Below are 66,272 nucleotides of genomic sequence, written 5' to 3'. Positions count from 1 at the left end.
TTAACTTGAAAAGAACAGTGAGTTTTTTTTCAGATGTCAATCATGAAAGCGAATGCTGTCATCTGCACAACTTCTTTCCCAAAACACAATGTTTGTTTGAATCATTTATAAATTTAAAAATATTACAAAGCTATTTTTTTTTTTTTCTGGGCGAAAAGAACAATGATTTGGTTCAATAAGAGTAAATTTTATAATCTATTTAAAAACGTAAAACCCCAAACTACAGACATTCATATTTTCCATGCAAAAACCGTTCCGTTTTTACTAAAATTTGAATAAAGGTTTTATGAAGAAAATTGTTCCTTCTACGAGAAATAGAGATACTCAAAATATTGATTTTCAAAATGTTATTATTTTGTCTCATAACTAGGAAACAATAAAAATAGGGTTTCTTTTGACGTAAACATTTTGACTGACTCAAACTTTACTATATAGCCCCCTCCAAAAATGTTTGTACACAAATATAACAAATGTTTTCTAAAGTTACTGTCCAAATGTATGCAAATATTTTATTTACATATTTATGAGTTGATTGTTAGGGGGTTGTAATTAGTTATGAACTATGGGTTTAATAAAAATCTACAAATATGAGGAGCTAAAAAATTGCAGCGAAATCTGAAATTGTGAATTGATAAAAAAAACGCAGGCAATGATTGACTTTTTAACTGTAACAACTGCTTTTTTAATCATTTTGAAACAGACCATTCAATGTATAAAAAAAAAAAAACGAAATAATAGACATAAACATCTGGGAAATAGATTTCCATTTGAGACACCAATGTGGAGGTGACTGCCAATTGTCATTTCCCAAACAAATTAGTATTGCTAACATAAATGAATTTACAACTCTTATAATTCTCACACTGTTGCTATTCGTCATATAAACATACAATAATTGATTACCCACAAGACAGTAACGTAAACAATCTCAACAAAAAATTACTATAGGTGGATGGCTATTAGGATTTAAACTTGAAAAGAACAGTGAGTGTTTTTCAGGTGTCAAATCAAGCAAGCGAATGCCTGTCATCTGCACAACTACTTCTTTACCACACTATAATGTAATTGAAATCATTTATAAATTTAAAAAGATATTACAAAGCTATTATTAAGTTTCCTGGCGTACGAACAATGATTTGGTTCAATAAGAGTGAATTATAATCTATTTATAACGTAAAACACAAACTACATACATTTCTCAATTATGTGGGCACCGTTTAAATTTGGAAGTGTCAAGTTTAGCTCCATTTCACCTTCCGTGATATCCGTTACTATCGCAGACTTTTGTAGCCTAAGTGTTTTTGTTGGTATAAACGAATGCAAGACACTAAATCATTTAAGTACTTGTTGAGTGTGAGCTGATAGTAATTTTTTTAATACTGAAATTATGGCAAGTATTAAGTGACGTAGTATTTGTCAAGGTACTTTAATATTTTGGTCTTGCTGGACAGAAGTGGACTCCAGATTCCACTCCCAGACGCTGCTGTGAGAGCAGAAGGTGAAAAGGAGCTAATCCCAATATACAGCATGAAATCAAACCCTTCCACCATAGATTTTAAAAAATTTATTAGAGTCTAACCGGATCTTTAACGGCGTAAAAAAATAACAAATCACATGAAAGGTTCTTGTACTATTGGTTGTGTGGTGTTTATCCGAAATATTCTAATGTATAATGTTTTATTGTAACTGGAGGGTAATATAACCTCAAATTTCAACAATAATTACTTTTTTCAGAGTGTAAAGTTTTCAAGAAAAAGTGAACGCATCATTGCTTTCTTCTCAACTTTGAGGATTTTTTGTGTGAAGAGGCCATGTGGGGCCAAATATCAGAAAGTAATCAAACCACGTGGCTCCAATAAGGTTGTCCAATAATACTGGAGTTTTTGTAGTTTTTTAAGTTACTCATATTTTATAACCTTCTAACCAATATTGTTATAGTTAATTTTTTTGCACTTTTAACACTATGTTTAGAATGTAATATAAAAGTAAGGAGAAAACGTCACAACTTATTTTTTTTTTGTATATAGTTGTCTTCATATCCTGTTTTGACGTAGTATGAAGCTAACAGTATTCAGGTGAGATTCGTACCTGCCTTTATGGGTACCCGTCATAGGTTTAATGTAATGGTAACAATGCTTTTAATTAATAAATCTATTGTAAAGATCAAACTTAACAATGAATCTACAGCAACGAAGTGTTGAGGTGGACATCTGAAGGCCTAACAGTCAAGTGTGTGTGTTCATGTTTGTGTGTATCCGTATGTAAGCGTGTGTGATTCAATTACGCTAATATAATTAGTTAAATGGGTAAGATTTCTTTATTGTATGTGATACATTTTATTTGTTTTAGTAATCCAACTGATTCTGGTGCTGTTTGGTAAAGAATTTTCACAATATTTGTGGTATGTGGCTATGTGGTAATATAGCAGATATATTTTTAAAAAGGTAATAGTTGGTTTTTTATTATTTTTTAAAATATAAGGTAGGTTAAAAAGAAAGAACTATGTAAAGTAAGTATATAATAATAATTTTTTATTAAGAATGTCTATTTTTTTGATCGTATTTTCAACTTTTTTACTTATTTGTTTTGTTCAGTGAAATTATCATATAACTCATTTATTTACCATTGTTTATTTTCTTTTGCTTTTAACTGTATATATTTTTATTTATTGATAGTTAATAAATTGTTGTGGCCCTGTCCAAGTCTTCGTATTTTATGCCATGTTTTCCTGTAAGCAAGAATCATAACACAGTATTGTAGTGTATCCAAACTTGTGTGAACTTTTATACCTATGAAAGAAGATTCATACAAGAATAATATTGAAACACCACGGACAGATCATACCTACATTGAGTAAGTAATCCAGGGTTCAGGTGTAAAAAAAATTAAAGTGAGCTTGCAAGGATAATGACTTTTTGTATCTTTAGTTTTGTGGGTGTGGCTAGAACCACTGGCACATACCTAAAGAGGAGTTGTGGGAGAGGAAGGGCAAGAGCAACCCCAGCCATTGATACGTCTCCATAACCCAAGGTGCTGGCTTTATTGTTCAATATTCAATTCAACAAGACATACTCATCTCAGGTTATAGGGTATATTATAAAAAAATAGTTGGAAGGTCTAGCAAGAAGGGTTTTCTATGGAAACATAGGCTGAAACCTACAATAAAAAAAGATTGATAAAGTTGTTTTAATGCACAATATAATGTATTTCCATTGTACATTGAAAAAATTTTTTGTAAGCACATGCACCAAGCGATTCATGGTGTTGTGTAAGCACATGCACCAAGCTACTGGACTGTTGTGCAAAACACAAGCATCAAGTCTAACCAGAGTTGGTATTATCACAAGCATCAAGCTACCAGTTGTTGTGTAAGCACATGCACCAAGCTACGCAGAGTTGTGGTAAGCACATGCACACAAGCTTCCAGTGCAATAACTTTAATGTTTATCAAACATAATTAATTCTGATACGAAATAATAAATCTGCTCCACTTCAACCACCTCGTAGGTCTGAATATTGTCCTCATTAATGAATCCATTTTCAATGAGTTTTTGACCTATTCAGTAAGTAATGGTGCGCCGCTTTCCCACTCTTGTGTGCGGCTTTTTGATGTATTAATGTTACATTCCTGAGACACTCAATACAAAGAGTAACATTTTTAAAGTAGTTTGTTCCGTTTTTAAAGCGGTCAAATCGAATATTAAGTTTTTCAGAATTTAACAAGCATTCAATTTGTTAAGTACTGGATCAATAAGTACACAAAATAAAATCAATATATTTCAATTATGTATTTAATCAGATATTTGTCATTATCCGGCTGGGAGAAAATAAACATACACAAAATTTTAACAAAGCAAACTCAATAACTCAATAGCAATTTAACAAATATTGGAAATATAAATCACTCTTGAAGCCAAAAGGGTGCACTTAACATAGGCAAAAGCTGCCGGGAAACAGCTAGTGTCGTATAAAAATAATAAGTCTTATAAATAAAATAAAAGACAATATTGAAGTAATGTTATTTATGAATTTAAGCTGTGACCATATTTTCAAAACTTATTGTTTCCTAGAAAAATTCAGAATGTTTTTATTCACTGTACAGATAACTACTTACAATTAATAAAAACATACTGGAACAACTTGTAAAATATTCCAAATAACCTTCATCTTGACATTCAATGTTCTTATTCCTCTCAAAAAACAAGTTTTTGAGCATGGGAAATAATTACGTATTCTACACTTCCTTCATTTTCACTGATATCAGAATTGCACTTGTAATCACTGTCAAGTAACAAAGCAATCAACAGAATTTTTCCCCCTTTTTATAAGAACGTACAGGTAACGAGAAACAAATTATTTTTACTCCAAAAAGAAGATAAATATATCAAAGAATGTTGAAGGTCCACCAGCGTTAAAGAAAACGGTTGTTCCTCAAAGGGTTAGTAAAAAATTGTAATTCTTTAGTTGCAACATTAGCGATTATATGATATCAAAGAAGATATGAGGCCTTTGTATTCTTCTTTCACAATACACCATCTTCCAATTGATTGTAGTAAAATCAAGTCCTCTCTATATTAGTTGAAGAATAAAAAAGTAATTTTTTTTATAAACTATAATAAAATATATGTCTTAGATACGATGGGATACTTTCTTTTCCCATGTATGTGTATTTTTTTAAGTCAATATAATTTTGGAATTGTAGGATTGTTGGAAAATTATTTATTTTCATAATTGGATATTCCAAAATACCTTCATACCATATTCCAAACAACTTTGCAAAGTTCAACACTTGGTCAGAATTGAACACTAGGATTATTATGGAATTTGTTTTAAGAAACAGAGTTCTATTATATACAACTTTAATTATCAAAACGATCAATAGGCATGATACACATAAACATTTTAACTGTACAAAATATGCTGCTATGGTAGTAACTATAAGCCTTTGGTATGACAGATATAACAACCCTTAGATCCAGTTTTTACTATACTGTTTTGTTCTTCTCTTTCCTAGGATCTTCATCAATTGTTTTGACATAAAGTAGGGTTTTTACTCTGCTGAACCATCATTCCTTTCACAGTCCGCCTACTTGAAAATATGTATACAACAAGATTATATTAATAGGATATATATATATATATATAGATAGATATAATAAAATATATTTTTTTTAACTATCAAACCTACTGGGTGTTCATAATACACATGTGTATTATACGAGGGCTTATCCAAAAAATTGAGAAATTTTGAACATAAACAAGTAACCACATACATCTTCCCGAGCCAACTAATGTTTACACGCATTTCCTTTGGTTTTTTGTGGGAAGTAAAAAGTGTGCCCCCACTGCCAGAGACTAATTTTGGTTTGCTATTAACATGGTTTTATAAAAAAAAATAATAATAATTTAAAAAAAAAGAAAAATAAAAAAATATAATTAAAAAATGTAAAATAAAAAATAATAAAATAAAAAAAAATAAAAAATATTTTAAAATATTAAACATAAAATAAAAAAAATAAATATTAATAAAAATTTTTTAAATAAATTAATTTAAAAAAATTAATTAAATATAATAATAATTATAATATTATAAAAAATAAATGATTATAAAAAAAATAAAAATTAAATAAATAATCTAAAATAAAAAAAAACAAAAATAATTAAAATACCTAATTATAAAAAATAAATTAAAAAACCCAAGTCTCAACTCCTGTAATACATTTAAATTGAGTCAGCGAGTCACCATCTTTATTGTAAATAACCAAAAATATCAATGAACCAGCCATAACACTAATTTTAATGGTTTTTCTTCTTAATGATTTTTTGTACACATCGGTGCACAAAATTTATAGTAACCTAACTGTATGCGTAGCAAGTTTTCGTGTAGAAATACTCCTTGAAATTTATACTAAGTGAGATTTCTGTTTATTGTAAAGTGTTGGTCCTCTTTAATCTTTTCATGGACTTTAAGAGACAAATATTTGGTCATCCGTTCCCCCAATGCTGTGACCACCCACTTTGTTCAATGATCATACACATTAGTTTTGACCAGTTTTCAAACCTATAACACCACTCAACACACTCCCAGCTTTCAGGTACCATATCATTCCCATAAATCTTCCACTGAATTGAGATAAATCACAATTATTTTATTGTTCTTATCCAACAAAAAACCTTATTACCAGACACACACTTCACAACCTCGCAGGAATTTTGAATTGTGTCCCTCATTTTAAACTGCTATTTATAAAATCAACAAGATGACAGTGAACCTCTCAACTAGCAAACGGGCTTAATAAGTCCACTTGATCCGAGAAACCCCCTGACATCAAAATATAGCCGCACACCCTTTGCTGCTTACAAAGAGCAAAATGTAAGCTACTTTTTGGATTAGCCCTCATAAATTACCCACACTAACGTCTTGTATTTAACATTCTTTTTTTAATACATAATAGAGTTGTTTAGTTTACGCGTCAAGTTTAAAACTGTATTATTGACTAATTTAACAATTTTAATTGTTGTTGTTGGACAGAGAAAAATTAATTTTTTTAAACTTAGTGACATTTGCAACATTATTAGTTGATTGTGAAAGATTCATTGGCAATGTGTTTTTACTCTGAAATAAAAGTAAGATGGACTTAGTAACCTATCGTTTCCAACTTAATATTTGTGGTTATCAGTATGTTTTGCTATATAGCGAATTGAATTGATTTTCTATATGAATTTTAATATTAAGTTTTATTGGTTTTATTTTTAATTAATTTGACAAACAAAATATTAAATTATTCATATTCTACAAAATGTTAAAACAGTGAACAATTACATTAAACACTAATTATATTAATGAAACCACATGATCTATGTCAGAGTAAAAACTTACAAAAGGCAAGAAACAATGTATCTACTGCAAACAGAATAGACTGAGAAGAAAATAGGAAACTAATGATGTTAGTCATCGAGCCCAACAATGGCCATGGGCAGCCCAAGGTAATCAAGAACCAACCCTCTGCCGGAGTCGTCCTAGTAGGACGCAAGGACTGACCAGTAGAACACGTGATTACGACATGACAACCACCACTGCTGTTACTAGAACTTTTCCCATGAAAAACAGGAAAGCTGTCACCTCTATAAAAGAGTTATTTTCCTTAATGAATTATACAGCGCTTCGAGATTGGAGAAAATTTAAACTACGTACTTGCGTTACACTTACCCCTATCTACTTGCTACTTGTAGAGTTTTGCCCCTTTTATGTTTTCTTACCTAATTAATGTTAGATTTGTTTTAATTACATATTATAATGTATGTATGTTTTTTGTGAGTAAAATGGTAAACATATTTTCTAACTATCTGTTCAACAATTCCTAAAGAAAAGAAACGAGTGATTATATACTGTATTCTAATTTTCCAGATTTTTAAAACACAAATGTATGATTGATTCACACGTAGAACTCCTACTAAGTAAGCCGGCGTGTGATTAATTAAAACAAAAGACAATGATAATGTCGTTACAATGATATAGCAAACTCAACAAAACAAATTCAAAGTGTAGATTTTGAAAAAAATCAAGTATTTAATTATTTAAAAAAATGTTTGTTGAATTTTTTTTTTGTTTTTTTCAAGGAAAAACAATTTTTATTCACATTAAATTTCCTTTATTTTACATTTTGTACCTAAAGTACTGAGTAAACATCATCCACTATGAAATGACCATTTTACACAAAGGAAAGGAGAATGTATGATTTTAAAAGATTAATATGTAATTTTGGTGTCCAATTAATTATATTATAAGTTAGTAGGCACAAACTGTTTAGTAATACCAAAACAATATCAAAATTTGATTCACAATTAATATAAATTATGAGTATCGTAATAGTGACACACTCGTAAGTATCCTTTAAAACCTACTAAATTAATTCTAGTTGTTTTAATTCCTCTTCTAAACTGAGATAAACATGCAATGGCCCAGAATTCCTTACCTCGTATTTGGGAAATACTAATAAAATAGAGCAGTACTAATAGTAGGGCATAATTTTTTTGTTTATACATTGATTTAACATTGATGGGAATAGAAGTGATTTGAAACTGGAAGATTTCACTCATTAGTAAATCAAAAGATACAATATAGCAATGACAATAAATTCATCAAAAATTTGGGGCCAGCTCAGAACATTTTTGTTTCATGCAAAGTCAAAGAACGCCATCAAGAAAGTTTGTACTGAGTCTTCCTCGATTTTATGTGAATCTTTTTGTGTACCTGAAGTGTGATATAAAAATATATATTTTATATTCATATTCGTTTTTAAATTATTCAAGTAGTTTTTGTTACAAATTAATAATTTTGCTTGTCTCATATGATATCTTATAACAGAAGTTTTAAAGATGATGGAGTTTCTAAATATTTGAAAGTGTTAGTACTATATCAAGATACTAAGCTTGAGAGGTAATCTCGTCTATCAATGTTAAGTAAATTAAATTTCGGCAACTAATAATTAATAATTCTTCTTCAATTTGTCATTTTTGAGATGATTATTACCACATGTGAAATTTACTTTTCTTCCGACTGAACTGGAAGGGCTATTTTTTTCATTGAAATAGAAAAAAATGGCTGAGAATTCTTTAAAATTGTTGAATATTACAATAAAAAATTGAGACTTTACTATCTAAAGATTTAATTTAAAAAGTATTCTTGACCCTTGACTGGTCGCAGACGAAAGCAGACTGTACAGTCTGCTCCAACTGACTAATTGTGCACTTGAGAAAATTTTAAAAAAGGTTCAAGAAACGTAGAATACACTTAGTTTACATTGAAAACTTGCATAAGAATCTTGAAGAAAATGTGTCCTGTTTTTTCTTAAAATAATTAAATCCTTACTTCCAAAACAATTAAAAATTAATGGGAGGGTTTTGACGATCAAGAAGTATATTAAACCTGTTCTTTAATGAATTAGTGACTATTTGGGGTAGTTAGAGCTAAGTATTTTACAAAAAGCTGTTCTGTAATTTAGAATATACCATTTATTAACAGTGTAAAAATATAGGTATTCGTAAGTATCAAGCTTAGAATGTCGTATCTCATGAAATACAGATTCAAAAACAAATTATGGCTGGGGAGATTTTTCCAACTTGTACTATCTTAAGTAACATTCAACTCTTTTAATTGGTAGAGAGAAGGTATTTGCAAGCCTTTCAGATGTAGGACAAAGAACTATAATATTTAATATTACCTATAGGAAATGAAGGATTTTTTTTAATATGATCGGGATCAGTAACTAACCTCATGTTTGATGCAGCCACTGTATGTAAATCGGTGTTGATTCGTAATGTACAGGGTGATTACCGAGAGAACGTGTGTTTTCAAATAATGAGTACTCAGGCGATTCAAAGCAAAAAATGTATTTATGAGATGGAAAAACAGTGTACACAATATGCAATTTCAGAATAAAATTATTTTACAACTTAGCGTTTAAAAATTACATCTCTATGAGGTGACCCCCACCTCTGCTTGGATACAGTGTTGAAGGCGTTTCTTAAAAACTTGCACGGATTTTGCTAACATATCTCAGGAATGGTCATTGATTTTCTTGGCGAATAGCTTCTTTAAGTTCCTCTATTGTTCGTGCTTGTTTATGTAAACTCTAGATTTCAAAAATCTCCACAGAGAGAAATCTGGAATTGTAAGATCCGGTGAAGCGAGAAGGCCAAGTGACATCAACCAAAACGTGAGATCACTCTTGTAGAGGAATGTTCACACGAAGGAATCCATACTAATGCGAGCCGTATGGGCTATTGCCCTGATCTTGTTTGTAACCTAAACATTCTGGCAAGAGATATTCTTCCACCATTCATCCATGTACCCGTTGTGCATTCACTGTCAACTGCTCTGCCATCATTGTCCCTTCAAAAAAATAAGGACCAATGATCCCCTTTTCACTAACCACCGCACAAACCACACAGTCACACATAAGCTATGAAGAGGTCTCTCAGCTACGTTTTGAGGATTTTCTGCATCACCAAAATCGTAAATTCTGTTCATTGACTGCTCCGTCCAATGGAAATGCGCTTCATCACTCATAAGGATAACTGCTTCGGTCATTTTCTTGCCAAAATTTTCCACTCATTGTGTTACCAAAATTTACACGTCAAAATCTTCTTGACTCAATTGATGACATACTGCCAGCTTGAAAGGATTAAATTTAAGATGTGTGAACCAAAATCTTCCTCACTGTGGATGGGCGAAGTCCGAGAGCAGATGCCCGCTTCCGTAATTGAGCGCTAGGACTCAGTTGCAAGGCCCACTCTTTCAACTGTCTCAGGGGTACTAACTGTCGTTGCCGTCCAGGTGGGATTTTCTTCAACCTCCCCTTAAGCAAAGATTCCAGATTGTGTTAACATTATGTATCCAACACAATAAGCGTGTTACCGATCAGGGATAGCACCATGCCATGCAATGTTAAAATGTGCACGAAAGTCCTCGCTGAGCTCCTGAGTGACTGAGTTCACCATTTGCGTAAAACTGTCACCTGACAAACGTACGATGCTCAAGGTTCCTCTTCTCGGCTACAACTGAAACTGCACAACTACTACAACTGCACACTCACCGCCCTCCACAGTGCAACAACTTCCAGCAGTCGCCCGACCGATATTCTTTGTATACTATGCAAGTCAACAAACTATGCGTTTCCCTGTAATTACCCTGTATGTTAGTAGCCATACGTTGGTTGCAACAATAAACAGGATCGGTGTGTACCACTAACCCAGACACGTGATGTTTCGTAGTTTGAAATTGTTAATCAGTTATATGTCATGGCCTCAAATAGGTGTAGCCACTTGGTGAACGATTTTGTGGGATACTGTTATTGCTTCACATTGCCTCCTGCTGCCATCTGTGTATGATTAGTTTAATATTCGGGGTTTGTGCAAATTTAATTATATTTAAATTATTTACTTTCCTTTTGATAACTTTATAATACTATGTCACAATGTACTTGATTGTATTAAATAATAAATCTGGGGTAACTGGATTACCGGGTGGAAGGAGTAGGCCCAGAAGAATGATAAGGACTGACTGTACAAAAGAGGCTGCTATCAGCGAGGCCGCGCATCGCAGATTGGCAGTGTTTGATAATGAAATAGAGAGGTGGGGTGAGGTAGACGTGCCGTACCTCCCCGTCTCAGTTAATCGGAAAGTGATTGTAACGAGTAGAGTTTGAAAGTGCTTAGAGAAAAACTTTTTTGCTAATTGTGATCGAACCTGCGGGAAGTGAGACTTTTTAACTGGAGTCCAGTCAATATACATTCTTAGTTATTTTGGAATAATTTTGGAAAGAAATATTGTAAAAATTAAATTTAATGGAAATTAGGAACTTGTCCTTTTGATCTGTGCAATATAAAACTTGTTGGTGCAGTGAGCACATGGTATATAAAATTTTATGTAAAAATACTAAAAGAGTTTTGTGGTTGTTACAGATGCTTTCAGCAATATTTTTAAAATCTCTTATAACACTGGGGAATAATTTTTTAAATCTCTAAGCACTGAAGTGAATTTTTTAAATCTCTCACACTGAAGAACTTTTTTAATAGTCTCTAACAACTGAAGAATAATTTTTAAATTAAAGTAAAGAAAATTAGTAACAAAATAAAAAATTGAAAATTTTGAAGATAATATTTAAAAGTGAAGAATTGCCATATCAGATTAGAGTGTGAAAGTTTTTGAATTTTGAAAATTGAATAAAAAGCTGTAAGAACTTTGTACATTTTTGGAGTGACGAATATATTACAAGTTTTGAATTTAAAAGTCATCAAGAAGTTATATTTTAATTTTAATTCCAGTAATTCATTTTTATGAAGAAGTTTTATTTTAGTTTGAACTTTAATTTCAGAAGATTTTATTTTATATTTTAACCTTCACAAAAGTTTTAAATTTAAAAGCTAACCCCTCATGTGCCCAGTAAAACGGTACACACAAAGTTTGAGCTTTTTAATTTTGTATTCGCTTGTGATATACAAATGTTATTTTAAAGTCTGAAAAGTGGATAAGATTTAAAATTATACACTTATACTCACTCACCACTGATGTCTACATTTTCATCAGAATAATTAAGACTCATCTACTTATATAAAATTCCACCAATAAATTTATTTCTTCTACTGAATTTACACGTGTTTGTAGAACCTACCCAGTTTGTTTTATAATTACTCTGAGTACTAGTGTTCACAAAAAAATATGTTTCACTATGCACTTCAATAAATGTGCTTCATTCACTTAAAAATCACTATAAAAATAAATTTTGAAAGGAATTGAACTATTCCTGTATATTCATATTATCATATTAGATGCTTCCACCTCAAATGTGGAAGAAGGAAAGAGAGCGATACTTGGGCTCGGAAATATTCCCTTGCACTTTTAATCTCGGACTCACACTAATGACTCCTTAAATTGCAATATCTTGTTGTTTCATAAAATATGAATTTCTTTTTGCAACTGTTACAATTTAATGATTTAAAATTTATTGTCAATATAAGTTAATTTTTGATCTATTCTCTATTAATATATTTGAACTTTCACATGTGATTTGGGGTCACAGTCTGTATCATTAGAGTTGATTTGGACTGTGCCTGCTTGCTAATTTACCAACTCATTTGAAATTTGAACTGCACAATACCAATCTATTACAGCTTTAAAAGCGAAAAAAATAATTTAGAAAAATTTGTATTTCCAGAGAGGTCTAAAGTCCCAACTATAACAAAATGAAGTGTATCATCTCTCAATAATGAACTCAACATAGTTGAACTAATATGGATGTATGGTGAAAATGAGGTGGCAAAACTTAATAAGACCAGAAACATACAGAATGAAATGCATCAGTTTGATGTCAAGTGGACAATGTGAGCTGAAATTGGTTTTGTGAAACATGGTTATGATAGAATAGACAAATCATTTAGGCCATAAATTGTACGCATAATGTTGTCAGCATTTTCATTTTAATTAAAGGCTTCAAATTTGAATCATTGAATGATTTGGTTTAAGTATACCGACATGAGCAGTCTCAGACAACAGTGTCCTTGGTTGAAGCAGAGTGTTCCTGAGTTATTAGGAACAGCCTGGTAATGCAGCCAACAGTACTTCTTAAACACTTTTAAAATAAGTTGATGAATAGATGAATAATTAGAAATGGAGTCAAAAGAAACAATCCAGATGTCGACATTTTCTTCAATTTAAAGAAACATTATACATAAAAAAATTAATAATAAACATTAGAATATATATTGAAACAAAGACACCTTTTAAATTAATATTTAAGTAGCAAAACATTTGTCTCTCAATATGCTTATGAGAGAAGGACAGTCACCAATAAAAAACAACCTTAAAACTAGTAAACATTATGACAATTGCATTTAACGACCCCCAACGATTAAAAGAGCCAGAGCTCAGACACTGCTATTTTAAATCCAAGTCAAAATGAAATAAGGTTACTGAATCGCTGAGTAAGTCTTAGAACACACCGACCACTACGCATGTAACCTGTGCTCTAAGGATTAGAGGAACAATATAGTCACTTCGTTTAAGAACTGTTTACTGTGACAATAATTTCAGGGACCACCATTCATTCATAATAATGATGGCCGTCTCCAGCTGATTTCTGAACATGTGGTTGACAGTGTGAAGATTCGCTCAAAATTCATTTGTTTGATAGCTTATTAAAATAGTTATTTATAAATCTATTTTCTTACCTTATCAACAAAGAATAACACGGATAAAATTCCGCATGAGAAGTTGAAATGCATCCTTAGCTGAGGTACAAAAGTTTTGGCCCATTAATTCACACATAATGTATGCATTTCAGTTTATAAAAACATAGGAACTTTTCCAAGCACGCAAAAAAAAAGCATTTACAGCAGCGTATTATTGCTTTGGGTTATAGCGTTATCAAATTTTTTTTACTTTCTTTTCTGCATATTCGATCATAACTCGAATAAAACTGCAAATGGCTAATATAAGAGAAGCCGAATGCTACAGTTCCCATATGGTACCTGAAAAATAGTTATCTAAAATTACTTTTTCATATAGTGGATTATAGTACTGAAAAGTTAATTAGGAGTACGCTCATTGTTCCCATAACAAAGCATGAGTGAACACATTACAAACAATAAAGCATTAAATAAAATATTGTGTTCATTGTCCATAAGTTTGATTACTCAATTACTTTTATTATTCATATTGGTAAAACATTATGACCAATTATTATTGTTAACCAAGATTTTGTAATTTAACTGGAATAAATGGTTGGTTTATAGTAACTCACAAACTGCATTCTATTATTTTGTTTCATTGTAATATTATAGTAGAGGTATTTTTATTTTAAGGCTAATATTATCAAGATTTAAATATTCAAAATTCCTATCAAATCATTAAAACTTAGTTAATTTAAAGTAAATATATTTCATTCCTAGCAAATTTATAAAAAATACCAAATATTTTCTTATGTAGTGTTGTACTTTTCATGTCACAGACGCTGTTGAAATGTCTTCTAGCATTACTGAGGTAATTTAACAGTTATTTTAGTAATTCTCATTTCTGCATTATACAATGTTTCAAAACTCCAGAAACAGGATACGTTTTTTTCTTCAAACACTATTATTGAGTTAAAAGTTACTAAAGCAGGCCGCACAAAAATAGTCCGATGGTAGCTGGTGCATCTGAATCAACTCCTCTACACTGTTGTGCACATCACTTTTGCCTGTTTAAACACATACAGAAAGTTGCTGAACCATTTAAATATTTGTTGCAATAAACAAACATCACAGCTATTACAGCAAACAAATATACATACATTTTATTTCATTCATCTTTTTTAGGCCGGAGGAAGAGAAAACTTTTGGTGGGAAACGACTTGTCGTCACAATCAAGCTCTACCACCGTAGAAACAAGTCCTTAGTTTAGGTAAAAGTTGTGTTAATTTAAGTGTTGTCGACTCAAGCTGTAATCCTGGAAAGTCTGGTGGAGAGATGTGGGTGAAGGTTTTACATCTTAACATACAATCAATGAGAAACAAATTGCATGAATTAGCTGTCCTTTTAGATGAGGCTGATTGTGATGTCCTTTTGGTCAATGAACATTGGTTGCTTCACGATGAGGTAACTTTGTACGTTCCAAGAGGTTATAGGTTAGCTGCAGCGTATTGTAGAGATGAGCCGTATGGAGGTTTCTCTAATCGTATTTAAGGAGCATTTCTCATTTGAAATTATTGATATTCCTCACATCTCACATCTACCAGGTTTTCTAGAAGCTGTTTTTGTATATATGTAATGTAATCTTAATGTAATATTTTGTTTCTTCTGTATAGAACACCAGATACCAATAGCAATATTTTTCTTTAACTATCTAGAATCCCTTTTGCACTTTGTCTGTGATAAGAAGCCTAAAAGTTATATTGTTCTTGGAGCTGATTTCAATATTGACTTCTTAAATGGATAAAGAATTAGAAACGGTAACACTTGTTTAACTTATTAAAATCATTCAACTTATATCATGCAAATAGTATTCCTACAAGACAAAAACGATTAATCAATAACATTCGTAACAAAATATAGATAAAAATTGTTTTAAAAGCAGTCTATGGAATTATCAGATATCTGACCATGGCAAAATTTTATTTTAAGTTCTGTGTAGCGTCAATGCCTTCTCAGGTAAAACATATTTTCCTTTTAGGAAATCCAAAGAAAACTGACTTTAATTTGTTTGTCCAAACACTTGTCTAAGTGTGATTGGCATGATCTTTATATTCTTTATAAAATTTATGACTCAAATGTTTGCTTTTGAATTTTTTGTAAATAATCTTAAGACTTTATATGATTTTTTTTGTCCAAGAGTTCAGAAAACTATTAAGGTTTCAAAGCCACAAGAAAGCTGTTTTTAACTCCAAATGGTTTGATGAGACCTGTCATAAAACGAGAAATATTGTTAATAATACACTGAGAGGGATATGTTAAAAAATACCGTACCTATAGGAACAATGCTGCCTTAAAAAACTGTTACAAACGTACAAAGGAGAATGTACAGGGAAAAAATCAAAAGATGCTAAGATAAATTGTAATGATGAATTTATTAATAATGCTAGTAATAAGTGTTTAGCGGCATGGAATGCTATAAAAGTCGCAATCAGGTAACCATTTTCAGAAGGATAATCTGCTGCCATTGATAACGCCAGAACAATTTAAATGATCATTACATTAATATTGGTGAAGGTATACTGCTTAAGCTACAAACAATGAGTAATAGTAGTATTAGTTTATGATGAGTTTTCTTAAAAAAGCTAAAAATTCACCTTAAATTTTCTCTGGAAAAATGGTTAATGAGCAGCAAGTTTTTGCAGTTGTTAAAGCTTTGAAATCATCTAACTGTGAGGATATTTTTGGATTCTCAAACAAAATAATAAAATTAATTGTTCCTTTCATAATTAAGAAGCCTTTATTTTAACATATGTAATTAACCTTAGTTTGTCTTTCTCACATTTTCCTGATTGTCTGAAAATATCAAAAAGTATTACCACTGTTTAAAAAGGGTGACAGAACATGCATAGATAATTATAGAACAATAACAATTGTATCAGTGTTTTCTAAAATTTTGGAGACTTGCGCTAAGGAACAGATTTTAGAATTTCTGGATGTAAATAAAATTTTATCAAGTAGCCAATTTGGTTATTTAGGCCAGGCTACTCTACTGTGAAGGCACTGTATGAGGTTGTCTCTCAGATTCTGTCAGGCTTTGAGGCCCTAAGTAAATTTTTGCATGACTGTTGGACCTCAGCAGAGCCTTTGACCAATATTTCACATGACATCTTGTTAAATAAATTTAGAATATTATGGGATCCGCAACGATCAGTTAAGTTTCTTCAGGACCTATTTGTGTGGTAGACTACATATGGTTTGTGTTTGGAGATCAATATTCATCTCGAAAAGAGGTTCTTGCTGGGGTCCCACAGGGTTCTGTCCTTGGCCCCCTTCTGTTTATATTATACATGAACGAATTTGCCAATCAGTCTAAGCTGTAAGACAATATGCAGATGACACATCTTTAATTTGTAAAAGACAACTATTTAGCTAGCGTTTTAAGTGACACGAACAGAGTAGTTAATAAGGCTAGTCTATGGTTTGAGTCAAATCTTTTAAGAATTAATGAAAGTAAGACTGAACTCATACTATTTTCATTGAGAAATTTTGAAATAGAGGATGACATTTCCAAAACCAGTAAAGCTTCTTGGTGTCTCGTTAGATCACAAACTTGTTTGGATGAACATACTAATAATTTAATATCAAAACTGTCAAGAGTGTGTTTCTTACTAAAAAAATTAAAGTCCTGTGTTAGTAAGGAGTTTAATGAAGACTGCATATTTTAGTTTTTTCACTCACATTTATTGTATGCCAATATGTTATGGGGAAATAGTGTGTGGGTGCTGACAGAATTTTTATATGGCAGAAAAAGAGCTTTAAGAATCATGTTTGGATTAGGCTACAGGGAAAGTTGCAGAAATTACTTTACCAGCTACAATATAATGACTGTTCCTTGCATTTTTATATTTCAAAATTTAATTTATGTCAGAGAAAATGTTACAAATTTTATTAAATTTACAGATGTACATAATTATCACACTAGACATGCCAAGGATTTAGTTTTACCTGTTTGTAAGGTTGGAAAAATATGCTCATAAATATCTACAGATAAAATTTTTTAATAAGTTACCAGAAGCATGGAGACTGTCAAACATTAAAGAGTTTAAAACAAAAGTGGCTAAATGGATGATAAGCCAAGCTTTTTATTCAGTAGAAGAATTCTTAAACTCATAGAAATTTTATTTAAATAGGATATAATTTATATATTTATTTGTCAGTTGGGCTAAGTTTTACAGGTTTGTTTTAACTTAATTAATTTTGTAAAGTGGTATTCGCTGAGAACTGTATTTATGTCTATATATACTGACTTTGTCCAATCTGTAAAGATAAATGACAATAAAAATGATTCTGATTCTGATTTTTCCAGACGAGATGTAAACCAAGCTGACAGTATATAAGCCTTAGCAGAAACAGCTGGTGGTCAGTTGCCGATATGACAACACCACATCAAATGCCATCGGAACTATTTTAGTGCAGGCTGGTTTAGAATAAAACCTAATTCAAACTAACCATTCCTATTTTCACATTTTTAAAAATTATAAGAATTGTTCTCAAAGAGTTAAGGAACTATGTTATAATTTGAAATGTCCTTTAGCATTGTTAGGGTAAGAGACACAATATAGCAACATCTACACATTAGATTATTCCACTATAGGGTTAAGATAAACCTACCAAAGTGTCCGGAAGATGGCCCGTGAGAGAGTGAAGAATGGAACGTTTCGTTTGTGGAATGTCCAATACCATGTGGCGAAGGTGCCTGCCAGAATCATTTGGGCAAGGCCAGTCACAAACCAAGACTCCCCAGAAGAAACCCAAATAGATTAAACATCTGAAGGTACAGGACCAGATTGGTTGAGTTAAGGCTAACGGATGGCACAGCCTGCTGTGTAACAGTGGGAGTTTACATCTCCTGCTTGGTGACAAAACTTATTGAATTCCTCTACTGTACAAGTTGTATTATCTATGATCCCCTGTAACAGCAACACTTTTATAAAATACATTATTATTATTATTATTATTATTACTTGGGTCAAAAACTTACAGTATTCAAAATTCAACAGAATACAAAATGCATGTTTACTGGTGCTGGCATATACTTCAAAAATAGAAGCAATATTAACAAAACAATATCCACACTTCCTCTCTCCCCTTCACCACTCCACCTCCCACTCAATCTCCTCCTCCCCCCCTTCTCTACCACAGCTATCTGCTTTTATTTTACCTCCTAATGGTCCTAATAATGTCTTGTAGATTATGTAAGCATCATTACAATGTCTACTGAATGTTTTTAACAAAGACTTTCTTTTGTTTTCTAAAAAAAAGTCAGCAAATATTCTATTAGATCGCCAGTTGATTGTAGAAGTTAAAGAAGCAGCTGAAATTATGAGGGCTATCCAGAAAGTAGATTACGTTTTGATATTAAAAAAAAAACCACAAAATACAAGAAAATATGGTTGGATTATATACATTTTGAAAGTGACACTAAGATATTATTTTTCTACATATTCACCATACAAATTTAGACACATCATTGCGGTGAACTGGTTAAGAAATTCCAGCATTATTAAATTCTGCCACCTGAGACTTCAAAGAGATAGTCATGCTCTCCCGCAGTTGTACGTGACCATCAAAGAGCAGCATCATAAGCTATGTATAACACAATAGTATATGCAAGTATACTTTAGTATAATTGTTTGGTCTTTCTCTCTGATCCAAGTCATAATAAAAATAAGAAATAATAAAAATGTGTATACAAACTATTTTTTTCTATCAAAGAAATCATTCACTATAAAAACTTGCCTATAAATACTTCACTATAAACAATTTATTTGAAGTAATTGCACTTTGAAGTTATAAAATTTTAAATTTTTTACCTGATAAGGACCAGTACAAATGCAGTTTTTCCATCCATTCCTTCAATTCTTCTGTCGTCAGTTCCAGTTGAGTATAGAAACAGGAATACACTGATAGACCACAACAGAAACAACCAGTTGCACTGCCCAAGGGATTATGGGAAAAAACAGGGTTGACACTGCACTACTGACAGCCCTGCACAAACAAAATGCAATTTTTTAATACAACATTATTACAATCCTCAGTACATACCAGCAAATTGGGGAGGAATAGCGAAAAATTGTCTTCTCCCCAAACCCTTAAAGCTTTGTGTAATATCAAGTTAGACAAAGAATCAAACTAATAATAATAACTTTTGGGAAGATTAGTGATAAAGAAAGATATTTAAAACTTTGAAGATTATATCAACAAATACATATCCACTGGCAGTCTAGTGCTTTTGTGATAGCATCTCTGACACAATTGTAAATAAGTATATCATTCCAGGCCTAATGTAAACAAGTATTCAATTAATACTCTAATTTTATATATTTTTTGAAAAAAGTTCCCTGCTTCTAAAAGTAATACAATATTTTCAATTCTTCATTTTGATTATCTTTATTTTGCAAGAGCAATTATACTAATGTACTATTCTTCAATAGTTGGATGATAACAGTTTAATCACTTACTTGCTGCTTTCTTTGATAAGCGCTGTAGCCAAATAGATACGGCTTCTCAAAAACCACTAACAATGACAACGATGAATATGAGGAAGAAGGCACAAACAACCAGAAGTAGCATCCAAAAACTCCCATTTGTTGAACAGCTGGGTTAACTTTACCCTCTAGACTGTTACTGTCAGGAACTATCCGACCATACTGGTTGTCTTTTAATAATTTATAGTTTTTTATAACTGAAAAAGAACTCCTGTAAAAATACGAAAAACAATTATAACTTTTTAAAATCCTGTTTACAATCATTATGTTTGTAGTCATTAGTTTAACATTAGTAAATAATTCTATAAAACTGCAGAATTACTTCAGAAAACATTAATTTTAGTCACCGGGATTACTTATAATTGTAAATATTTTATAAAAATAATTATTATTATTGTAAAATTTAACTAATACCAATACTAATCCGGTTTTATTTCTAGACACACCTTGTACGAAATGTTAGAATGGATCATAAAATATTTAATATCTTCAACCTACAGCTTTAAACATTAAAACAATTTTAATACACTCTTTATTGATATTCCCATTTCTCCATGTGCTAGCAACTAGAATACAGTTTACATTACGATCTGGCGTACAGGATTAAGAACTAAAATTTAGTGGATATAACGCAACACTAAAGAATTCTGATAAGCTCCTAGTTACTAAACTCAATGAGACATCTAGATTTGTGTTTGTCTTTGGCTAAAACGTTAAATGTACCACTTTAACAGTTTACACTAAATGGAAAACATCCAAAATTACTACTTTTAAACGCCTCCAAAAGTTTGTTAAATATTTTAGCATTGCATTAGTGCTAGACATTGATTGTAAATTAATACATTTTTATTGTAAATCACATCTTTAATTTTAAGTCTTGATCCAGACTGTACTTACTCAGGATCTGTAGGCTATTATTTTGAGTTTATATTCAAACATTAGTATAACAAGCATATTATGTATTTATTATATTATACAACGTATATTTATGTAAAGGGAATGCATATCAAGAAATATTATAAAAAAAAATGTAAAACTATTATCACTTGATAAATTAAAACAAACCCATTTAGGTGTTAGTGCACTAATGTCAATTTGCTATTTTATTTTCTTCTCACAAATGTGCCATGTAAACAATATTTTAAATTAAGAAAAATCTTGTACGTGTTACAAGTGTTGAACTACCAACAAGACTGAAGGGGTGACTGTTTCAATATATAAATTTAAACAATAAAAATTAAAATAAATTAATGTTGTAGTCATTTTAGTTAGGTTCCTAGTTCAAAATCTTTATTTTCTGTGCAATGTGTTCCATCTTGCTTTTGTAAAGGCTGCAATTTGAACATGTTCTACATTCTTCTCTTAACATTACGTTCTAATTATTTAAATGTACTTACAAATTAAGTCTTACCTGAGGAAAATAATGCAATAAGGGCAAGAATTGAGATCCAGACAACTATTCCAGCAAGGAAACGAAGAAGAATAATATAAACAAAACTGACAACCAAAGCAGCAAAACAGAATATTATTAAATAGCGCCATGTAGCATCCAGATCATGCACCACATCTTGAGCAACCTACAATATAAACAACAAACAAACAAATTTTATTTTTAATAATACCTTTAAGTCATTATATGATCTAGTAGCAAACAATAACATAGCCAAAATATGTATGTATGTAACTCTAGAAGTGGCATGTGTAAGTGCCAATAGTGGCAAATTTTAGGTCCACTGGCAGCACAATTTGCTGCCATGAACTTCAACATGAACTTAAATCATTATTTTCGTGGAACTTATTCTTCTTTATGTAGAAATAAAGTTGCATGCAAAATTTAAAGTTTGCAGATAATTTTTATCGGGATATCTTGCTACATGATATGTTCAAATTTTGTTTATTGAGTTAGCTTTCATAGCAGTGTTGAAATAATAAAAGTTTAGTGCGGTACTGAGGGTGCTACAACGTAACAGCGTGCTGAAATCAAATCTAGTCACTGACTTTTAACTTTCTCTTTCCACTTAATTCTTTTTTTTACTGTATGAATGGGATACATGTGTTACTGTATCACATGTTTAAAATCAGATATGATTGTACTCAGTTTGTTTACAAATTTATTTATTCTACTATTTTCATGTTGCTATTTTGGTTATCTATAAAACCAATTTAAAAATATTCGCCAACACTCAGCGAAATGCAATTGATTGATATGCACCATCATCGAACTCACTGTTGCCTAAATAAAAATGAAACTTTATACATACTTTCACATGTACATCAGTTCATTTTTGGGATTGCATGGATAGATAATCAGAAATTGAGTTTTTCCAGCTCAAGGAATTATAGGCTTCACTAAAGCTCAGCCAACAAATTGATAAAGATATCTTAGATTTATTTTTTCCTTCCCACATTTATTATATTAAACAATATAATATAAGTTAAACAAATATCCACTCTTACTTCACTTATAATCTCCAAAATGTAAAAAAGAGTAAAGAAAAACTGGCATTAGAAACTGTTGATTAAAAGAATTCCTGACACAGATAATACATATACAATAATATACTGATCATTATATATACCTTTTATGAGGTAATTTACTTATCTTAAATATTTAATATATCAATGTACATGGCTTATTATACATTTTTATACTAGTGGCTTCATTCTTACATCAATACAAAAAGTGTTAATATTGCACGTACACGTTACAGTACTACCATATGAGAACTTATATTAATTAACATATATAATCTGAAATCTAATGTATTTTTTTTGCTGATTAAGTTCTAAAGTTAAGAAAATGTAAAGCAATAAATTTATTAAACCATTTTTAAAGTGACCTTTTCCCGTAAATGATCCCCTTAATTTAAATTTCTTTTCAGTAAATCATAAGATGTAATATTCTATACTTACTATGTTATTAACTCCACTTATAGGGTTATCTATATATATTAAATGTAATGAAAATAACTAAAACCCTTTAAATTAAAACTTTTTATTACATACACGTGTTTTGGTTTTAATTTAACATATGTTTAAAAGGTCCACATGTGTATATCTAATTGTTTATTACTTATTTATTTATTTAGAGGTTAATGTACACTGATGATGGTTAAAAAACCGAAACACAAGTATGTAATAAAAAGTTTTTAATTTAAAGGATTTTAGTTTATTTTCATTACATTAATATCTATACTTACTATATTCTATTCTTAACAAATTAATTTATGGAAGTAGATGCTAAAGTCTTGCATGTAGGTGATTGTGTGTTGGCTCATCTTGAAAAACTTTGGACTTACAACTTTTTAAAAAATGCTCAAAATTATGAATTTCAGAATATATATTTCTATACAAATTAAATAATCGCAAAAACAAACCTGATTCAATACATTGAGTGCTTGCATAGTACGTGCAGACTGATTCAACATCTCAGTTGAAAACGGCACATTTAAGCCAAATTTTTGTTTTGTAGTTTATTAATCCATTGTTCATAGTTAAATTTCAGATTAGGAATGCATCTGAAGTAAACTAAAAAATACAATAAAAAATAGTTATTATTTTCACTGACATTGTACAGGGTGCGGCAAAATAACCTCCCTATTTTCATTGCTTTATTGTGAGTAGAGGGAGGCACTCAGAATGGTGGGGATAGCCGCAACCGACGCAGGAGAGGGGGAAATTTAAGTGACGCTCCGCCCGTAGGCACCAGTCGTCAGTCGCCATCATGATGGTGTGGACGAGTGCACAGAAAACGTTTGCGGTCGAAGCGTTCATTCGTAACAATGAATCAGTTATCATGGCTCAACGCGAATTCCGAACGCGGTTTTCAAATTCCTCCTCGTGATTCAGTACCGGACCGCAAGTCTATTGTGCTGTGGGTGAAAAACTTCAGAGAAACTGGTTCTGTTGCGAAAAAACGAGGTGGAAGACCTCGTAGTGCTCGTACACCAGAAAACATTAATGCGGTTAGGCAATCAGTTTTGCAGTCTCCTCAAACGATCAGCTCGCAAACATGCAGCCGCCCTTCGAATGTCCGACCGTAATGTTCGTCGAATTCTACACATGGATCTTCATTTCCATCCTTACAAGATGGTTGTTGTCCAAGAGTTGTCTCAACGTGATTGGCAGAGTCGTATGGAAGCGTGTCAAATAATCTTGGATAGTCTCCCACCAGACGCTGTTGTTTTTTCAGTGACAAAGCGCATTTTCCATCTGTCTGGAAGTGTGAATAAACAGAAATTTTCGCTATTGGAGTGAAAACCATGTGAAATAAAACCATGTGGAGTGAAAAACCGAAGGAAATCCATGAGAGGCCTCTTCATAGTGAACGTGTGACTGTTTGGTGTGCGTTATCACGATGTGGAATCATTGGCCTTCACATTTTTAAAGAGGATGGCAATGTTGTTACTGTGAACTCAAACAGGGTATGCCAACATGCTAGCAGAATTTTTTGAACCTGCCCTACAACAGAGGGCTTTTGAGAATGTGTGGTTCCAGCAGGACGGTGCCACAGCACATACTGCCCGAATAGCAATGAACATTTTAAGGGGGGTCGGAACGAATTTTCGTCAAAATTATCGATTTTTAGATTTTTAGCTATCTAAATTCCTCTACTTTTTTAGCTTTAATTTGATACCAAAAATTACTGTTATTATTATTATATTTATTTTTTTATGAGACATTTTATTACAGTATGCACCGTAGTTTTTTCGTGGCTCCCACCACGCCGACTGGGCTTCAATATAGTACTCACTCTAAAACTGTTACGAAAGATTTTTTTTGTTATTATAGCTGTGTTGGCAACACTTCATCACGTGATACACTTTGGTTGTGTCAGTCAGATGTTCTGTTTATTGTTTGTCTGACTTGTTGGTTATGTTTGTGTTTGTAATGTTGTGACAGTGATTGTTTATGCTTCAATGGTGAAATTTAGTTACCAAAGTTATTGAAAGTGGTTGTAGTTTATATTTTTTATTCGAAATGCCTCGCGTACCTAGTAAGACATTTAAAAAAACGTAAAAGTTTATTCAGTGGGGTACCAGCTTGGAAGACAAACAATGGAAGTGGTGGTGATACTTCTGCTAGGCCTAGTGTTAGCTCCAATGTCACTGAACTTACGCCTACTCCTGGACCAAGTGATGATTGTAATCTAAATAAACAGAGCACATCAGGGAAAAAGTTAGTTAGTAGTTTAGATGAGTATGAGCAATACATAAGTATGAGTAACAATTGTAGTAATGATATTGTAAACTTGCTGAGTTTTTGCTTTTAGACATAGCGGTTTGCTCTCAATGCAATGGTTCACTTTCACTTCAAACAAGTAACAGAGTAGGCCTATCTGTGACAATTGAAATAAAGTGTAATGAGTGTGGATTTTCTGTATCATCTAGTAACAGTGAAAAATTAGGAAACCGTAGATCAGAAGTAAATGTTCGAGCAGTTTATGCTTTTCGCTGTATTGGGAAGGGGGAGCAGGCAGCGAAGACATTTTGTTCAGTTATGAACTTACCAAAGCCTACTTCTTTCAAGGTATACAACAAAACCCTTGCAGCAAACAGCAAAAGAAATTTGTGAAGAAGAAATGAAACAAGCAGCCACAGAAGCTGTGGTTGAAAATGATGGCGATATGAATATAACTGGTATTTTTGACGGAACCTGGCAGCGCCGCGGCCATGTCTCACACAACGGTGTTATTACTGCTATTGCCGCTAATACCGGGAAAGTAGTAGATGTTAGGGTATTTAGCAGATTTTTGTAGGTGCAAAAACTGACTAAAATCAACAACATGAAGGTAATTGTGCTGCTAACTATGCCGGGACAAGTGGTGGAATGGAGGTGGCCGGTGTTGTTGACATGTTCAGGAAATCAGAGGCTACTAGGGGTATCAAATACAGATATTACTTAGGTGACGGCGACAGTGCTGCATTCCCAACCATTCAAAAGGAAGCCCCTTATGGCCCAGAGTATGTAACAGAAAAGTTAGAGTGTATAGCTCATGTTAGAAAACGTATGGGCACCAGGCTCCGAACTCTAAAGACTAAAATAGGGAAAAAAGATCTTTCCGATGGTAAAAAAGATAGGAGGCCGTGGTCGCTTTGACTAACTCTGTTATAGATGAAATACAGACATATTATGGTCTGGCAATTATGAGGAATACAGATAGTTTGCAGAAAATGAAAGCAGCAGTCTGGGCGACTTACTTTCATCTTGTTTCATCTAACGCTGAACCTGCTCATGCACTATCATGCCCCAATGGACCTGATACATGGTGCAAATTCAAGAAAGCTATAGCTGAGGAAAAACCATACAATCATAAGGACCACACCCATCTGCCTCCAATTGTTATGGATGAAATAAAGCCTATTTTCAGGGATCTCTCTCAAGAGCATCTGCTGCGTAAGTGTCTGCACGGGGGCATGCAGAATCCTAGCGAATCCCTGAACAGTGTCATCTGGTCTCGGGTTCCTAAAGTAGTTTTTGTAATGAAGAATACCTTGGAACTAGGAGTGTGTGAAGCAATAGCTACTTACAACCGTGGTAATATTATAAAGTGTAAAATTTTACACAAACTTGGAATCAATCCTGGGTCAAACTGCATCCGTGTCATGAAGGAGCTTGACGAGGTGCGGATAAAAAAATCGGATAAAGCTATGCAAGAAATTGAAAAAAAACGGTGCCGTAAACAGCTCAGCATTGCCAATAAGAGGTTAGAAGATGTTTATGAAGATATGGAAGACCCTGACAACCCTTCCTATGGAGCAGGCATGCACTAAGGTAGGTTTTTTTTCCGTTTTTCATAATAAAGTTGGTTTTTTTGGCGTTTTCCGAAAAGTAGATTTTTTTACATTTAGGTACACATATATCAAAAACTACTAAAGATATCCAGTTAAATTCTTTTTTTGTTGTGTTCCCCACACGTATATCTTTGTTTTAAGCGATGGGTTTTATGATATTCCTATTTTTAAATTTGTCATTAAAAAAATATACAAATAACATCCGCAAATATTAAATGACTAATTAAAAAAAGATTTTTTGGGAAAACATTTTGAGAAATAAAAACCAATCGCTCTAATTAAAGATTAAGGTGTGGGGAACACAACAAAAAAAGAATTAACTGGATATCTTTATTAGTTATTGAGATATGTGTACCTAAAGATATGGTATTTTACATAGGGAAGATAGGACATGCCGACCCCCCTTAAGGCAAATGTTTTCCTGGCCAGTTGATTTCTCGGGGAGGGGACATTGTGTGGCCAGCGCGATCACCCGATTTAAACCCCATGTGACTTTTTTATGTGGGGTTACTTAAAGGCCGAGGTGTTTCAACAAACATTGCCCCAGAAACCTGCAAGATCTGAAGCAAGCTGTACGGGGGGAAGTTCTGCGCATACCTCAAGCCATGCTCGAGAGAGTCCACGACCGTTTTCAGAATTCCCTTGCAACAATGTAATTGATAACCACGGCCACCACTTATCTGATATTCTGTTTAAAAGAAAGTAGAAAAAACTTCCCGTGTCATAGAATAAGTTAAAATGAATAAATTTGTTTTTTGGAAAAAACTGTGGTTTTTATTGGCATTTAAAAATAGGGAGGTTATTTTGCCGCACCCTGTATAACAAAAAAATACCTTTTTTTTAATTATCTTAATTATTAGTATGAAGCAAAAATACATAACATTGTTGATTTTATTTATTGTCTTTAATTTATTTTTTTAGAAAAAGCAGTCAGAACAGCAATTAGCAGAAAACAATGTGTTTTGTTTGTTTTCATTAAGTATGCCTAAAAATTTGATTACAACCACAGGCTTTGGATTTAATAATATTAGTTTTATCTGGACACACACAAGACCAAGGTTTTTGAATGAAAGATGTCTAAAAATGAATTTTTATCCAAAACAAAGAAAACATATTGTATAGATTCCATAAAATATTTCTATATGTTGGAATCATAAGGCTGACAAGATAACGTTTCCTGGTGTATACCTAATAACTGCCAAAACCTTATCAGACAAGATATCCAACAAAGCCAGTACTGCCTAAGAACTGTAAATTTACCTAGATGTTTACACATGCTTTAAAACAAAAGCTACAAAACCTCTTTATTATGATCTACCAATACACAAGTTTTATTTTCCATTTTGAAAAATTGCATGGATTTTAGTTTTGGATGTGTACACATTTTACGCAGCAATGTTTTATTGAAATCATTGTTGTTTTTGTTATAAAACTTGTAACTACTTTTGATTTCTCCCTTCTTCTTCAGAATTCAATTACTGAATCTGCTAATAGATATCCAATATTCTTAATACCTTTAAAATGCATTGCAAAGTTAGAAGTGCTCATAAAACTATATAGTTTTGAAGGGTAGTAACTATTTTGGCTTTACTGAAAATATACATATATGTTTTGAAAAGTAAAGAAAAAATATGTATGTATATTCTAAAACATTATCTTCTTTTTAGAGCACCAAATTAAAGATTTTTCATTATGGCAGGGATCACCAGAAAGTGCAGTTGAGGGATGAGCCTATTTGGCAAGTAACCTTGGAACAGCCAACGAGAAGAGGACATGAAGGAGTGGATTGCCCAAGATGAACAATATGATGTGGTAGATGAAGAAATAGTGAACATGGCAAACGGAAACGGAGAAGAAGACGATGAAGAGGATATGGTGTTGGAGGAAAGTGCACAGAAAGTTTCACACAGCGAAGGACACTAAGCTTTAGAAGTGACGTTAAAGTATGCAGAGCAGCTGGAGGAAACATCGTCTACCGAGGTTTTTACTTCTCAGGAGACTGCGTAATTTGGAGGCCAGAAAACAACAAACAGAGGGAAAACAAAAGACAATCAAGAACTTTTTTTTTACTTTTTCAAGCTTAAATTTAGTTTCATACTTCACTGCACTGTATATGAGTATGTACCTATTGTAAAACATGTTTTATTACTTTGCCTTAAGTGCATTTTGATGTGCAAATTAAATTAAAAGCCCCCATACACAATCTGACCAATCTGTGGACACGTCTGTCGAGGCGTCTGATTCCGGGTCTGTCATTCATCTCTTGACTTGTCCGCGGTCAGGCAGGTTAGGCAGTGTGTGGGAATGACAGACCCGGAATCGGAAGTGTCGGCAGACATGTCCGCGGATTGGTTGGATCGTGTATAGAGAGACCTATACATAATTTCAACATTGTTTTTATAATCTTCCGTGCTATCTGACCTTGCCGTGGCTAATTCAGGTTGAATAATCGAGACTCTACTGTATTGGTATGAATTCATTTTAACCCTAGAACTGGCAATCGACATTGTAATGTCGATCTCACTCACATGTGTTTTTGACACTTCATATAGTACATAAATCAATACTACCACCAATATTTATATATAATTTCAAACAGAAAGAATTGCTGATTTAAATAGTAAAATTTGTTTTGCTGTTTTTGGCAACAGTGATGTCATAAAATATACCAGAAAGATCGTCTTTATCTAGCCATTTTTAAAATTAGTGATATATCATTGGTACGGTTTATAACTCGTATGTTGTCTTACAGCTTATTATAGCTTTGTTTGAGCCTATATTTTGCTAAATTTTGGTACGTTAGAAATATTTACTGTAAAAAATATATTGTTTTATATTTTTTTTTAAATAATTGTACCTACAGTAACAAATTTAGGTACATACCAGCTAAATCTTTTTTTTATTAAAGAATTTAGAAATTGTTTATTAAGTTATTTAATTTTGAAGTGTGAATTATTTTGTAAACTTTATTTATTGCATATCAAAGTTAGACTTATCTATACATTATTGTGCTATTAGCTTTCTTCTGTGAACTTCCCAGGGTAGCACGACCACATTGCTACAATACCCGAAATGGGTCTCTGATACAGCCAGTCAGACATCGAAACTGCCCTTCATGACAAGAAACCCTCAACAATGGGACCACGACTTTACAATCAGCTCCCAGCTTCCTTCAAAACAACTAACTGGAAAGGCAATGAAGAGGAAGGAAACTTGATTCTTGGTTATTGGAACATCCTATCTACACTGTTCAAGAATTCAACCGAAGAGATCAGCCAGACTTTAGACTAAAACTCAATCAACCATAAATGACAATCATGTATTATTACCATATATTATATGTATATTTCTGACGCATAACTGTTCTCAATGTTCATGTTAATAAAGAGATTCTGATTCTGTTTAGAATTAATTACATTTAAGGCCATAAATAGTGAACGCTGACCCTTGCAGTAGGCATATATGTGCATACATAACATCACTGCTTATTTTTAGATTTCACAACTAGAAGCAACTTTGAACTCTCTGTAATATCTAAAAATTCAGTCATCCAAAATAGGATTGGTCCCATCAACCTTAAATTATCACCTTCCTTGTTTATTACATGAATTCCAGCTGTAATAAATTAAATTTACATCAACTATTTATTTGGTGTTTATTTTTAAATGTTTTGTTATCTATATTTTTAATAAACGCACATGATTGTTATAAATGTTGCCCTGCATATTATGGTTAATTTTATATAACAAGCAATGATGGTCAATGTGTTCAAAAAGTTTGATTGGCTTTATTTATGTACCAAACACGATGCTTTGTGTGGTACACGGTAACATCTTTACATGTGCTGTGTCAGTATGTCTAAGACCTATTCTTCCTCCTAAGAGCAGTTATTAGTGTGCATACACCTGGAACCTACTTGGTGCAAGATTTTACCTTTCACAAATGTCTGCTAAAGGTGAGCTGAACAAGCTTATTTTATCTTATTCCAAACTTTCCCTCTTACTATCGGGTCATATGTTACCATAACAGCTCCACTCTTCCTTTCTCAATAACATTTTTCTTTTATTTATATGTTAATAACAAAATATAGGCCTATATATAATATTGTAAGTAAATTTTTGTAAGAAGTGAATGATCAAAACTTATTTATTTTAAAAGCGTACAAGTTAGCACTTAATGGTTTCTTTCCAATCAACTCTCATAGGAAATAGCACTGCTAAAAAATAGTTTAGGACACCAGACTTGTTATAAATGTCTTTTTCTCTATGAACATTTGCTGCCTTATTATTGCTGCTTTAGAATACTCACATGACTGGCTTGGAACATACCAACTGGCACAAGCTTTCTTGTTAACAACATCTTGAAGTGTATTTTTGTCAACAACAGTTTTTACAATGATTTCATTGTAGCAGATGAGATGATTCTGGACATCGGTTATGTTGAATTGTAAGACTCCTGACAAGTAAGTCTCTGCTATCCACACATCTTCCGGACATTTAGAAACACAAACCTGTAACAGTGATTCATTTAATATCATACCTTGTATTATTAAACTTATGTTGAATTGTAAGACTTCTGACAAGTAAGTCTCTGCTATCCACACATCTTCTGGACATTTAGAAACACAAACCTGTAACAGTGATTCATTTAATATCATACCTTGTATTATTAAACTTATGTTGAATTGTAAGACTCCTGACAAGTAAGTCTCTGCTATCCACACATCTTCTGGACATTTAGAAACACAAACCTGTAACAGTGATTCATTTAATATCATACCTTGTATTATTAAACTTATGTTGAATTGTAAGACTCCTGACAAGTAAGTCTCTGCTATCCACACATCTTCTGGACATTTAGAAACACAAACCTGTAACAGTGATTCATTTAATATCATACCTTGTATTATTAAACTTATGTTGAATTGTAAGACTCCTGACAAGTAAGTCTCTGCTATCCACACATCTTCTGGACATTTAGAAACACAAACCTGTAACAGTGATTCATTTAATATCATACCTTGTATTATTAAACTTACATTGCATCGATTTTTCCACCTCTTTATGAAATACACAAACCTACCTAACAGATTCACTGTTGCTCATATATATGTTACTGATTGATTGTCATAATCTCTCTTCAGCTAGAATTCTTCCAAACCCATTAAGAAGTAGAACGACCAATATATTATTTATACATAAAATCACTTATGCACTTCTTCCAATGCTAGTTTGTTTGCTCCATCTGAGCAGTAAGATTGGTCTAATTTCACAAATTAGGCATTGGTTTCAGCAATTATATACTTATTTAAATAAAATCTCTTCCCAGTTGGCCTCTTTTTCGTATCATGGTAGACATGAGGGAGCCAAATTTGGAATAGGCAGATGTACGAGTTGGAACCTTACCATTAAATTTGCGGATACAATTCCAAAGAAATTAGCTGGTGAGTTCTCATGTTAAGAAATAACTTTTTGTAGGTTAGTAGTGGAAGTTTTTCTTGTAACTTATCTTTTAGTTGATCCAATAATAATTTATAATATGCAACTGTAACTGTTTGTTCTAAAACACCATTTCCAAGCAAGTAGTCAATGATGGTTATTCCAATGAACTCCTAAAAAATCAATTCCCATAACCATCCTGGCTGAAGAAACAGTCATTGCCTTTATGCAACCTCTCCTCTGGCAACCTATTGTTTGGTCTGTACTTTGTTTTCAGGTGTGTAGCATTGGTTTCAAGTTTCCTCCACAATGACAAAAGTCCCCTAAATTATGCTGAAATAGCCGCAACGTCTTTAGTGCTTCATAAAGTGCAGACACAGCTGATTCTTTAGTTAAGTTTTAATAATTAGTGTTATTTTAGGTGCATGATTTAGTGAATGTGTTTGAAATTTACACACAACATGTTACCTAGATTGTAGTTATGTTTAAGAATAGTTATTCACCTGAGGAAGAGTTTAGACTGCAGATATTGAAGTGTTACAGGTTTCTTGTATCACTGAACGGTGGCAAATGTCTAGACACATTTTTAATAACTTCAAAAACCTTTCATTGTTAACAACAAACTTGAAATCAAGAATGCAAATTGATCTTGGAACACTTCACACATTTGTGGTTTTTTTTTTGACTGTGGGTAATTGTGGCACTCATCTTATAAATAACATTTACATGATCACATGATGATGCAAAATATACTGCACCCATTCACTTGGGATGCCTATATCACTAGCAATCTCATGTACCTTTATTCTCATAACATCCATCACCATATCACATATGGCCACTCCAAAAGATTTGAAATTATCTCTGTTCTAATCAAATTAATACATTCATCATGATATAAGCTTCTCACTAGTCACGTTATGATTTTCCTTTCAGGAAGTAGGCCTAATGTTTTATCAACTGAATTATGAGAGTCAATATACCACACATCTCCTTCATAAAAGGATCCATATGGATTTGTCTTAAATTGTAATTTATTATGATTGATGTTCTTATACATAATACTGTCAACTTTGGACTATTTTTACGATTCTATGTATGTTTTTAAGGCTATTCCCATAGTTCTACTTCAAAATTACTTTGCTTGGAGGATAGATACCTCTTTGAGCCTAAACTTCTACAAATCACAATTGTGGACGTTGATTACATATTATTACTATAATCTAATACTTTGACTAAATCAATATCATCATCATTTTAACACTAGCTGTTTTTCTTTTTTTTGTCTCTTCACGCTAATAAAAATTATGATACCCTTTTCATATAGTATCGATCACAAATGTAATCTCACCTGAGGTGTAGAACAACCCCTCCAGATAGCATCAGGTCTCAAGCAGGCAGTGAGATCAAAGAAGAAAAGGTTTGGATTGATCAAGTCAGGTTCACCACAACGATGGCCATATGAGTCAACTGGTAATATCAACCGTTTTGGATCTCCATTTCTATAAGCTGGATAATTCAAAGTAAAATATAAATAGATATTAAAGTTATATTATCATCCAAATATAACAATTAGGAAAACATTTGTTAAAACACATTAATTGAAAATGTTTGAAGGGGAATTATCAATTGGACATTTGTTTCTTCTTGTGTACGCTTTTTCACAATAATGAATTTGGTTATTACATCTGGTAAAAAGTAAACCAGAAATTTTTTTTCTATTTTTTCTGGTTTTCTCTTAATGTATAGTCTTCATTAGAAGACCCATGCATTTGTAATAAAACAAATAATTATGTATATATGAAAACTGAACATAACATCCTGTACAGTCTAAAAATACAGGGTGAGTGATATTAGAAAATGGGTACAAAAGCCAACATAATGCATCACAGTAACCAGGAGTGCTAATATATCAGTTACAACTTAATGGAGGTTTCAGAACCACCTTCCTGTACATGTCTGATTGGCTTTACTAAAATACCAAAAATGACCCAATTCATATGGGTGCTGATCAGATATGAACAACAACCTTTGTAGCCAACCGATATAAACAAGTGATTTCCTAGCCTACAACAATCAGAATACTTGATGCAAGTATCCTGAGGCAGGTAAACTTGACTGGTAGTATTCTACACACCCAATTCATATTATGTATCCACTGGCTTTGTCAGCAATAAAAATGGCTCCAAAGTGTGCATTGTCTGTCCTTTATCAAGATGAGATTCATGAAGCAATGTGCCATAGGTTACAAGAATCTGTTCTTGAATCATATGAAATACTGTTGGAAGAACTACAAAAAAAGAAATTATGAGTTAGGAATACAGAGAGTGACACATGTGGTATCAGCACCATTATTAATAAATTGGGGTTGTAAATTCATTGCAGATAATTTAATTTGGTTTGTCCATTTCTGTAATACATTTTCTTGCCGTGGTTTATTTAAACACATTCTAATATTTAATATACATTTTATAATTAAAAAACAAATAAATTCAGTTTAGTGTTATTTTAACTAAAATTCATATTAATTTTAATTTATATATAAACTGACAAGTTTTTTTATATTTTATTTATTTTTGTCATTCATATTATATAGCATTTATTTTTTTACTATTGCTGAGATTGTGACTATTTTGTACTAATCTAGATTGTACATGATGCACAGCTACTGCTCTATGTGCTGTTAATTTCGTACCATTTTTAAGTAAACTACTAGTACATACACACACACCATGTGTGTGTATGGTACACATGCTAGTACCATGTAGGCACACAGTTATTCAGTACGAAGTACCTCATACTTTTTTGCAGCATACAAATTTTAAAGATCTTGTGATAGATGATGTAATATTCACACTGAAAAATGTACTTATTGTTATAGTTTTATTACTCTTTGACTGTCCACAAACACAGGAAAAAATTCCTCGACCGGGTGGATAGATTTGTTCACACTTCAATAAAGAACATTGTGTATATTGAAAAAGAATAAGAGTTCATATGAGTGCCTTTTTGCTGCAGTAAGAATGGCAAATGTAAACACGGACATGCTCCAGAGTATGTGAAGAGAAGTAGAGTATTGATTAATATATGCTGTGCAACTAATGGAGAACATAATTACAGTAATTTTTATGGCACTTAAAAAACACCAAACTTCATCTTCACGAGATCTACCAATATATTTACTGAAATAAAATTGTAATTTTTCAAAATATAGATATTATTTTTAATTGTCATGTTGATAATGGATTTTTAACTACACAAACATATTAAATTATGATTATGATGCCTACTGAGAAAAAATATGCACTTACCAAAGGAAGCAACTCCTGCCCAAGCAGCGAGGAAGAAAAGAAAGAGAAGTAAGCAGAGAATGTCTGTACATGACCTGTGTTTCTGTGGACCACACAAGTCTGGGTCATATTTCAGTGGAGACCCTGCAGCATAAACAATTATGATTGCAACTTACAGTTTTAAAAGTACCTGAATTATGTAACCCAGACAATTTGGGTATACCATCATACAAAGGTCAAGTAAGAGTGTGACTCAGCTCTTTATTTATTTATACAGTGTGATAATAATAGCCTTGAAGCTGAGAGGTAATTTGCACTATATAAGCAATCAACATGGTTTTTTTTCTTAAATCGGCAGATGAATTTTCCTTATGGAAGAAATAGATCATCAGCCATGCTAGTTTTAGTGGAGGTTGAAATAGAAGGGTAAAAAATTGAAATGGTCATTTTTTTCTCAGATTATATTTTTTCTAGCTAAACCAACCATCAGATATATAAATAATAGGTAGTTATATCACCTTCAAACAAATAGATAAACAAATTTAAAGTCACAACTTTAAGGGTAAGAAAAAACATTATTTTAGAAAAAAATCATTTCATATTTATAATCATTTGAAACACTTCCATTCGACATCCCCCAGAACTAGTGCAGCTGACGATAAATGCTTTTCTCAGGGAAAATTTTTCTATTGATATCAAGAAAAACCAGATTTAGATACAATCCAATTGCCTCTCGCCTCCTGGACTGTAACTGGTAATGAATTTTTTAAGAATTTGTTCAGGGCATCAATAAAAAGGTAACACCGCCAACACTTCAACTCAAATCATAGGTGGGTTGTGAATTTTTTTGAGTTAAAACATATAAATCAAAACATGCGAAAAATAGACATATAATATACAATAAAGGTTTATTATACGTTTTATGTTTGTAGTCGTGAGGATAATCTTATGGTTTCAGAAGAGTACCGATTCAGTGTAGTAACACAGTGTAATACAGCAAGTTACAATCTCGCCCTGATTTTGTAAGAACGGCGCCGCACCAGGCGCCTGAAAGCGCCCATGCCAATCAATACACCTCGCAAAGGCGTCCGGCGGTCTGGCGATAACAGATCCGAAATATGCCGAGTTACATCCGGCGCAAAACCCGAAGGACGCTCAGCGGATGTAGACAAAGCAGATATGCAGAAATAGGTATGTAGACCTGGTGTCATCCGGGGAGCGGTGGTTCCGGAATGAGATAATTTATTGGCTTTATGATGTGGAAAACTATGAATATTTGACTAAAATTAACACATTTAATATAATGATTTTCCAACTAAAAGCCTTATAATTACATTTTTATCAGTAATTTAGGTTAGAACTATGCACTCTCAAAACAATTCTATGTATAACAAGCTTCGTTATAGGTACTGTATAACATGGCAATAATAAATGATGGGTATGTTTTACGATACTACCAGGATAGGTGAAAATCAGCTGTTAGTAAAATATTGTGTTATTAAATGCATCAGCTGCTTTAACGCATCAAAGAACTTTATATGAGTATTTTATATGCAAAGTCATATTGTGTTTGTCCTCCTCCGTAGACTAATGGTAATAGTCTCGGCTCTCTGACCGAGAGATCACGGGTTCAAATCCCGGGGAGGTCCAATCATGTACTTTGTACTTTAATAAAAAAACCAGTGTACTTCGAAGCCGGCATAGCTGACGCTGAGGCTTAAATGAGATTAAAAAATCTTGTGTTTTTGGCGCCTTCGAGGTATGAAATGTTAAATCTAAGCGTACCGGTACACAAAGTAAAAGACAAGGATAATTTTCGGACACCATTTATTACAAATAACCTAACACAATCGAGCAGTGTCAGTCACTGACGTCAGGTTGAACTCCGATACTCTTAAACCATGAATAATATCTACATGGTGTATGCCCACTTACGTTTGTAACATGTCATAGAACTCTATCATATTACATCACAAGTGCCTTTAACAAGTAGTAAGTATCCTACTACTTATTAAGTCCTTACTTTGTGTAAGTAGTTTGTTAAGTACTTACTGTACCTTAGATTGAGAAAATTGGGTGCGAAGTCTTGGGTAACAACTAGTTATATCAAACAAAACTAAAAGTTTGTTATTGCTTATGCCATTGCCAATAGTACGAAAAATGTGGTACAGTCGCCTCGGTTGCGCGCTACCGAGTATTCAAAGGGTACACATCTTTACCTGGTTGTAGGGTGATTTATTTTTCGGCAATAACTGTATAGTAATATAGTTGTTATTTATAGACCAGGAATCGAGGTCACATCACATTGTATGATCACACAACCTGTTTTCATAAAGTCGATAGAGGACTTTCCCCTAAGAAACCACTCGATCGCCAGCCACGCTAGTTTTGATGGAAGTCAAGATGAGAAGATACCTATCAAAAGAATTTAAAATATCAAACAATAATTAAGTGTGTGAATCCAATATAAATGTAAAGGGAACTGTTTGTAAATAAATACAAATTTAAATGCAATTACTTTAACTATTATTACTTGGATAAAGGGCGATAAAGCAATTTATTTACCGCATAGAGTAGTAATGCATTTTCTTATGCTATATCATATCATTGTATTGATATGCGTACACTGAGTAATGTTAATGTATTTTAATTGTAGTTGTTCACTTCATTAGTATTTTTAGATGTTTTATAGCACTTCATTTTCAAACAATATCCCAATTCCGTCCGGCGCTAAAGAAAGAATGGTTGATTTAATATTTGGACATTTCGAATTCGAACGGAAGGTGCATTATCAGTTGTGGCGGTTAAGTTTGTGACTCAGATGGTACGAAGGCTCTTAATGACTGCCATATCAATGAACTAGTAGCATTTCAAACATTTACAAGCCCCATCATCTTGAAACCTTTCTTTGTAAACAATGAATGAGATTAAAACATTTACAATTTTGAACAGATGCCGTATTATATTAAGGTTTTTATAGAAAATTACTAACAAAGAAGACTCGGTCACTAAATCCTTAATCCTCTGTAAACTAAACTACATAAATCCAGAGTAGTACACAATGGAGAATACGGATGCGAAGTTAATGTTTTATTACATTCTCGGTAGGATATCTCACTGGCAATATTATCAGTGCAGAATCCATGACATTTCTTTCTCAGGTGGGCGGAGAAAGGCAGGAGTGGTCCGGGCCGGTCGCACTGGGCGGAGAAAGGCAGGAGTGGTCCGGGCCGGTCGCCCTGGGCGGAGAAAGGCATGAGTGGTCCAGGCCGGTCGCATTGGGCGGAGAAAGGCAGGAGTGGTTCGGGCCGGTTGCACTGGGCGGAGAAAGGCATGAGTGGTCCAGGCCGGTCGCATTGGGCGGAGAAAGGCAGGAGTGGTCCGGGCCGGTCGCACTGGGCGGAGAAAGGCAGGAGTGGTCCGGGCCGGTTGTCGACCTGGTCGTTCTGGGTCGTTCCGGACGCAATGGACGCCGTGCTTTAGAGCAGCGCCTGGAGTCTGACACTGTCTGTCATAAGCTTGATTTCTGGAATCTGGAGTCATGTTTGTCTGAAGGTATCCAAAAGCGTTTGCGACGAAGAAGCTCAAAATGAACTCTTTACATTGTTTTCATATACACCTAGGCAACATAATTTAGTGTAATCTAGGTGAAGAGGTATTATCATTGTCTCATCGAGAATATAATTGAGTGCACTACGATGTTTTAGACGCGACCTCTAAGCACGCTGGAGCAACCGAATTTTCTACACTTAACAGTCGGTTGATTCAATGTAAATATTAAGTTTACCTCCAGTTCACTTTGCTCAGATTCCACACGCTGCACTAACTGGAGCTAAACCCAACATTCACTTTGAATCATCCCTTCCCACCGTTACTCTGCGATATGTGTAGAAAATAGCTAGGTTATGTATAAATGGGCTATATAACAAATAGCAATGCTTGACAGACAAACAGTTGGTAAATGCTGAATAGTAAGGATAAGGAGAAAGTGTTAGAAAGAGAAACGCAGACAATAAAATATATTTATCCTTACCGCAATGGAAGATTATTAAATCAATGTTCGATGAACAAATAAGTCATTAAATGGAATTCCATAAAATAAAATATGTAAATAAAGACCATGAAGCTTGGTAACCCCCAAATTTAGGCTTCACACCTAAAACATTTAAATAGGTGATTTCAAACTTCGGCCAATAAAAACATTTTTTAATTTAACCTACAATTTGTAATCTACAGATATTACGCAATTTGTGGATTACATTACAATAATTTTCTTTCACAATATTTTCTGTGAAAATAAAAATAAATAATTATGAAACATAAACATGTGTATAAATGGGGGACGCTGCTTTAGCACCCCCTGGAATAAGCACCCCCTCAGGCTCTGACGTCACGGCAGGGGGGTGCTAATTCAGCGCACGGACACGGACCAGGCACTGAATTAGCACCCCCCTACTACAAGGGGGTGCTTATTCAGCGCATGGACCTGGTCTAGGCCCTGAATTAACACCCCCCTGTTCCAAGGGGGTGCTTATTCAGCGCATGGACATGGCTCAGTCCACTGAATTAGCACCCCCTAGCATTCAACCAGCAAAAAGGGTATTTATCTTTTACATATTCAATTTAATCATAAATATAATAGTTGTTATCTGAATTTTTTTGACGCTGTTACTTATAAGCTACTATCTACGATTGTTTTGCAAATTTCTGAAAAACGATTAAATAATATAATAATCAAATATGCCTACTTTCCCTTCAAAATTACCATAGACTTAATATTACATAATAATGCTCCGACTAACAAGGCTAATATACCTTAGCACTCGTCCCTCTCACACGCATTGTCATATTTGTGTAACAATTTTCACTCATGACTTTGCTTTCTTAATTTTTTCTAAATATCACCTATTAAAATAATTAATTAAATCGTATCCTTCATTTATTCTATTTCAGTTCATTCTTTCACGTGCGTTTGTAAAATTAATTAACGCACTGCTAAATATATATTTAAAAAAACATAAAATTCTCTACGCACAGATCATTAAAGCCCATGTAGGCTCTTTTCCCTTTACGTTTTTTAATTACGAGTATACAGTAATTAGAGACAAATTAAAACTAATGATAATTGCTGCTTTTATTTTTAATTTTAATTAGCGGTCTTAATTTAGATGTATGTATTCATTCTTTTGAGATATAAGATTTGTATTATTGTATATTCATTGTTATATATTTATTGTATATATTGTAAGTTCTTTTCATATCAACTATAAGAATACTATAAAAAAAATACCATAATTTGTTTTCCTCTTGAATATAAGATATTTACTGTTGTATCTACAGTTTTACATTTTTGTGAAAGTAAAACCTATTTATGAGTTACTGATTTGTAAACTAGGTAGTCAACATATGTATAGAAGCATAAATATTACTTCATTAATAATAAAAAAATACTATACAAAAATACATAATATTTCATTTTGTATACAGTAAACTTCTACATTTGTTAATGTTTTATTTTCCGGGTAGAACAAAATCATAAACCTCGGTTAGAAAAACTTAACAACTGCAACAAATAGCAATCTTTACTGGTACATTTAAGCATCTACGTTTACCACGACAATCAATAGCAAATCTCTAAACTCCGTATAAATTTACAAGCTAAGGATCAGAAGTAAGTTCTGAGGTCCTCCATTTAAAAAACAAATTATTAAATAGAAATATTAAGCGATCGACAGTAAAGAGCTATAATAACTACTGTTTTAATTTTTGGTCTAGGTAATCAACATGTATTAGGGGTTTTTTCTGACGTTTTTAAAAAGAAGAAACCTATATTCAGAAATAATAAAACTTGGTATCGTTGGAATTTTAATTAAATTGTGTAATAATTGAGACCTTTTTTTACCCTATATCGCTTTTAAGATATTTACGCTTAAATATTTCTTAGAAATCACAATTTTTAAAATAAAGCTTGTAAGACATTTAAATTGTTGATGTAATTAGGCCTTAAGGTTATAAAGGTATATACAACATTTTAACCTAAACAATCCATCAAATATAAAAATAGTAAAGTAAAAAAGACAAAAACCAAACAAAATTGTAGGTATTTGAGTAATTATTGAGTTTTAGAAAGGTGAATATGATTGCTTTTGCCCTTGGTCCATGAATAATGTCTGAAAATATTGGTAGAGGTTGTGGAACACTCTGTATAATAATGTTATATATAGAGTGTCCTGTAATGCTTAGGACAAGTCTATATACCGCAACTGCTCAGGTCATGGCAAACGCATTTCAGTATATGGAAATAGATCTTCGGTGCTTAGTTTCCTATCCGTCAGGCTGTATGTGATTTTATAGACAAATTCGCTTTAATATCTTAAAACGAATAAACAAATCCTACCTATTTTGGATCAAATATTTGTGGTAATAAGGCCAGTTATAAAAAATAATTCATTAATACTTTCGAAATGGCGGCCATTAAATCTGATTAACTTTGAACATCTTAAAATCCAGCAGGTATACAAGAATAAATCTGATCATGGATTGTATCACAAATCTAATTACTCAAATAATATTTCAAACTAATAATAAATAACTCATTAAGAGCATCTTTACTGTGAACAAAAAGATTTGTGAAAATAAAATAACAGCACCTTTAGAGTATCTTATCTCTATTTTTTTATTTTTGTCATTTATTATGCAAAACATTTGAAATACGTGTTTCAGGCCTATCTAAGGATAGAATAGAATTATATATTTGATATTTAGTGAATTTATTTAAATATCTCTTGTTTTAGGACATATTTATTTACGAAAAATTTAGTCAAGCGACAATCAGATGTATTTCCAATAAAACCGGTTATCTTTGATGTTGCCATCTATAAAAGCATTATTGTCTGAATATTACTGTACGATTTTTCTTGTTGTTTATTATTCTTAATATACAACAGATAACCTAGTCACTTTATTTAGTTTTTTCAACATATATTGTGAATAAATTTAAGCTTTGTGATAAATAAAACAGTTTATTATTGTTAATTAAGACGTTTGTTTTTGTCCTTCATTTACTTGTTCATAAAGGCGTTCATTGTTGTTAAATTTGCAATATCACTATTAGTTTTTAATTTATTAGACAAAAAAAAAGTTTGCTTGGCAACAGATATTAATGTATTTTTTGTACTTTAAATGAAGGGACTAAGATGTGAGCACAATTGGCATAAGATATTCTAGAGCTGCCGTTTACTCGATTTTTGTATTGTGACCTACTCGCTCAGAACCTCAATGTCGACAGTGTTTTGTTACAGTAAATATGTGCATACGATATTCCATATATTTGGTCATTAGATTTGTGATAGAACCCTCTCAAATTCATTTCCTTGCAACATTTTAAAAAATTGCAGATTTTAAGAAGTTAAAAGGTAAATATTTTAATAGCCACTATTCTAAAAGTATTAAAGATAACATCATAATATATTTTTAGCGGCCATAAAATTGTGACCAAGACTTGGTAGGCTTACATTTATTAGGTTTTAAGATATTCCATTTTTAACAACAAAAAAAAACGCACACTAACCGACAGAGGGGAAATTAAGCAATGTAGATCCATAATACTCAGTATATAAAATGTATGTTTTGACCTAAGCAATAACGCTTTTGAAAATATGGTAGTATATTTATTGATACGCGTTTTAACATTGTTTTCAGCGTTTTTTTTTTAATTATAGTTGATCTAACTAATATAGATATAACTGAATGATATTGATTCTTGTAGATATAAAATAATATTTAAATTGTTTTTTCGAGTGTGTTTGAATTATACTATACAGTTTAAACAGTATAATTCAGTTTATGATGCGTCTTTAAAAATAATTGGCTCTTAGCCGTTGCAAAAATTACAATTTCACGGTTCTAAAATTTTCCCGCTTTTGATTGGTATTCTAAAAATTAAAATAAATAAATAATTGTTTTTAAAGTGGTTAATAGGTTGATATAATCTCTGACCATGTATATTTATTACACATGTCGGATTTACGCAATATAAGTTCCTCTACGTTGTTCGTACCATGGTTTCAAATTAATTTTACTTTAAAATAAACCTGTATTTGAATGCCCAGAACCTAGTTTTTTTACTTATAAGTATATTTGATGCATAGTATTTTTACAATTGGTAATGAACTGTTTGTTTTTTAAATATTAATTAAACCACAGCAATGCAGTAAAAATATACTCATTGAAATATATTTAAATTATATATATATATATATATATATATATATATATATATATATACACGTATATTTATTTATATTATTTTATTTTATTGAAAAATAAATCGCAATGTGGTTAAACGTTTATTATACTATTCCGTTGGGGTAATTGTTCATCTCATCAATAAGGTATAGGCGCTGGTTTAGCAGCCCCAAGATTCAAAGGGGTGCTAAATCAGCACATGAGCATGGTCAAGGCGCTGAATTAGGACCCCCCCTATTCGAAGGGGGTGCTAAATCAGCACACTATTGAACACGGTCAGGGCGCTGAATTAGGACCCCCGTATTCGAAGGGGGTGCTTATTCAGGACCTGGACACGGCCACTGTGCTGATTTAGCACCCCTTTCGTGACGTCATAATTACGTCAGAAGCGAGGGGGTGCTATGTCCAGGGGGTGCTAATTCAGGCGCACCTATAAATGGTCTAAAATATTATAAAACAATAGAGAACGTACTGTGGAAATATTAAATGCTCAAAAAGCCAACCTCAGTTCAGTTATCAAACTTTACATAGAGTCTGTTATAATGAACACTGCTGACTGGCAGGGTGAGAAGTGAACTTACCGTACTTAGTAGGGGGTGCCATGGTGCTGCTACCTGAGCAGAGGCTGCGAGGATAACTGCGAGCAGCTCACTCCTATCATCGCTATCAGCTCTCCGACCGTCCCTGATAACAACCAATCCAGTTAGCCACATTGACAGATGTTCTATGTATTATGTCTAATCGTTTTATGTAACGGGAAAAGCTTTGTAATTAATTATCCATGAACCATTTTAGGTTGCACTCCTATATATTCAATTAGTGCAAGCTCTTGAATAGTACATTATTTACTACTTAGTTCAATTTGATTGCACCAAAACAATTTAATGTTATTTATAATATTATCATCATCAAAATATTTTCATTAACTTTTTGTTTATGTTTACAAAATCAGCGATACATTTTTTGTTATAGTAAATTCACCATAAATTCCACGGTTCGAGTAAACAGCCAATTTTATATTTCGGTTACAGAAGCTTATAAAGCAAGGTAAAATGACATTGATTTTATTTGGGTTATGATTTAAATCTATAACCCCAACACTGACTACTGTACATGTATATTCTTGGTAATGTAAATAATTTTAAAATTGAAATAATTACAAAATGAGTTCACATATTCGACCAAATTGATTAATCGGAAACTAGTTTTTATAGCATATTTCCTTTCTAAAAACCTACCCCAAAATGTTTAACAAGCTGACAACATGAGTGTATAGTGTATATAGTGCATATAGTGTATAAGCGTTTTGCTAGTCGGAGTCACCACGAAGGCATTTCAGTCTCGGTCATGTGGAGACGGAGGCATTCATTCAATCGCCATACATTTCATAATTTATTTTATAATACTGATCATCTCCCTTATTTTACATATATAACTTTGCTTTAATTTCAAACAATAGCACGGCAGCCAAAATACCATCGTTGTTCCTCGACATATCATCCGAATTCTTTAGTTTATTTATTTTATTTTATTCCTTATTATTTGATGTGATAATGTGTTCCTAATAATTATATCATATCCATTCTGAGCGTACGTTAATATTTTAGGTTATATGTAAATGCGAAAGTGCTTTGTTTGTTAGTTTAATTTTCAAGCATAAACTACTCAACCGATTGTACTGAAATTTTACATGGCGATTGCTAGGGTCCCTAGGATGAACATAGGCCTATTCTTATTTCGTAAATCCTTCCGGGCTACGCCCCACTGGTCTTTAAAGTAGCAAAGAATGCCATCTTGGTCTCTAAAGTTGTGTAGTATTGATTGAATTAGCCTATCAAGTGTAATCAACTGTTCTGTGTAAACATGTCTTATTATTTTCTATTTATATTTTATAGTGAGTAAATTGTCCAGAGTAGATTTTTATTAAGAATTATGAATTTAGATTTCAGCAAATAGGTAAGTACTAATCTACCTTAGAAAATATCCTAAAACATGAGAAGGTCAAAATTTAACTCCGAATCGTCCCTTTAAAGAAGTCGACAAGAACTGCGTTAGAAGAAATTTCGCTGGACAGTTATTTTGAACTAATGTACTAATTCTACCTCTAAATTTTCTAAAATAGGCTATTAAAAAAACTGTTACTATAAATTTTAAAGAATTGTATAAAACCTATGTTTGTTCTTTTTTTGACAGAAATAGGCTTTTCTGATCTGTAATATATATTTTCTTGATCGGGAAACAAAAGAAAATCAACTATGCAACAAAACATACTACGAACGAAGTAAATTCGTTATCCATAAATACAAATTTTTGACGTAAAAACGGAAAGTTCTCATTTGTTAAAGAATTAAAGAAAAAGCTGATATTTAACAATTCCTAATAAAAATGGCTAGAGAGTTGCAAATTTCATAGATATTACTTCAAAGCCTAAGCTTTCACAAATATAATACATCGTTTTATTTTTTATTTAAGTACAGTTACGTGAGTTTCAAGATAATATAAAATACGATATGATCAAAATTTCATTAGCAAAGCACAACTGGTTTTATATTTTTTACAGTGTCACAAATTACTCTGCAACAGATATATTCTTGAATTATATCCTGATTTAAATAAAACTTATCTAGGAAGTAATTACTATGCTTAAACACTATTACTTGACCAAATCTGACTACCCCATCTTATCATGAGATAAGGTCTGACACCAATGAGATATTTGGTTTGGATAATTTTTATTTGTAGTGGATTGGAGTCATTTACTAGTTAGCAGCAGTGATTTAAATATGTCGTTTACAAATCAGGAATATGCTGAAATTAATTTTGTGTATGGTTTCTGTGATGGCAGTGTTACTGCGGCTCAACTCCACAGTACGCTGTCCGATATCCTGGTCGGCAAGTTCCTAGTACACAAGTATTTACAAGGCTGCATCATGCATCAGCCTTTGGTAGAACGTGGATCTGTGTACAAGGGGCATTTGAACAGAGAAGAACACATATTGGACAGTTAGTAGACAAGACCCGGAGATTAGTTGAGATTAGCAAATCTCAAATGCACGAGCGCCTTCGCACACCTTTACCGACCAATTGCCTTCAGCACGAGAGCTACGCGGGCGCGGTGAGATCAACCCCACGTACTGGACTAAGGTTGCCTGCTGCGGTTGTCGGTGCTCCTGCGGATGCGCCTGGCGTCTCGTCTGATTCTGGTCGGTCTCCCGTTGCTGTGCAGCCTTCTAGCCCACCTTCACCTGCTGCTTCCTGTGCTTCCTGTGTGTCTACTTCTATCCCACTTGAGCCCAGAACATCAGACATTGGGACTTTATCAGATGCCGTCAACACATTCCCTATCGTTCCAAATGAAGGGAATCAAAGTAGTAATTTAAAAAACTGTTTTTTAGACGCAGGTTGTACGAAGGTATAGATACATCAGGCTCGGGTGTGCATACATATATTCAAGACAAATCCAAAATTTTAAATAATCCAAATTCGAAGTGTTCAAAATTCAAAAATCATACATCAAAACGCACAAACCGCCTCAAATAAGTTAGACGAGCTTGTACTCATGTGTGATGAGCTGAAACCTGATGTACTGGTCATCTCGGAACATGGGTATAAGCCGGAAACAGTATCTTTTTTCAAACTAGAAAATTACGAATTGGCAAACATTTTCTGTAGGACACGTAACAAAGGGGGTGTGTGTGGCAATTTTTGTAAAAAGTTCTCTAAATTATACTCAGCTCAAGATCAACTATACATCCGAACTAGACCTAGAAGCGGAGGGAGTAAAAATAAATACTGAATCTATTGGGACGATAAACATTATTGGATTGTATCGCTCACCCAATGGCTGCAGTAACTCCTTTTTCCAGCGTTTGGATTTGATTTTAAATTTTTTATTTTCAAACAAATATTCATTTATTTTAATTGGCGACTTTAATATAAATATACTAGACCAAACCAACCCCCCCTAACCCAGCGGCTGCGGGACATTCTAAATTCTTTTGGACTTAATTGGTCAGTGAGCTCGCCGACTAGGGTAACCGCTTTGACAAGAACAGCCATCGACAACGTAATTACTAATATCTCGAATGTCTCTGTTTCTGTTTTGAATGCGGCCATCTCAGACCATTTTCGCGCAGGAGGTTCTTATTGACGATTGTCCGCAGGATGGAGATGGGGCATCGGAGCTCCAATACAAACGCGTTGTGCGACCAAAAAATATTCATGAAACTGAAAATGCATCTAGCGCTGGAATCCTGGGATTTCCTAGACGATTATAATTGCCTAGATGACATGTTTAATGGATTCAACAATAGGTTCATCTTTTATCTGAATTTGGCATGTCCTTTAAAAACCAGTAGAGTAAAAAAAATTGCCAAACAGAATACGTGGATTACTCGCGGTATTTTAACTTCCAGGAAAAAAATAAAATTTTATCATTCAATTTTTTATAACAACAAAAAATGAGGAATTTAAAATCTTTTTTAGAAATTATAAAAGAATTTACAAAAAAGTTATAAGAGCGGCTAAAGCCTACGAAATTGATAAAAAAATTAAGGAACTGTGACAATTTTTCAAAAACGGCTTGGAAAATTATTAACGAAACCGCCAAACTAAAGTCCCACAAAAAGTTTAAAATGTTCGGAAATTGTTAATGAAGATAAAATCTTTACACAGCCGGAACATATAGCGAATGAGTTTAGTGCCTATTTCTCTTCGGTGTCTTCTGCTTCGTTTTGTGGGAGGTCCGGCTGCGGTAAGGGTCGAAATCCGGAACCGCTGACATCCATGGTCGTTGCCCCTGTTGACGAGGATGAGGTGGCCCGCATCATACAGAGATTGAAATCAAAAAAGTCGACCGACATAAATGGTGTCTCAGTGTGGTTGCTCAAGTTATGCTTTCAGCATATATTGACACCACTAACCAAATTAATAAACTTTTCTTTCATTCAAGGCTCTTTCCCTTCAATTTTAAAGACTGCTAAATTAACACCGAGCTTTAAGAAAGGTGATTCCAGGCAAATGAGCAACTACCGGCCGATTTCAATCCTGCCGGTATTTAGTAAAGTCTTTGAGGCTGCCTTCCTGATTCGGCTAAATGCATTTCTAGAGCGTTTTGAGATTTTGAGTCCAAATCAGTTTGGATTCAGGAAAAACAAATCCACAATCGATGCAATTTCAAACCTTCTGGATAATGTTGTCGATGGGTTGGAGAGGCGAGAACATGTGCTCAGCGTATTTCTCGACCTTTCCAAAGCGTTTGACTGCGTGCATCATGAGACACTGATGAACCAGTTAGAGCTTTGTGGCATTCGGGGGTCTCCCTCATAAATGGATCTCGTCTTATCTCAGGGACAGATACCAGTGTGTGCAGATCTCGGGTGTCATGTCGAGGAGAAATAAACTGGTTCATGGAGTCCCACAGGGATCTATTCTTGGGCCGGTTCTTTTTCTTCTATATGTAAATCGAATAAATTCATCGATCCAAAATGGAAAGATAATTCAATATGCCGATGATACGACTCTCTGCATAAAATCAACTTCGAAAGAAAATCTTGAAATTGAATCCTTCATTGCTGTCAATTGCTGCATTCAAAATTTTTCTGAAATCAACTTAAGAACAAACAGTACAAAATCTAATGTCATCAACTTTTGTCTCCGACAAAATGAAGATGTATGCCACCCGGCAGTTTTTGTACAGAATGAGCTCTTGGAGAATACTGACTCTACCAAGTTCCTAGGGATGTACCTCGACAAAGGTCTAACCTGGAACAATCATGTGGACTATATCTGTGCTCGTGTTACTTCAGGTATCTACGCCCTGCGTAACCTTGCCAACTATTGTTCACAAAAAGTCTTAAGAATGGCTTATTTTGGCCTGATTTATCCATACCTGACATATGGTTTAAGACTTTGGGGCAGCTGTGCCAAATACAATCTAGTAAGAGTATTCAGACTACAAAAAAAAGCTGTCAGAATAATTTTCCAATTAAACATCAGAGAGTCGTGCAGGGATGCTTTCAGGGAGCTCGGATTGCTGACTCTGCCCTGCCTCTATATATTGGAGGTTGCCCTGTATTGTCGATCGAAATGTGTTCTTATTCGGGGTAGTGACATTCACTCTTACGAAACTAGAGGCAGGGAGAGTTACCGTGCAGAACAGCATAGGACGGTGGCTTTCGAACGCTTGCCGTCACAGGCTGGAGTCAAAATTCTCAATCGGCTCCCTGAGGGTCTTATACAAAAGCTCTTCTGAAGCGCCTACTGGTGTCGAATGCGTTTTATTCTGTCGAAGAGTTCATGGCTGGCTGCTGGGAGAATTAGAATAAAAATTTAACAGAATAAAAATTTACATAAAAATTAATTAGTAGAGCTCCGAGTCTCATGTTGAATGAATGTTGGCGTGAAAGGACAAGAGATGTATGTTTGAATGAGTATTGTAAGTATGAATGTGTATAGTAGGGTTTTTTACAAATACTTAAACCTGACTTTTGCAATGCAATGTATTATTGCCAAAATGCAATAAAAGAATTATTATTATTATTATTATTATTAGTAGAAGGGATCTTGCAGGTGATATCGGCATCAGTAAAAGTACAACTTTGAAAGTTTTACAGCAAAATAAGTTCTACCCTTATCATTTTACAAACGTGTACGGCTTTAAACCTAATAATTATGCTGTTATACTAGACTTCTGCCCCTATTCATAAAACCTGACATTAAACAATATATTTTTATCTTATGAACCGACCAAGCTATTTTTACAAGACAAGGGGTATTTAACTTTCACAACAAGCATTTGTGCAGTACTGTAAACAAATAAGCTGCAAGAGAGCAGTCATACCGGAAAGGTTTAGTATTAATACTTGGACAGGTGTAGTTGGCGATCGTTTCTTGAGACCTCAAAGTTTAACTGGAGATATGTATCATGATTTTTTGCAACATAATTTGCCTCAGATGTTGGGTGTGTGGTCCATCCTATTCACCGCCAAGACATTATTTATCAACAAGATGGCATCACTTTACTTCTCTTCCTCAAGGAAATTGGATAAATGCTAAATATTTTCTGCTTTGTATTCTTGGTGGAAGTGAGTAGGTTTTAATGGAAAAGACATTTTTTATATTTCCAAATTAAATGTAATTTGTGGAAAAACTGATGATGCCTTAACCGGTGAAAGCGCTTTAAAAAAATTTAATGTGGAAGTATAAAAAATGTCTTTTCCATTAAAATGCTAACTATCCAAATTGGATAGGCAGAGAAGGTCATATACTTAATATAAGGCCCTCAAGATCTCCAGATCTCATCCTCATGACCTTTTTTGTGTGGGGTTTTCTCAAGTTTGAGGTGTATGCAACACCTATAAATAACGAAGAGAAACTTTTGAATAGAACCCTAGTTGCAGAACAGAAACTTAGGGAAAAGCTAAGCCATAAAGTGACTGCTTGAGCTAGGCGAAAGTCAGAGCCTGCATAAGAGAGAACGGAGGACATTTGAAAATAAACTAAAATGAAACTCTAAATTGGTATGTAACTTTATTAAAAAAACTATGTCTAACTTATGAAATTTGTATAATCAATATTTAGGTATCTAATAGCAGTAGTATCTAATTTAGGTTGTGTTTTGCTAGCAAAATTTTGACCTTATCGCCAATAAATGTTGGAAGTTAAATGCATTCGGCTTTAATGAAAAACCCGATAGATAACTGAGCTTTTTCACAAAACCAAATATATCTAAAATCACATGTTCTTTAAAAGTGTTACAAATAAAGAGTTGAAACTCAGACTAATGCTGTGACTATCCTATAATATATATTATATAATGTAATATATAACATAATATAATAAGGCGCGTAGATAAATAATGGGGTCTCCTCTCAGATGTTTAATTAGTGTCGAGTTTATTGTGTTAGAGCAATCAGATAACGTTGAATTGTCAAATATATGACAATAACTCACGTTCCGTTAAGTGTCGTTACTGATAAACAGTTTTGAACACATTGACTATAATTGTGAACATCTAGTGATCTTTAATATATTAATATATTAACAAATAAGTATAGTTTATTAATCAACGGAATAAATCAATCAACAATATTAATAAACCACAATATGCCTGATTTTGTAATTTTGTATCTTCTTCGCAACGCAAACATACCATTCATCTATGTATGAAAAACGCATACTAAAATGGTGTAATTTCCTGTTTTTTACACATTTTTCCCACCATGATTGGCTATGACAAAAACAATTGAAATGAAAGACGGTCATGTAATTTCATAAGCTGAATACCACAGGGTAAATAATATCATGTATTCTACCAAACATAACAGTATTTAGTAGCAATTAACAGCATGCTTCAGTCGTTTTAAATATTTATCGAAAACGTAAAACCTATAATTTTATATGCTTGTCTACAACTAAAATAAGTGTAGAGTAGGCTACTACAATAATGTTTTGAAATGAGCTTGCTTTTTTAAAAACTATTTCGGATTTTAATTTAAAGTTACTTATAAATATAGGGGAACCCGGGGCGGAATGGGGGGTACTTAGTAAATATATATTTTTTTCATGTAAAAAGGGTTGATTAAAAAGGCTGAAATATTTTATACATGTTTATTGAACATTAGCACACAACAAGAAAATATTCATATCTTAACTAAACATCAATAATTTTTTTTATATTTTGAAAATTACACCTATTACAATTTCCCGTTCTGCCCCGGGTATCGGGGCAGAATGGGGTGGTCATTAAATACATGTCAACATTTTTGAAAAACTTCCCTCCAAACGTATATTGTTAATTATAACTACTAAAACGTGTTTTGTCATAGCTTTTTTTCCTAAGGCTACTTAAACTAACATCAATTGTTTTCAAATCCTATTCTCAGTCCTCATCGTCACATAATTCACATAACAATACAGCTTCATCGTCCTCACTGTCTATGCCTGTGCATGAATTGTGAGCCCACTTTTTGCACCTACAGCACGATACCCACCCTTCTACTGATTTTGAATAGAACTCTCCACAATACAAAACAGGCACAGTCTGCATCATCATCATCATCACTGTCATCATTGTCTTCATTTTTCTGCTCCTTCTTTTTTTCAAGTTTCTTCAGGTTTTTTTCTTTAGTTTCCTTACTCTTCGATTTGTTCTCCTTCTTAAACAACCTCATTCTTGCTTTTTCTTGCTTGATACGATTTTTTTCTTCCCTTTCATTTATAGCCTCCATAAGTTCTCTTTTGTATGGCGATTCTGTTAAGATCGCAGTCTTCCCTTTTTTCCGATTTGACCTCTTTGTGGTGGCCTTAACTTTGGGAATTGGCATCACAACTTCGGGTGAGACTACAAATTTGGATGTTTCCCCTAATTGAGAGGCCTGGTTACCATCTACCCAATGAGAGCATCCAGGGACACTCAATCCATCATTGAGCCGGGGTTTCTTTTGCCGGTGTTTTGCTCCTTATCAGTGCAAAAAACTTCATCAACATCATTTGAGCTTGCTGATTGGCATTTTTTAACTGGAATGTTCGGAGAAGGCTCTTGGATAAGTTCTTCACCTCCTTGGTTAAGATCTTCACCTCCTTGGTTAAGATCTTCACCTCCTTGGATAAGTTCTTCGCCTCCTTGGATCAGTTCTTCTCCTGGTGATAAGACAGCCTCTTGGGAAGGAGGTATTTCAACAGGAATGTCGGTTACGTCTGCTGGGAGAAAATCTTCCTCTTTGAAGATGGAGGGATCAGTAGGCCATATTCCTGTAGCTTTAAACGCACTTATGGCAGTTCTCATATTGGCGCATTGAATATAGGCTGCCCCAAAAATAGTCGATATCTGGAATAAAGTTACCACTTTTCCTGGATTGCTCCGAAGCCATTTTCGGAGCTCCTCGCTGTAGTATCGACTTAAGGGGTTTCATAAATGCAACATCAAGAGGCTGAAGCCTCTGGGAACAATGCGGTGGAATACATAGCATGGAAAACTCCATTGTCCCTAGCATAGTCAATAACGTTCAGGTTTTTAGTGTGTGTCGAGTGGCCGTCAAGGATAAGAAGAACAGGCGATGTTTTAGATGCATTAGAGAATGTAACAAACTTCTTGAACCATGCAAAAAAAGTATCTAATGTAATCCACCCCGAGCTGTGTACCTCTGCCCAACCCCCAGGAGGCAAATCCCATCTCAAACTCCTGCTGCATTCTTTTCCTAGGAAATATCAGCATAGGAGGCATGTACGCTCCACTTGCTGACATGCAAAGGAGGGCAGTTACAGTTTCTCCTCTGTCTGCCGAAGTTAACAACCCAACCTGACGCTTTCCTTTTAGGGCAATGATTTTTGAATTGCTCTTTGGGTTAACTGTAATTCCAGTTTCGTCGCAGTTATATATTTGGGAGGCAGTTAGTTTGTGCTTGTCCACTACTTTTGTGAGTAACAACAAAAATTTGTCAACAGACACTTTGTTGAACCCCATAGCTCGTGCACCAGATGTTGACTCAGGTGTCCGAAGAGTTAAAGTAGGATGTCTCTTAAGGAAGCCTGAGACCCAATCTTGCCCTGCGGTTTGATTATTAAATCTATGGCCAATGCCATTCCTTACAGCTAATTGATAAGCTAATTCCCGCAAGTCTTTCATTGACAAACCAAATAACCTAGCCTCCATAGATTTTAAGTAGGTTACTAGCTCTTGTTCCTGCTCATCACTAAATACTTTTTGAAATTTTCCTGCTGATTTATTAATTTTATAGTCAGGGTTTTCTTTCTTTTTTTTACATATCTTTCCAAAGTTGATTGGGGCACATTGAACTGTTTGAGACGACTTTTTGTAACCGAATTGGCCGGAAATAAACTGCATCAACTGCGTTATTCATAGACTCGTAGGACCATGATTGTCTATCCGTTTTTCTTTTATAGTCTCGAACCATCTGAAATATAAAAAATAGCCTAAGTAATATGGTCACCAATAAAAAATGAGTATGGGGCAGAACGGGGTACTTCCCCGTTCTGCCCACCCCGTTCCGCCCCAGTGATATGTTTTAGGTTATGGAGGTATGGTGACTCAAAAACGATGTGTAAAGAAACATTCTACTACACGTAACATAAGCTAATTAAATGTACTTCAAGTATCCACTAATGATAGTTGAGCTTAAAAGCTGTAAATTGGCCTTACCTTGGTTCCAATACCGATCAAATTTGCAACGCAGAAGCACGAAAACTATCATCAGCACACTCACTCCGCAAACATCAACGAAACTAACTAAACATGGCTGCCGGTGTCGAGCCGAAGTGGCGTGATCTAGTTACAGTGATTGCCGCTAGGTAGAAGCACGTGCTTGACCTCAAAAATCTACATCTTCATTCTGCCCCGCTACCCCATTCCGCCCCGGGTTCCCCTAACCAAGCGTAAATCTGGAAAGGATGTGACTACGATGGTAAGAAGATAAAGCAAAATTAAATATATTTATAAATTTATACATAAGTTTTTACATTCCCTTTAATTTATTCATCCCTGAATTGGCAAAATACGGGTTTTATTGGATTGATTTGAATGGATAGTTAAATATGAATAACATCTCAAAATCATACTTTACTTTTTATAGTACCTAATTATTTAAGATTTGTGCAAAAACCGTGAACAACAAAACTCAAAATATGGAATCAAGTAATTAATTAGATTTATTTACTGTTGGAAAGCATGATACAAATAAAACAAAACTGATCTAGCTGTTTGTTTTGTAAGTCAAATCAAATATTTTTGAATGTAGGCTATTGCTCAAGTAGATAATACATACTTGATAGTACTGTTTATTACAGGTATCGCACATTATCACAAGTACGTTACCACACTGTAAACTTATGTAGGCTATTGATCAAGTAGATAATACATACTTGATAGTACTGTTTATTACAGGTATCGCACATTATCACAAGTACGTTACCACACTGTAAACGTATGTAGGCTATTGATCAAGTAGATAATACATACTTGATAGTACTGTTTATTACAGGTATCGCACATTATCACAAGTACGTTACCACACTGTAAACTTATGTAGGCTATTGATCAAGTAGATAATACATACTTGATAGTACTGTTTTATTACAGGTATCGCACATTATCACAAGTACGTTACCACACTGTAAACTTATGTAGGCTATTGATCAAGTAGATAATACATACTTGATAGTACTGTTTATTACAGGTATCGCACATTATCACAAGTACGTTACCACACTGTAAACTTATAATAAATGCGGAAATTCGTAATATTGTGATATTTCATAAATAATTCGTTCATTTAATTCATTAAAACATTAAAGAATACTCGAAACAATTTCCTGGCTATTTATAATTTAATTGTCATTTAATTATTGTTTCGTTTTACATTCATTTCTACAGTTCATTAATTAAATCATTAGTCCAGTTTACAATTATTATATACCATTATAAATACGTGCGAGCTATTTAATTTCACTCATAAATGGTGAATGTGAAAGTTGATTAACCCACAATTAAATCACATACTACTTAGTTTAAATGTCACTTTAATTATCTACCACTCCTACATTAAGACTTCCACTTTTATACGTTATAAAAGGTCCAAATATCACGTTAAAATAATATTGATCGAATTAATTTACATGAATTTTTAAACATTTCTGCTAGGCACCACCCAATATTTTTATTGATTAATTTTTTTTAGTAAAAATTACTGATTCTATTCGAATAGGGTCTTTTGGATAAATAATTGTAATACAAACTTTTGACGTGACAACGTCTTAAATTAGGTTGCGGCTCGGAGTCACTCATGAAAAAGTGTAACGCCCGGTAACGTTACGATGCCCGTCCAGTGAGTCCGCCGCACGGGATCCGCACGGGATAAAGCAGATAACTGTGGGTCCGCCGCACGGGATAAAGCGGATAACTATGTTTATTCGTGAAAATGTGGAGTGCTTAGATTCGTCATTTACAACAACTACAACAATAAAGGTAAATAATTGTACACTGATATTTCATTATCGTAAACTATGATTAATTGTTAGATTGACACAAAAGTTGAGAAACTGAGTTGATAGGTTATGTCATACTATTGACAAATGTTGATAGTGTTAAGTAAATTATTAGTTTAAAATCACTCTGCAATCAATCGTAATTCAGTCGATTGAGAAGAAAACAGCGCGTATTGCTAGTCAAACATTTAAAATAACAAATTATAACCTCTAACCTGTCATAACAGTGCGACCAAAACAAACGAACTAAACCGACCAATCACCACGCGCGGAGTTAGAATTTAACTGTGTTTAGCAAGAATTTCAAATTCCAATTTTAGTAAATGTTTTATTCAACTTTACCATTTACAATAACAAATTTTAATTAATTTCAAATTATGTACAATGTTTTAGTAAACAAAATATATTTCTATAGTTAAAATTTGTGCAATTCTTATTTTCATTCAATTCCTTGTTCCTATTGTGCAATTTAATAATATTCATATCAATAAATATTCTACCGAGAAAAAGACGTTGTCACGTAAAATCTTCGCCCGTAAAAAACCGACTTTACAGGCAACCAAAAGTTTTTATTTAACTTAAATGTTTACAACTTCAAAAATACAGGCGTAAAAGAGTTTGTAGTTTGTGTTTGGAGTGTTAAATATTTATGGAGTACAGCTTAAGAGCGTTTTAATAAAGCCGACTCACATTTCCTTACCGATTGTCCGTGTACAGTAGGTCGGAACAGTATAATTAGTCCGTTAGCCTACACTATCGAACACCTGACACCTATCCCAACGTCAGACCCAAGTACATAATACAGCCAAAGCCTAATCGAGCATGATGGCTAGTCTACATCATAATTGGGTGTAGCATATTTTTAGTCAGCTGTAACTTTATGTGCTGGTGTTCTACTCCTATGTTAAAACTAGAGGTGGGTGAAAAATCGGCGAAGGTGACAAAACAATGGGTTTTCCATAATCATATGAAACATTGCGAAGCTACTTTCAGTGAAATCAGGGAGGAGTTTCTCAAAGATAAGCACGTCATTATTGGAAAGGTTGTGTACTTCGCTTAGAACATGTAGTTTATTACAGTAACTTTAACTTTAACGTATCATAGCGCAAGTTGCTCCCGATAAAGTTGAATCAAACTCTGCCCGAACTTATTACTCTTGTCGTTGTAATCGACAGTCACTACAGTATTGGCCAACCGAGGTCGTGTCAGACTCGAGATAGCTCTGGTTGTAAAGCCGAACGCCCAACCAATAAATCTGTCAATTATGGTGGGATGGAGTGCGCGTATGTATTTGTCGGTAAACGGACTGTAGGTCCACGTCGTAAAACTACCGGAAGCATTTCTTACCTACTTCTTAAGGGGTGGACAGTGGGTCCCAGGCCGGGACCGTGGACCTACTGTCCGACTCACGGGTTTCTTTTGACGAGGGTTTGACAGGGGATCGCCGTACTCACTCTACTGTCCTTGAACGGATGTTTCGAGATCTACACTCTATATCTTTGTAACTATTATTCATTATGCTACTGTGTTTTTACTAGTTCTTTCTAACTAGCTGCAGTATACAGCTCCAGAAAGAATGAAACAAAAAAGCTAAATGCATAAATGAAAGTCGGGTTTATTTTCTTAAGTATATTGTTAAGTAATACACCATTTATAACTTAAGAATTGCTGTAACGATTATAATGGTCTTTTAAAACAACTATTAAAACTATCGTAAAATGCACGGAAAAATCAGGTAATTAGAACAAGCATTTTATATAATACGAGTCTGTTAAACTTTTCTGTTAAAATGTTATTTTATGATAGCACAATCATATGTGTAATAATTTTACCATTATTTTCTATTTATTTATATTTGGTGTTGAAAGCATAGAATTAGCTTGATAGTAACCACTACTTATTTAACCTTTTATGCAACCATTGTTGAACACATAGTAAGAAAAATATTCAGATAAGAAAATTAAAAGTTTTGGTAATAAAAATCTACTTTTAATTGTACACTTTAGCAAATATTAAGTATGCAGTGTTTGGTGAGTACTGTAAAGCTGATATCAAAGAAGCATTTACTATATAACTTTTACTATAAATTTAAAAAACTGTTCTAAAACGCAAATTGATCGAGCAAACAAAGTAACAAAGCGAACTAAGGCACAAAATATATTAAGCCAGGAATAAATTACAATCACTATAAGTATACACTTTTAGACATATTTCCTGGATCGTAGGAACAAAGAAATCTCAACGTTGGTGTCGGAAATATAAATTATGCGAACCAGAAGTGCTCATACGACAGCCATTTAAAATGTGTAAGAAACCGCAGGGAACTACTAGTCTTAACATGAATTGGAATCGTGACCTTTCAACACTTTTACATCATTTGTATTTTTTATTAACTAAGATGTTCCAAATTTTTAACGGTTTGATTTATTTTTAAAGAGGAATAAACTAATAGGGTTTAAGAAGCTATTAAATAGTTTAATGTGGCCGAAGTCGCTGGTAACTTGCTAGTAACTAAAAATATTATGTACTGTGTTTCCGGGATTTGAACGAACTTAAAATTATGTCGTAGCGGCATATAGCCATGAATAGCAACTGTAAGTTTGAATGGAACTTAAAAATCTATTGTGTCCGGTGCAAGTACGTTTATTTTATGCGTCAATGCTTAAAGGACTTCCTTCTTTAGAAATTAATCTACTTTAAGTGGATCTAATGTCCACATAAACATTTACCATGTAATATGAAAGGGGCATGTCATCTCACCTATGTATCATCAACTAAAATACGAGTATAATAGGTCAAATGCCTTTAAATACTGTCCTCGCTGTAAATGTAATGATACAATTGTTTAAATCCAAAATTTGCTAAAATATGATGACAGTTTTGTAAGATAATACTTGGATTGTCGTAAATGTTTGTGGTTTAGCACTTATATTATGACAGGATTAAACTTGTCCTAGAAAAATCGTGAATACCAAATAACATAGCAATTCACTGAGCAGAACATGTTACATAAAATAGGTATACAGGTGTTTTTTTTTATCAGCTACATTTCTAACTTTGTAAATGTACAGTTTAACTTAAAATAGATATATAATCTAACATATAAATCTCTAGCGCTAAACAATAATAAAACACACAAAGATACAATAAATTTCATGTCCATAACATTTTTGTTGAAAAATATTATTTTGTTGTTAATCGTCCTCCTTTTAAAATTGTACCATGGACATAATACATATATGAGTAATATACGTTGTTTTAATTTATCACCTATCTGGACTTTGGGCAATAGTCCCACTTATTAAATTTGTATAAGTTATTGTTTTCTTCAATAAGAGTATCCGTCGGTAAAATAATTTTCTTCTAGAATTATTCTCAATTTGTAAGTCGAAAGTTAACTTACATTTTAGGTTAATCAGCATTCGTATATACTCGTATATACTCGCACTCTTTTGTGTAAGCTAATATGTCTCTGAAGACAAGAGAGAAATTTTGGTTTATAGGCCGAGAGCCACTATTTAAGGTAATACAATATTTTGCCTATCTATAGTTATATATTTAAAGTAAGTTGGTACAATTATAAATGTGATATATTAAATATGATCTAAAGTGTAGTTTTAATTAATAACAGTAATAATAAAACAATCAACTATCCATTTCAATTAACTTGTTGCCTACTATGAGTGACGTGTCTACTCGTATATACTGTATTACACTAACGATGGACCAAGATAAGGTATAATTATAACAAACTGACTGTAGATGTTTATCATTCATTAGGATATTGCCGAATTACTCAGATAGTAATGTATGGAATTTGTTCAAATTTAATCCCAATTAGCAACCCACTTCATATGTGATACCTTGAGTTTTGGTTTGAGTAAGCTGTTGTTTATATTTACTGCCTAAGCAGTACGCTGTGCGTGTGTAGTGGAAGTATCACTCACATTCTTCCACAGAATGAAGATTAAACGCAGGTAGAAAAGTTATTTCACGGCCAGGTCGGTTTTGAAAATTAGGACGGGTGTCGGCGTGGACTAACTGTCCTACCCTGCAGAAAAGTGACGTCAGCCACCCTCGTCAAAACTAGGCGTGGACCTACAGTCCTACAATCGTATTTGTCGACCCGCTCGATCTTATATATACTCGGACAATATGTTTCTATAGTGTGTGGAGGTTAGACATCAATCTCCCGCCTGCGCTTTCGCCCGTAGCCCACCATCATGCCGCTTGCTGCGCCGGATCCAAAGTTGTTTCACGACCCCACTTCACAAACAAGAATGCCAAACAATCGACCCGCTCGATCTTATATATACTCGGACAATATGTTTCTATAGTGTGTGGAGGTTAGACATCAATCTCCCGCCTGCGCTTTCGCCCGTAGCCCACCATCATGCCGCTTGCTGCGCCGGATCCAAAGTTGTTTCACGACCCCACTTCACAAACAAGAATGCCAAACAATCGACCCGCTCGATCTTATATATACTCGGACAATATGTTTCTATAGTGTGTGGAGGTTATACATCAATCTCCCGCCTGCGCTTTCGCCCGTAGCCCACCATCATGCCGCTTGCTGCGCCGGATCCAAAGTTGTTTCACGACCCCACTTCACAAACAAGAATGCCAAACAATCGACCCGCTCGATCTTATATATACTCGGACAATATGTTTCTATAGTGTGTGGAGGTTATACATCAATCTCCCGCCTGCGCTTTCGCCCGTAGCCCACCATCATGCCGCTTGCTGCGCCGGATCCAAAGTTGTTTCACGACCCCACTTCACAAACAAGAATGCCAAACAATCGACCCGCTCGATCTTATATATACTCGGACAATATGTTTCTATAGTGTGTGGAGGTTATACATCAATCTCCCGCCTGCGCTTTCGCCCGTAGCCCACCATCATGCCGCTTGCTGCGCCGGATCCAAAGTTGTTTCACGACCCCACTTCACAAACAAGAATGCCAAACAATCGACCCGCTCGATCTTATATATACTCGGACAATATGTTTCTATAGTGTGTGGAGGTTAGACATCAATCTCCCGCCTGCGCTTTCGCCCGTAGCCCACCATCATGCCGCTTGCTGCGCCGGATCCAAAGTTGTTTCACGACCCCACTTCACAAACAAGAATGCCAAACAATCGACCCGCTCGATCTTATATATACTCGGACAATATGTTTCTATAGTGTGTGGAGGTTAGACATCAATCTCCCGCCTGCGCTTTCGCCCGTAGCCCACCATCATGCCGCTTGCTGCGCCGGATCCAAAGTTGTTTCACGACCCCACTTCACAAACAAGAATGCCAAAACAATCGACTCGCTGGATCTCAATCTGAAACAAGATATTGGCGTCGGAGGACGACCTAATAACAATATCACTAACAATGTAGCATTGGAGGAACGAAAACAATAATTGAAGATATTCACATTCATAAACACTACATAACATTTGTGGTGTGGATATAATTTATTACAAAATACTTCAATTTTGAAGTTTGTTCACAAGCTTGTCTGGGATTCAATAGTGGAGTTACTACAGGTAAACCGATACACCGGAGAATCGAAGAACCGGACATTATGTAACGAGTGTTTAGTGGATTAGTGAAACGATTATCGATAGCTGAAAATATAATACTCATGCTCAGCCTATTTCATGCTTAATAATCGTGGAAAGTTTCAGTTTGTGCCCATGAGAAGAACATTATATGTTACGAGGGTGAATGGCGGTGGTTGCATACCCTGACTAACCTAACTTATAACAAAACCGACTGTGACGTTTTTCCGTCAAAGTGAAAATAGAAAAATGGATACATCAAAATGTTCTTTTTTCATGCTGATAACGGTGGAAAACTTTAGATTGTACTCATGAAAGGAACACAAAAATGTATGAGGGGTATTTACAGAGCTACTTGCGACTTTGCTGCTCTTTGATTATTTGATCCCAAACTTAGTTCTTCCTTAGACCAAGAGGAATCTATGTACCAAATTTTAAGCCTCTAGGATCTTTCCATTAAGTCATCGCACAAACAGACGAATAGATGGTCACGCAGACGTAGGGACAGACAGACAACATTCAGAACAGATTGATTTTAAGAAGGATCTGTCGGGTCTTAGTTGAACTAGAACTTAATTTAATAATTATTTACTGTACCCTTTGGGTGTTACTAACCTTTTTCGTGTGGTTGAGTAATTTGAAATCGACATAGCCAAATTACTTCATTAATATGATTAAACCAATGTATAACAATTAACCTCAAATGCTAGGGTTTCGCATGAATTGTTTAAACGGAAAGATTCTTATGTTTGAACTACATTATTGACACCGGAGGAGAAAATATATATTAATAACAGGGTTGTTATGGACATTCTCCTTCAATGTATGCAATTTGAGTATGGATCTAAAACGGATAACAATACCCTATGACTGTAGAAAATCATAATTTTGCAATACTTCTAGAACTTGGAACAAAATTATTAACTAACATTTCAATGGTTCAATTAATTCACCTTAGTAGAATCTTACATACAAAAATGAATCTCAAAATGTGTTGCTAAGTTTTAATTTCGAAAACTACTAAACCAATATTGGACTAATTCTCTTTGTTAAATATACATTGAATCCGATGAAATGTTATATAAAAAGAAAGATTTAAACAAGTTACCGCAAATATTTTGTAATTCTGGAAACTAGTAGTATTTAGGTTTCACAATCCAAATTTAACTGATAAAAAACTGCTCTTGACATTTTCAAATAAAGATGTACAATTATTCTGGACCAGCTGTTGACATTCACATCTTATATAAAGCGATTAATATAAAATTACTGGTAAAAATATAGATATAATTAATTTGAGCCAGAAATGCTCCTACACGCACAACAATAATAATGAGTCAAGTTAAATTCTTGTACTTTTAAGCACAAACACTTAATATGTACCTGATGTGTGCTTACTTACGTTTGAAAAATATCATACAGATATCGATTTGGAAAATTGCACTCAAACAGGTAACAGGTAGTCTTACAAACAAAAATGAATCGCAAAATGTGTTGCTAAAAGCTAATGTCGAGAAGGCTCGACTAATTCGCCTACTTCTTTTGTAAAATATCTTTTGAAGTCCAATGAAAGCTTATATGACAAGAAAGATTAGGCAAGTTGCCTGGAATATTTTGGAATTCTCAAAAAATGGGCTAATTATGTTTCATAATCCAAATTTAACTGACACATAAACAGCTGTAAACACTTTCAGAATTACGTTTGGCAAATTGGCTGACACATCTGTTTATATTTACATTTGATAAAATATTAAGTATACAGTGATTGGTGTAATGCAGATAGCAAATAGAAAGTTAATATCCTAATTTTACACCAGGTTGCGCCCTAATTAACTCAAAACATCTGATGCATTTTAAATACTATTTAAATGCTGTTTTAACTCCAACCTCAAGAAACAAAGCTGTGTATACATAGACTAAAAAACTCTAAAATGGTTAGCTATCTTGACATTGAGATGTGACATTTATCAGTGGCTTATTGAAAAACAGAGACATGCTTAAAGGATCCTTTCTTTTTCAGACCAAAAAACAACACGACTTTCATAACGCAAAACCCTATAGACGATTATTTTGGAATGGTGCATGAACTTAATAAAGATTTTTATGGATATATTCAGATTAACATGAGTCCATATTCCTGCAGTGAAGCAGACTTCAAACGTTGCTCTAAGGGGATGGTGAGCTGAAGCTAAACTCAACACACACAAGAAGTGACGTAGGAAATGTGATTAATTTGAACCAGAAATGCTCCTACACGTACAAAACATGATGCCAAGAGTCAGGTTAAACTCTGACTCTCTGAACCATAAACACTTATATAATACCAATCTGAGGTACCCCTCCCTACTTACGTTTAGAAAACTTCATACACTCCATCATAAGTGCTTTTGCTAAGTGGTATGATTATGATTTTGAAAATTGTGTGCAAAGCCACGGGTAACAGCTAGTATTAATACATGAGCTCTATACGACTTTTGTGTTAGCTCAGTCGAATGTTTAATGCTTGATGAACTGGACTGTGAATGGGATGCAAATACGACACACTCTGATCGTTAAAATGCTGAAACTACAGGAAGTCGTTTCGACTAAACTTTAATTAGTTCAACCAAATCGAAGGTTTGTTAAAACACTCATGGATGGTGAAATTCGGTTTAGTTCCAGTCGATCTCTCGGAAATCTATTCAATATAGGACTTGAATTACTCCCAGTCGAGAAATTGGTGTGAATTGGATTGTCATAGTCCGACCGATGGCAAATGCTGCTTCACTTTGGATTTCAACCAATCACTGTCGGTTATTTAGGAAACTATAGAAAGTGGTAATTTGGTCAGATTAAGTTGAATTGTTAGGAAACCAACACAGTGCCTACATTACGGTGGTGCAATCGGTTTTTAGATAGGTAAGTTTTGAAAATCTCAAATTCACATACTTTTAGGAAATAGTCCTTGAAGAATTAAAAAAATAGAAAAATTAGTACAAATGAAATTGTTTATACTCTCAAAATTTTGATTTATTACTGGCAATGAATTGGAAGGCCATTTGCTTTAGAAGTGAACTTTATTACATCCTATATTTTAATATTTTAAAAATGCTGGATTTTTAACTTAGACATGGAAGGTGGTTTAATTATAATGTATACATGTTTGGTTTGGTAAGAACGATTGGATAATTCTTTACTAAAGCACTGCACTGAGGTGATTGTCGCCATTATTTTTTAATTAGGTTCAAATACAAACAGCTGAATACAAAATGTGGATTTTTACTATACATAACTATATACATATACCTATATTATTTACAGCTACAAGGAGTATCATATGTTTTGTTGCTTTGTGACTTAGGAAAATATTACATTTTTATAATGAAATATATTTTCCGAAAATTATGAGTTTTGTATAATATAATTTAAGAAAAGACATTTTTAAATTTTTGTTTGTGACTTGGTAAAAGATTAATCAAATGATAATTTCTGGCTTAGTAATAAGGTTACCACATCCTTATTAATACCATCGGAATTAACCACCGTGGCCACAACTTCCAGCCAATAAAAACAATTGTCTCTGATTCGTCAGTAAAAGTAATAAAAATTGAATATCCAATATTTATTCTTTAATCGACATAAAAAATTTTATGTAGCTATAACAAAGAAAAATTAATATTTTGTATCTCTTCAAACATTGATGTAAATTTACTACCATTTTTTTATGCTATGTTTATGTTTGAATAACT

At 33.4% G+C, this 66,272-nt stretch overlaps 1 protein-coding gene across 1 annotated transcript; it reads right to left on the bottom strand.

The window, feature by feature from the left end:
- Nucleotides 1-21,442: 21,442 nt before the first annotated feature.
- LOC124373364 (choline transporter-like 2) lies at nt 21,443-44,725 on the bottom strand. The gene is made up of 6 exons (XM_046831738.1): nt 44,570-44,725; nt 35,763-35,885; nt 33,803-33,960; nt 31,322-31,523; nt 23,597-23,747; nt 21,443-21,796 (listed from the first exon to the last, which is right to left on the bottom strand). The coding sequence occupies exons 1-5, from the start codon at nt 44,589-44,591 to the stop codon at nt 23,668-23,670; spliced, it is 585 nt and encodes a 194-aa protein (XP_046687694.1). The 5' UTR covers nt 44,592-44,725; the 3' UTR covers nt 21,443-21,796; nt 23,597-23,667.
- Nucleotides 44,726-66,272: the final 21,547 nt, after the last annotated feature.

This window comes from Homalodisca vitripennis, unplaced genomic scaffold (genome assembly GCF_021130785.1).
Source record: "Homalodisca vitripennis isolate AUS2020 unplaced genomic scaffold, UT_GWSS_2.1 ScUCBcl_5396;HRSCAF=12092, whole genome shotgun sequence".
Lineage (NCBI taxonomy): Eukaryota > Metazoa > Arthropoda > Insecta > Hemiptera > Cicadellidae > Homalodisca > Homalodisca vitripennis.
This window is presented reverse-complemented; position numbering and strand designations above follow the sequence as displayed.

What these genes read in the sequence shown, in the direction of transcription:
- LOC124373364 (XM_046831738.1), bottom strand. Translation starts at nt 44,591, where the DNA reads ATGGCACCCCCTACTAAGTACG. An exon ending in GGCAGGAGTTGCTTCCTTTG is followed by an intron (nt 33,961 to 35,762) that starts GTAAGTGCATAT and finishes TGAATTATCCAG; the next exon opens with CTTATAGAAATGGAGATCCA. An exon ending in GGGGTTGTTCTACACCTCAG is followed by an intron (nt 31,524 to 33,802) that starts GTGAGATTACAT and finishes TCACTGTTACAG; the next exon opens with GTTTGTGTTTCTAAATGTCC.